This window comes from Stegostoma tigrinum, chromosome 10, assembly GCF_030684315.1.
Source record: "Stegostoma tigrinum isolate sSteTig4 chromosome 10, sSteTig4.hap1, whole genome shotgun sequence".
NCBI lineage: Eukaryota > Metazoa > Chordata > Chondrichthyes > Orectolobiformes > Stegostomatidae > Stegostoma > Stegostoma tigrinum.
In genome coordinates this window covers 95,916,609-95,988,697 of record NC_081363.1, presented here as the reverse complement: position 1 = coordinate 95,988,697, position 72,089 = coordinate 95,916,609, and the positions used below count along the sequence as shown (strand labels likewise).

At 43.9% G+C, this 72,089-nt stretch overlaps 1 protein-coding gene across 1 annotated transcript; it reads left to right on the top strand.

The window, feature by feature from the left end:
* The first annotated feature begins 21,783 nt into the window (after positions 1-21,783).
* On the top strand, positions 21,784-51,807 carry LOC125450572 (uncharacterized). The gene is made up of 4 exons (XM_059649477.1): positions 21,784-21,912; positions 27,621-27,770; positions 44,819-44,961; positions 51,118-51,807. The coding sequence occupies exons 1-4, from the start codon at positions 21,784-21,786 to the stop codon at positions 51,452-51,454; spliced, it is 759 nt and encodes a 252-aa protein (XP_059505460.1). The 3' UTR covers positions 51,455-51,807.
* Positions 51,808-72,089: the final 20,282 nt, after the last annotated feature.

Here is a 72,089-nt window from a genome sequence, read left to right as displayed (position 1 = left end):
CTGTTTACACTGCTACGAATAATTCCCCCACTCCCCGTCTCTCAGTATAAAGTCTCCTTCAATGGAATTGGCAAAACTCCTTGCTAAGATATTGATCCCTTTCCAGTTTATGTTAGACCCATTCTTTTGGAACATGTCTTTTCTATTCCAAAAGGCATTCCAATTATCCAAAAAGCAGAATCCCTGAACAATACACCAGCTGTTCACCATTGATTTGTCTCCTTTAACTTTATTTCCCTACCTCGTTTGGCATTGGGAGTAAACAAGAAAGTACTAATTGTCAGGTTTGCTTTAAATATTTCACCTAACCTGTCAAATTCACTGCTTTAATCTTTTCCCTGAAAATGTCATTGCTATCAATGTGTACGATAATTTCTGGCCTCTCAATCTCACCTTTAACAAGAGACTTGAAACATTTAGAGACTTCCTTAATCCTAGCACCAGGCAAATAAACCATCCTAAATTTACGCTCACTGCCACAAAATCTCCTGTTCAAGCCTCTGACAGAACAGTCTCCTACAACAATAATTCTGTTAAATAGAACATAGAACATAGAACAGTACAGCACAGAACAGGCCCTTCAGCCCACGATGTTATGCTGACCAATGATCCTCATGTATGCACCTTCAAATTTCTGTGACCATATGTATGTCCAGCAGTCTCTTAAATGACCCCAATGGCCTTGCTTCCACAACTGCTGCTGGCAACGCATTCCATGCTCTCACAACTCTCTGTGTAAAGAACCCGCCTCTGACATCCCCTCTATACTTTCCTCCAACCAGCTTAAAACTATGACCCCTCGTGTTAGACATTTCTGCCCTGGGAAATAGTCTCTGGCTATCAACTCTATCTATGCCTCTCATTATCTTGTATACCTCAATTAGGTCCCCTCTCCTCCTCCTTTTCTCCAATGAAAAGAGTCTGAGCTCAGTCAACCTCTCTTCATAAGATGAGTCCTCCAGTCCAGGCAGCATCCTGGTAAACCTCCTCTGAACCCTCTCCAAAGCATCCACATCTTTCCTGTAATAGGGCGACCAGAACTAGACGCAGTATTCCAAGTGCGGTCTAACCAAAGTTTTATAGAGCTGCAACAAGATCTCACGACTCTTAAACTCAGTCCCCCTGTTAATGAAAGCCAAAACACCATATGCTTTCTTAACAACCCTGTCCACTTGGGTGGCCATTTTAAGGGATCTATGTATCTGCACACCAAGATCCCTCTGTTCCTCCCCACTGCCAAGAATCCTATCCTTAATCCTGTACTCAGCTTTCAAATTCGACCTTCCAAAATGCATCACCTCGCATTTATCCAGGTTGAACTCCATCTGCCACCTCTCAGCCCATCTCTGCATCCTGTCAATGTCCCGCTGCAGCCTACAACAGCCCTCTGTACTGTCAACGACACCTCCAACCTTTGTGTCATCTGCAAACTTGCTGACCCATCCTTCAATCCCCTCATCCAAGTCATTAATAAAAATTACAAACAGTAGAGGCCCAAGGACAGAGCCCTGTGGAACCCCACTCACCACTGACTTCCAGGCAGAATATTTTCCTTCTACTACCACTCGCTGCCTTCTGTTGGCCAGCCAATTCTGTATCCAGACAGCTAAGTTCCCCTGTATCCCATTCTTCCTGACCTTCTGAATGAGAAATCTTCTGAAATGCTGCGTAACATAAGAATCATTCCAAGTGTCCAAAAAGTGACTGACCCTTCCATTTTCTTCAGAGAGACTCTGTCCTTCAACAGTGCCAAAAGCTGAGTATCTGGCAGAGGGATAGCTGCTGGACACATTCGTAGCTATCCTAACAGTCACTCAGCTATCTGCCTGATCCTACTGGGTCACGGAGCCAAACACATGTCGGACTCTGATGAAACTGCTGGTTCCATTAATGAAGCCCAAGATCCCATACAGTTTCCTCAATGCATTTTTGTTATGTTCTCTCTCCGATAAAGATTTGTACATAATAAGACCCCGCTCCCTGCTCTTTCCATCTGTGCCATTCAAATATATATTCCCCTTCCATGTTGTTTCCCTCAAGATGCATAAAAACACTGTGTTCTAACGAAGATATGTTTTCTACTCAAAATATTAACTGCGGCTCCACTATTCCTGCCGTGTCGAAAATAGGACAGTACAGCACCAGAAGAAGCCCCATGGCCCACCACATCTATCCTAATATTGATGCCGCTCTGAAGTAGTACAATCTGCCTGTCCGTGATCTGTATCCCTTGCATCCCTGCCTGTTCATATGTCTGCTAAATGCCTCTTAAATGTTGTGATTGATCAGTTCTGCTTCTATCACCTCCCAAGAGAGTACATTGTGGCCACCTTTCACCTTCTGGATAAGAAATGTGCCTCACACACCTCTTTTAAACTTTCCAACTCTCACCTTAATCCTATTACCCCTAGAATTTGTCATTTCCAAGCTAGGAAAAGGCTCAGACTGTGCACTCTCTCCCTCTCAGGGCGCACCTCAGCCACAGACTCTGTGTTGTGATAACAATCCAAGATATATCAAGCCAGGAAAAGTCCTGGTACCCTTTCCTGCACCCTCTCCAAAGCCTCCAGGCCCTTCCTGTAATGTAGTGATTGAAACTGCACACATCACTCCAAAGGTGGCCAAATTACGACTTTATATTCAGCCCCCTGACAGAAGAAAGCAAACATGCCATCGTCCTCCTTTACCACTTTATGTATGTTGCGTTGCCACTATCAGAGCTAGAGGCTTGGACCTGAAGATCTGTGTGTATATCAGTGCTACTCAGGGTCCTTCCATTTATTGTTTTTCCCCCTTGCAGTTGGCCTCCCAGAATGCATGACCTCATAGGTAGGTGTGTGTGTATGTTTTGTGTATATAATAGAGGTCTCAGCTCTGATCCTCGTGGGACAGCACGAGCCCCGACCTCCAGTCAGAAAAAATGCACTCCACGGCTGTTGACAGGTGTAATATCAAACAGGAGCCTTGCGTTCTGTTCAGCAGCATGAGCAACCTTTCTGTGGAGCTCCTTAGCAATGCACTGTGGGAGAGTTTCTGGTTCTTTCTCACTCCCACCAACCAAGTGCAGTATTTTTATGCATTTCACATTACAGTAATGACATGCAATGTTATAATGTAGTTGTTAGCCACATTTGCCTAATCGATACAACCAGTCCAGTAAACACATGGTTAATGGCTCTACAGAACTTGGTGCTCCCACAATCTATTGATGTTTACCTGATTCCTTTATTATTTGCCTTTCGAATGCCTGTTGTTAGATCACGTTTCAATCCTGACAGTTTTATATTCCTTCCCAAATATTTACCAGCTACACCATATTAATTACCAATAACCTCAATACTCCCTTATCACTGAGGGCTTCTCCAAATTTTGTGTTGTGCTTTATTTTCGCTGTTAATCCAAATTCATAAGATTAGAAATTATATTAATTTCTACTACTTATTGTAAGTTCTTTAAAATAAACTCGAAGTTTACTACAGTTCTCTGACAGCTTACAGATTGGGAACGGCCGCTCTCTCGCTTGGCCTGAGAAATCAAACAAACAGCCTCTCTGACTTGCAGTTCCAATTACACGCCCCAGCACTCAGATGTGGCCAGTGAGTTTTGAATCAGTATTTAACTCATGGATAAATCTTTACTGCCTCTTCTCTAAACACTTAGCATCACGAATTTTCTTTGCTTAGTTAGACAACATCACTTCGAATTCCACAGATGAGAGTGAAATTCAATCTCTTCACAAATTTACCAAGTCAATAAAAGAAACTTGTTTATGTTCTTCAAATTTCTAGGGGACATAACCGCATCTTCACACTATTTTGAAATCGGTTTCTGCCACTTTTCCATTGATCACTGGATGGTTATCCCTCTGCAGTCCTAATTACGGCGTTTTTACAGCCACCTTTTGTCCCCACTCCTGGCTATGTAATGAGAATGTTAAATTGTGAATTGTGTGCAGGGAATGACCCTAGGAGCGATAGTGATAGAAATGGGTTTCATGGCAGTATGGAAAGTGAAGGGGTGAAGCTGGCTGTGGCAGGCGTGCAGCAAACTGAAATAAGAATGAAAGTGACTTGATTAATATGGACCCCAATAAGTATTACATATAATCAAGCCTGAGTTATGGGATGAGGACAAAGACCAGTGAGGTTTGAATAGGAATAATTCCCAAAGGGGGTGATGGCAGTGGCCACCGCCTGTGAAGAACAGGAACCCAGCACAACTTGCCATCAGGGTGAATGATCGTGTTTCGACTTCGTATAACTTCAATTGGGACCACTGCTTCCAATTTGGCCCCCACTTTTTAATATCTACAAGAGTGCATATCTCATCTCTAATAATCACCAAGTAGGGTCTGACCCATCGTGGTCGCAGTGCCACACGATTGGATAATACTTTCACCAGGACCTGATCTCCTGGATTAGGAATGCCAGCTCGGATGTTTCTATGCTCCCTTTCCCAGTCTGATTCTCTGTCTGTCTACAACTTTCCCTCTCAGCTCATGCAGCAGCTTTGCCAGTTCTCTCTCAAATTGTTTTGCCCTATTATTTCCATCAGACATTTCTGGTCGTTCTCCTACCACATCCTCCCGCAGCTGCATAGCCTGCCTAGTAACAAATTCAAAAGGGGTCAGCCTTACTCGCTCTGCTGGGATTAACCTCAGTTTAATTGGAATGGTGGGGTGTACTCTAAACCATCCTTGCCTTGTCTCTGTCAGGGTCTTAGACCAGTTTTCAGTATTCAGGTAATTTGTTCGACATGAATCTTGGGGTAGGTTTGGGAGATGCAATCTCTGTTCGGCACCTAACAGCACACATATTGTTTAATTATTTTTCCTGTAAAATGTGTCCCTTTTTCAGAATTTGCAGGGGAATGCTTCAACCCACCCAGTAAATCTCAGGTGAAGGGGCCATGCTAAATTCCTGCTAGTGTGCAGGGATGTGCAGTCTCGATTGGTTAACCATGGTAATTGTGGGGTTACAGGGATAGAGTGGACCGGGTCCCTCTGCAAAGGGTCAGTGTGGACTTGTAGGGCTGAATGACCCATCCCAAATATAGGGATTCTACAATCTATGATCTAAAGAAAAACTGGATCAGCTGGGTTAGAGACCGGATCGACTGGGCATGTACTCATTGGAATTTAGTAGAATGAGGGGTATGGCATAGAAACATAAAATTCTAATTAGCCTGGATGGGCTAGATGCAGGAAAAATGTTCTGGATGCTGAGCAAATCTAGAACTAGGGGCCAGGGTCTAAGAATAAAGCCTTCGGGACTGAGATGGGGAACAATTACTTCACCCAGAGTGTCAACCAGTGGAATTCTCTCCCACAGAAAGCTATTGGGGTCATTTAATTAGATATATTCGAGAGGAAGCTGGCCGTTTCCTTGTGACGAAATGGAGGAAGGAGAATGGAGAGAGGGTAGGAATGTGATGCTGAGATTACACAATCAGTCCTGATCTTATTGAATGGTAATGCAGGTGCAAAGGGCCAAATAGCCAACTCCTGCATCCACTTTTCTGTTCCTATCTGTTTGGACATTCAGCATTTATTTTTTTCTGGGGGAGGGGCCCGTTGAATCCATCTGCAATTGTTCCCATGAGCCCCCTGGGTTATGGCTGCTGTCTGCATTTAATCTTGATTGCTTTCCCTGACACTGTGTGTGCAGAGTCTTTGATAAATTTTTATTATATCGTTCCCTACTCCAGGTCACCACCAACAACGAGTAATCTGATATTGAATTTTATACGATCCAACACGGACCAGCCGATAATATGTGGTGGCGCTATCTGATCCCACATCTTCCTGACTCCCTCTTGCCCTTTCATTGCCCACCCTTTTCCCATTCACGTTTCTTGTGTTGTGGGGCTGTTTCTTGAAATGTTTTCAAACTTGCTTCTCTTCTTCCAGTAACTGCTGCTACAGCCACTTCCTCAAATATCTGTACTGTTTCAGTAAGTATTTTAGCTGCCTGACCCGCGTACTCATTGCCCTGTGGTTGTGGGGTTTCTACTTTCCTGTGAGCTCTAATCTTCCTTACTGCTGCTTCAGTCACAAAATTAGTTGCTTCCATCCACTGTTTAATCTGTTCTTCGTGCTGCATGTGGCCCCCAGACTAGTTGACGTATCCTCGCTGAGCCCAGGCCAGTGTGTGGTCATGAACTGTACCAAAGACATCAGGACTGTCTGTGTATATGTTGACTCTCTGGCTCCTGGCTGACCTCAGAGCTTTTAGTAGTTGTGAAAGTTTTTTACATAATTCCTACAATAATTAAACAATTTTCAAGTTTGTCTTACTCCTTTCATGGTGTGTGACTGTTGTTGAAAATTACATTATTTCATTCCTCTGGGACTATCCTATGTCCCTACCCGACTGATATCCCAGATACCTCCCTCCCTGTCGCGCCAACTGCTCTTTCTGTGGGTAATTTTAAGCCCTGCCCTGCTAATGTGACTCAATACTTTTTTGAAGATCCGGACATGTTCTTTCTGACTGACTGAGGTGGTGAGGTTTTTGGTAAGATCAGTTTGGCAAATTCCATGAGCCATACGTCGGTGGAATATGGCTGGACTATATTGCTGAAACAACTGGGCCCATTTAAACTGTTTTCCTCAGAGAGGAAACAACAGCTTACTGTGGGATTCCAGGTCCACAGGTACGGACCTGGACTGAGACAGTATCCTGTTGCGATTTCAATCGATTGAGTATTGTGTGGATTTTGCTCCTGTAGGATACCCTTCAGTGACAGATTTGTTTAGGGAGATTAAAATCAATCGGGAGACAATTTGAGTCTTCAGGTTTCAGTCAATTGCTTTGGGATGTTGTCAGTCTGACTGTTACCTGCTTCAGCCAGTTGTTCATGATCACAAATCCTGCCTCCTCAGCCCCAGCTTTGATGGGGTTACTGTTTGTGCGGTGGACTGAGAGGGCCCTTGATCTTTTACAGGGTCTACAGATAATAACCCATATTCTTGTTTGAGAGTGTGTCCCAGATGTAACTCCTCAAATTGCCTGACTGCCCCAGTCTCCCTACAGTATAGCTACTCTGGAGATGCAGTCTGTCTCTTACCTCCTGCCCCTGTCCTGGCCGGAGAGACCCCATCATTGTTCGGGTTTCTACAGCTTTAATGCTCCTCATTTTTTTTCAAAGATCAACCTGCAGAATTGTCCTCATCTCACTTTCACATATGTCACATTCCCAATCTACATCCGAAATGGTTCACTTCATCTAGCTTCCTCGGTTCCTCCTCCAACTACTTTAATTTCAGCCTTTGCATGGTGAGGGTCGAGTCTGCACGGGTATGTTGGATTAGTTTCTGTCAGTGGTCACAGAGTCATAGAGATGTGCAGCATGGAAGTAGACCCTTCGGTCCAAGTCGTCCATTGCAAGCAGCCATCCTACATTCATCCAGCCCCATGTGCCAGCATTTGGCCCCTATCGCCTTAAACCCTTCCTATTCATATACTTATCCAGACGACTTTTAAATGTTGTTTGTACTGGCATATACCACTTCCTCTGGCAGCCCATTACATACGTGCACCACCCTCTTGTGTGAAAACGTTGCCCCTGAGTTCCCTTTTAAATCTTTCCCTCTCACCTTAAGCTTAATCCATCCAGTTTTAGACTCCTAACCCTGGGAATAAGATCTTGACTGTTCACCCATTCCATGCTTTTCATGACTGTATAAACCTCCGTAAGCACACTTGCATGATTAGGCTCCACACAACTGATCACTGGTTTAATATTCTGCTCACGGAGCAGATTGTTGGAGGAGAAATATAAAAGAGGGTCGAGAGACAATGAGTCGATATTCATGGTGCCTATTAAAATGTACAGTGAAATTTATTTACTTTGATTCCTGAATTCAATAATAATAAAACATAATCTGTGATTATTAGAATACAGAAGAACAAAGTGTGACTTTTCAAACTTCACTTAATAATAACTTGACATTCATTTTATGTATCCACAGAGCTGAACGTAGACTGATTATTGAAGTGATATTCATGTGATCACAGCAAAAAAAAACAATGCGCTAGCAACAATTTGAGATAAGCAATATGATTTGCACTAACTCTTGTATTGAAAATTCAATCTTGTTTAATGCTCATAAGATACTGTACTATTGGTTTGTAATTCAATAATACAGTAACAAAATGATGTCCATTTTTTAGTGACTTTAATTTTAGTTTTATTGTATTGGACCATTATCACAGTAATTGGATGACTGCACTGTAACCTGGAAGAGAGATAATATCGGCGCTGGTGTTTAAAAATAATTTGGTTTATAAGGTGTTTTGTACTTTGGAATAATTAGAAATTAATTGTGATTATGAATCGGCCATTTAAAAGGTAATTACCATCATTGGCTAAAAATATTTATATTTTGCGAGGATAATTGGACCAAGGAGCATACAGGTTGAAAATGTGTTTCTTCAACAGCATACACAAGAGATATTTTTCCCCAGGAACTAATTATAAATACACAGTTCAAAGTAGCTTAAAAATGCAGAGAAGCCGAATGATCAATGAATCGAAAAGAATTCCATCGTTATATCTGACAGTTTAAATGTCTAACTGTATTGGCTACATGTTCATGTTGTTCAAACAGGCAACTTGTGGATCAAAGTTAAACCTTGGACCGACAGTCGGGGACGAAAGGACGCTGCTTTTTGTCATTTACATAAATGATTTGGATGTGAATATCGGAGGTAGGTTTGCAGATGACATCAGAATAAGTGGTAGATTTTCATGTTGGGCTTCTTGTCTGTTTAACTATAACCTGTTCTGTTCTCGGTGTGAGAGGCTTCTCTTGTGTGTGTGATGGACTATCACTAACAGTGTAATTTCCCTGAGAGTCCAGGGATCAGGTTTCCTTTGTCTGCAAAACAAGTGGCCAGTCAACCATACACCAGCTTTTCTTTAGTGAAGCAGTGATTCATTTCTCAGTCAATATGTTAGTTATTTCACTCAGAATGGTTTCTAACACACACTATCCACCAGTGTATCTGGTAAGATTTTTTTTGTGAACAATTCCAATCTCTAACTGTCGATCCGATGGTACGCCTTGCTTGTCAGTTTTATGAGAATTCAACCCTTTTTTGCCGAGCTATTTTTGTCAATGATTTGGTAAACGTATTATTTCACTGTGTGGAGTCTGAAGTTGTTATGAGCCAGTTTCACCAGTTAGCCGCACTAACTTACCACATCTCTCTATTAGACATTTTTTAGCCCTATCTTATCAGCAAATTCTTCCCTTAAAGGGACAAGGAGTGATTTTTTTTTTACATGACCTTTTGTCTGCTTAACATTTTGATATAATTCATAAGACGATGGTTTGTATTTGTGAGAGGGTCATGTTGCTGTGTGCAACAGCCTGCCATTAATGGGACTATGTTCCCTGGAAGACAGATTTCTTTTGTCTGCAAATTATGCATGATGTTACTTGATCACCTGGAAAAAGGATGTGTTCATTGCAGTGTGATTTCCGTCGATGCACTTTGTGGAAACTTCTGAAGCCTGAGATATGCAAATGTGTGAAGATTTGTTTTCCTGACTTAAGGAAGCACACATTAGCATTCAAGTGATTTTTAACATAGCAGCACCAGACTTATTGAGGGGACTGGTGGTTATAATGAGGTGCGACTGATTTAGATGTCCTATATTACATGTGAATAAAGAGGTGTTCTCTTTGAACTGTATGTTATTACCAAAGACATTGACAGGATAAATGTTGGTGGCTATCTTTGCTGATAGGAATGTAGCATAATGGATCAGTCTGAGTGGTAGAACAGCCCGAGTGACTGAGATAAGCAGAAATGTCTTCACTCAAATACCTGTGAATCTGTGATCATTTCCACCTGAAGAACTGAATCGTGAATGTATTCCAGAAAATGGTTTGCAATGCAAAAACTGTTGCAAAAACTGGATGAGTGCTGAAAAGTCAACAATGATGTTACTAAAATGAACTGTGGGGGCTGGAAAATTGAAACAAAACAGAAAATGCTGCAGTAACCTAGCCAATCTGGCGTTACATGTGGAGAGAGAGAAACAGCTCAAGTTTCAGTTTTGATGTGACTCCCCTTCAGAACAAACAATTTTGTTAAACTGCAAGTCAGGCTCCAGGTGCTAAATGATGTAAATCTGATCCAGTCTCTGAAGAAGGTTCTCGGCCCAAAACGTCAGCTTTCCTGCTCCTCTGATGCTGCTTGGCGTGCTGTGTCCATCCAGCTCTACAACTTGTTGTCTCTGTTTCTCTAAAAACAAAGAACTTCAGAGATAATCTCCCCACTTGTTTGATAGTGGCACTGAGATTGCACTATTGGAACAGAAAGGACTCTTTGTGTCTCCTTGATGTCTGGGTAAATTAGTGTCTGTTGTTCATCGCTGAGACTGGAGGGTAGTTCTGATAGACTGGAAAATTCAAATTAAAATGTTTTTTGAAGATAGGAAAACTTTCTCCTACAAATGGAATCAGATGGTGATCACTGATCCTCACTGACCATGACAGGACTCAAACCTGGAGGTTAATTTTTGTCACTAACACAGTCAGATATTCTGAACTGTACTCAAACAGTCCTGTCTTTCACCACACCCCAGCTTTATGATTCGGAGTCAGAGGGTCTCGATGTAGAAACATTTCCTGTATATGGGACAATCCAGCACAGACCCACTATTCACACTTTCCCTCAGAACACATTCCGGACACAATATTTAATTATAGTGAAGTCTAGACTGCTAGAAGTGTCGTTACTGTTCTCACATAAGTAATTGAACTGTGTTGTTTGGATTGTTCATTTTAATCATTCACGGATGTCCCTGTAGTTTCCATTTCAAGTGGGAGCTGGAATGTGTTAGCCCTTAGAGGCGTTTCTGAGGAAAAATGCCAATGTTTACAAGGGTCTCGCAGGAAAGTTGCCTAGTGTTTTCAGGGTGCTCCTTGGGAAATGTATCAGTGTTTACTGGGCGCTCTGGGGGGAAATGTCAGCGTTTACAGGGAGTGTTGGACTGTGCCTGGGAGAAGTGTCAGTGTTTACAGCCGTGGTGGCGGGGGGGGGGGGGGTGCCGGGGGGGGGGGGGGGGGGGGTGCCTGGGGGAAGGTGTCAGTTTTTATGGGAGATGCGGGGTAGGGGCGGCTGAGGGATGGTGTCAGTGTTTGTTGAAAATCCCCAATGAGTGTATGAGTATTTACAATGTCTGTGGGGAATGAATATCAGATTCTGGTTTGCAGTTAGTTTCTTGATGTTTAAGTGGCTCCCAGGCTCGTGATTGTGTACACTGGATTTATTTATGGGGATGTGAATGAGGAGCTTTAGAGGCGTATTTATGGGCAAAGGAATCTCTCTTTATTTAGGTGCATAACGGTATCTATAATTTAAGAAATGGGTACCTCAGTAAATTTTATGAAGTTAATACAATACACTAATGAAAGAGATTACCACTAATAGACAGTGTTTACTGACACACAGAAAACAAAGTGTTTACATTTACACTCTCAGCCAGAATTCCTCCCAATAGGGTCCCAATGCATTGCTACCAATGTCAGAATTAGGATCTCAGGGTTTATGCTCCCATCCCAGGATGTGGTTTTGAAGCCCCAGTGGTCATTCTGGATCACCATACCTGGAGCCAGAATGAAGACTTTGGACTGTGTGGGTTTTTAAGTTTGGTTTGAGTCAGCTGATGCGCTAAGGCATGTTTTGGTGAGTAGCTGTTTCTCTTCAACTTTGGGTTTTGTGAGCGGGTTTTCACCTCAGGTTGTGACTGAGGACTCGTGGCTTCGCTGAAGTCAGTGATTGATCGTGTTGTTGGTGTCTGGTTTGGATGGTCTGGATCAGGTTCTTGCTGTCAGTGTTTTTGGTTCAGAAAGACCCATGTTCGGAAGCTCTTTGTTCGGATTCCGCCTCCCGTGAGATCAGGGCTGGCAGTTACACTGACTGAGTCCCATTCTCTTCACACCAGATCTGTAGTTTTCATTCTGCTCTTGATGTTCTCTTCTGAAGTTAATTCGCTTTCCGATAGATAGAGCGTGTGTGAATGGATTTGAATGTCAAGTATCTCTGGCTCCATACTGTCTGTGCTGCTTAGCCCGAGGTGTAAAAGCTGTCTTGGATCAGTTCCTACTATCTCGTGGATCAGGGTCTGTTGGTTTTGGTCAATCCTCCTTTCGGAGAGGAGGTGCAAAATGGGATTCCAGGCTGAGCAATACTTTTCTGAAGAAGGGTCTTGGCCCGAAAACATCAGCTTTCCTGCACCTCTGATGCTGCTTGGCCTGCTGTGTTCATCCAGCTCTACACCTTGTTATCTCAATAATCCCACACTCAATCTCCATTCCCAGGCATGATGATTGTGTTGTGAATTTCTCACAGACTCAGCCCAACTGTCTCTTTGAAAAGCTTGCAAGTCCAGGATTCTGCCCAAAAACGCAGAGTTTGTTAAAATGTTTTGCTATTGGCGATTGTTTCTGGGTCCTGCATGCATCAGTAGTTGTGCAGGTTTCCCAGTGAGTGTGTCAGTATTCACAGTGAGCCTGTGGTTAATGAGCCAGTATCTTTCGAATTTTTCCAGTGATTGTGTGGAGTGCTATTTACAGAATGATCACTCAGAACTATCTCAATACCCCAGGGATTTGTTGGGAGTTTGTCCTCACTGCAGTGAGTGAGTGGTATTTAAGGTGTCCTTGGGGAGTGTGACAGTATTGGCAGTGTGTCTGGGATATTATTTCAATATTTACAGTGGGTCCATGGGGACTTTGCCATTATTTACTTGGGGGTCCCTGGTAGTGTATCATTATTTACAGGCGGTGTTCAGGGAGAATGCCAGTATTAATAAAGTATCCCTGGGAGTGCGTCAGTATATAGAGGGAATTGTTAGAGCATTTTGTGGATCCCATGCAGAGGAGATTGCGAGGTAACCTGATAGAGGTTTAATAATCATGAGTGGCTTCGATAAGGTGAATGGCAGATTTCAGTTCAAGAGGATGGGGATTTCAAGGCTGGGGTCATACTGACCAGGTGAGAGAAAGATTTCAATAAAAAATGCATGGAATTTTATTTTTGTTTACACAGGGTTCATGTACCAGATGGACATCCAGAGGAAGTACTGGGTGCGGGTCCAGTTACAGCATTTAAAAAGCAGTTGGGTAAGTACATGAAAAAGAAATATTCGGAGGGACATGTCCCACCTTCCTGTGCTAGGCCCCAGTTCAGTTTGGGTTTATGGTTGGCACGGACTGGTTGGATGGAAGGATCTGATTCAGAGCTATGTGGCTCTGTATCTCTGAAAGCAGTATCCACAGGGAATCCAAGATGAGTGTGTTAAAATTTACAGGGGTTCCAGAGGGGATGCATCAGTATGTACAGCATGTCCTGGGAAGGATTTTCAGCATTTACTGGGTGTTTCTAGGGAGGGCATCAATATTTAAAGCGCAATCCTGAGAAGTGTGACCGACTTTTACAGGAAATCGCACGGCAGTGCATCAATATTTACAACAAATCATTTGGTAGTGCGTTAACAATTCCTGGGAACCTGACTGGGAATGTTTCAGTATTTACGGGAGGGTCTGGGGAGTGAGTCATGTTAACATGCACGAGGTGTTTGAATTTTCATGGGCCTGTGGGCTGTATATCAGTATCTGCAGAGAATCCAATGGAATGTGTCAATAATTACTGGGTGTTCCAGAAGGAATACAACGGTATCTACAGTGGGTTTCTGGGGAAATCTGTCAGCATTTACAGCCGGTCCAGGGTGACTCTGATGTTTACTGGTGTTCAGTGGGACTGTCAGTATTTACAGGGAATCTTTGTGCACATGTCAGCATGTTCTTAAAAAAAAGTGTTCCAATGTAATGTGGTTGAGTTTACAAGGAATCACCAATAAGTGTCTGTTTTGTTTTTTTTTTGAGGCTTCTCCCAAGGAAATTGTTAGTATTTGCCAGGTCTCTCACAGGATGTATTTAATAGAATGCTACTGACAGTGTGTCATCATTTATGTAAGATGGTGTCCATATTTACACGGGTCTCGGGGTAGTGTGTCCGTGTAACAGTCTTCCACAGTGAGATCACAGTGAGTCTCCAGTGACTGACTGGAATTCTCAGGTGTGCCCAAGGACCGTGTCAGGGTTTTGAGCCTTTGGGGGTGCTTTCATCATTGAGGAATTTGTGGGGTAATGAGTCAGTATTTATAGAGATTCCCCAGTGAGTGTGTTCGTATTTACACAGTGGGTGCGGGTGCATCAGGGGTTGAAGAAGGCAAATGGTATGTTGGCCTTCACAGGGAGAGGATTCAGGGAGATCTTGCTGCATTTGTACAGGGCCATTGTGAGACTGTATCTGGAGTATTATGTGCAGTTTTGGTCTCCTTTATCTGAAGAACGATGTTCTGTTCATCGAGGCAATGCTTACCAGACTGATGCCAGGTTGCACTGACATATGAAAAGATGTTGGATTGATTAGGAGAGTATCCAGTGTAGTTTTGGGAAATGAGGGTGGATCTCGTGGAAATGTGCAAAATTCTAACAGGTCTCGTCATAGTAACAGTAACAACAATATTCCCGATGACTGAAGAATCTGGAAGCAGGGCTGACAGCCTCAGGATACAGGATCGGCCATTTAGGACTGAGATGAAGAAAAATGCCTTTACCAGAGATTATTTTTTCATTCATTCATGGGAAGAGGGCGTTGCTGGCTTGGCAGCATTTATTGCTCATCCCTAATTGCCCAAAGGGCAGTTAAGCGCCTACCACCTTGTTGTGGCATTGGAATCACATGTAGGCCAGAACAAATAAGAATAGCAGTTGCTTTCCCTAAAGGACATTAGTGAACCTGATGGGTTTTTTCAACAATCAAAACTGGATTCATGGTCATCATTAAACCCCAAATTCCAGGTATTTATTGAATTCAAATTCTGCCATGTGCTCTGGTGGGATTTGATCCCAGGTCCCCAGAATATTATTAGGGTCTGTGGATTAATAGTCCTGTGACAATGCCACTGGGCCTTCACCTCTGAGTCTGTGGAATTCACTGCCATTGAACGTTACCAAGAAGAAGTTTAATCAAGTTATTTGGATTAAAGAGGGCACATGACATAGGGAGTCAGCGAGATCAGAGGACTGAGTTCGATAACCAGCCATTGTCATAGTTATTGGCAGCACAAGCTTGAGTGGGCAGATATGTTTTACTTTTGCTCCTCATTCATATTCCTGTTCTTATGTATGTTTAGGGGCCCCAGGTCAGTATGTAAAAGGGACCATGGGGAATGTGCTAGTATTTACAGTGGGCCCCGTGGTATCCTGGGGATTACATCAGTCTTTACGGTGGGTCTCGGAGTGTGTCGGTCTTTAACGAGTATGTACAGAGTGTAGCACCAGAGTAGGTGAACTGAAGCTGGTTCTGCTTTTAGAAGGGTCTCAGCTCGTGGTAGGTGGGTGTAGTGTGTGATGAAGCAGTCACTTTAAAAAGGTTTTTCTTTAGTTTTTATTTTGAAGATCGCTTGTCAAGGCAGAGGTGGTGAAGTGTCCAGGGGTTTTAGGAGGCCTTTGGGTTTTTTTGTTTAAAACCAACTTAACAATGGAAGAGAAGTGTCCAGTTCAGGATTTCTAGTTATATTTCAGCTGTGACAGTCACAAGATTTGTGCTTCAAGAGGATTTGCAAGCGTCAATAAATAATTCCTAACTGGCTTTCTCTGAAATCTCTCTCTCTCTCTGGATGTTATTCCCTCGTGCCTTTAAGAGTCTGTGTTTGAAATTGTTTTTTTAACAAGGGATGTGTTTATGGGATCTGACTATTTTGGAACAGTTAATTGGTAATAGTCATCGTATTGGTGGGTTAGATTTTCCAATATTTGTTATTCAAAATTCCACTTCCTTCTGTTCATGTTTTAACTGTCGTATTTAAATAAATAGTGTTTTGCTTCAAACCAAGTTCTTCAGACCTGGAACACCCAGTTGACATCTGCGTGTAAAATAATAAAGTTAGGGTCTAAAGATAAGTGTGGAGCTGGAAGAACACAGCAGGCCAGGCAACATTAGAGGGGCAGTAAAGTTGACATTTCGAGTCGGGACCCTTCTGACTATCTCAAAGTGAGCGCCTCGGCTACTTTCTTAAAATCTTGAGGAAATTCTGGCCTGGCCCATAACAGATTGGGGGCTTTTGTTGCAATAATTGTACAATTCCACTTTGAGTCAATTAAGCCTAATCACAAATGTGGTGAGGGGTTGTCGTTAGGTCTTTTGTTTCGGGTGTTGCACTCCCTTGGTTTAAACAGGGATTGCCTTGTGCAGGAATGGCTCTTTTGAGTCATTGCTCAGTTTTCTGGGCATGGAAGCAGTGACTTTGGGGTCTTTGCAAAAGGTGGTTAAGGCAAAGCTGTTGGAATTGGCAGACAAGCTGGATTTGGGGTTTCCCTTGTCTGTGAGGAAAGGAGCGGGACTGACAACAATCTTTGGTAATGGCTAGGATTCAGTTGCAGATGAAGCAGCCTGGAAAAGGAGAGGAAAGAAAAATAATCGCCCTCGCAGATAATATGGACAGTCAGAATCTCTTTCTCCAGTGTGAAAATGTCAAATACTTGGGTGCCCAGGATGGAGGAAATTTTAAATGTAATGTGTGAGGCACATGAGTGAAGTTTTTGTGTGGGCTTGAGACAAATGCAATAAACAGGCAGAGGATGGAGGGCTATGGACTGTGTGCAGGCGGATGGTATTAGTTTAGAATAACATTGTGGTAGGCGCAGCCATGGTAGTCCGAAGGGCCTGGTGCTGAGCTGTGCCATTTTATTTTATAACCCTGTTGAAAAAAGCACTAAGAATCTTAGCTATTTCATTATTTCTCCCTCATTCTTCTAAACGACAATGAGACAAGCTCAGACTACTTGACCGCTCCTCATTAGAAAATCCTTCTATTCCCAAGATCAGCCCAGTGAACCTTCTGTGGCCCGTCGCTAATTCAGGGATATCTTTCCAAAGGGCTGTCATACTGTTCAGAATATGCTTGGCGTAGTCTGACTCAACTTATTGATTTCAGCAAGGACTCCCTATTTTTAAACTTCATTCCCTTTTTAATAATTGTCAGAATTTGATTTGCCTTCTCTATTACCTCTGAACCTGTAAGCTCCCTTTTTCAGATTGATACTCAAGGATTCCCGAAGCCCTTTGTACAGTCAGTCTGAAACCGAACAGTATTAACCTGACAGTAAGTTAGAAATGTGCTGGACTGTATTATGAAGGACATGACAAGAAATAATAATTGCACCCTTCGAAACAACGGAAGATGCATGAGTTTATGAAGGGGAACTTTTTTCTCACGATCCTGTTCGATTTCATTTTTTTGGTACAGGTATAAATTGCAGAATAAATAAGGTGAGGGAGGGGATTGGCATTAGGGGGATATGGTTAATTTGAATTTTCAAAATCATTTTGAAGAGTTTGAGCAGGGGCTGGAGAGTACCTAGGGAGTGAATAGGGCCTCTTAAAGATCAACAAAGCCATTATACATGGGACAACTAGAAATGGATGCAATCCTAAACAAGTATTTCACTTCAGTATTTATTGTGGAGAAAAACATAGCACCTCAGGAACTTTGAAATTAATAGTGATGACTAGAAAAGAGTCCGCAATTGAGAGCTTGAGGTGCCGGGAGTCTTAAAATGCACAAAGGCAGATAAATCCTTAGGCCTTGATCAGGTTTATCCTGGGACATTGTGGAAGGCTAGGTAAGAAATTGTGAGGTGCTGTAGCAGAGATATTTTATCATCAACAGCCACGGTGAGATGTTAGAAGACTGGAGAGTGGCTAATGTTGTTACATCACTTCAGGGCTACAAGGCAAAGCCTGGAAACTACAACCCAGTGACACTGACATCAGTGGTGGGTACGTTGTTGGATGAGATCCTGAGAGACTGGATCTTCATGCATTTGGAAAGGCAAGGATTGATTATGGCTAGTCAGCACGGTTTTGTGTGTGGAAAGTCGTGGTTCAGAAAGTTGATTGATTTTGTTTTCAGGAGGTAACCAGGAGATAGATGAAGGCAGAGTGGTACATGGTTCTCAGCAAGGTTAGATCACATGGGGTCCTGTGAAAGCTTGCCAGTTGCGTACAAGATTGGCTTGACAGTGGGTGTTGGCAGAGGTTTGTTGCTCTTACTGGAGGCCTGTACGTGTGCTGCCAGTTTCGGTTATGTTGTGTGTCATTTATATTGATGGTTTGAATGAGAGTATAGGAGTCATGGTTAGTAAGTTTGTGGGTGACAGTAACATTGGGTATCGTGGACAGTGAAGAAGGTTATCGTAGAATTCAACGAGATCTTGATCTATCAGGTTGATAGGATGAGGATTAGCAGATGGAGGTTAAGGTGGATAGATGTGAATTATTGAATCTTGGAACGACAAACCAGGCTGAACACAAACAGCCAATGTTCAGGCCCTGGATGGTGTTGTCAAACGGAGAGACTTAGGGGTGCAGATACATAGTTCCCTGAAAGTGGCATCACAGATAGACGGGGTGATGAAGGTGACATCTGGCATGCTTGCTTTCATTGGTGAGAGCATTGGGAATGAGATGGGGATCTCATGCTGTGGCTGTACTGGGCATTGAGGCTACCATAAAAGCATTCTTAATTATCAGGAAAAGCTTAACTGGTTTACTTGTGCACTTTAGGGGAAGACATCTGACATTCTTAGCTGCTCTCGCCGACATGTGATTTCAGACCCATAGCAATACGGCTGACTCTGAGCTGCGCTCTGGCAATTAGTAATGGGCACCGATTGCTCGACCAGCTGGTGACATCCTCATGAATGAATAAATAAAAGTACATTTTTCCCTCCATACCTCTACAGACACCTCCAGCTCAGCAATTCCTCCAGGATTTGTAACATCATTCAGGCCCTTGCCACTTTCCGTAACACACTCATCACCTCCAGCACCTTCAACTTTCCCTGCTCCTATCATCTCAATAAATCTCAACAATGTTTCCTCTTCCTACTGCATTCCTTTGCTCGGAAATCCCTTGCAGTCCCTTTAATACCTGCGTCCATACTGTGGTAACCCTCTTTTGCTAAACAGTCTCTTTCTTCTGATTTGCTCGATTTTTATTGTGTGGTCTTCTAAGGCTCTTTCAATTGAATATATTTCTTTACACCCTGAGTGAGACACAGGAAGCAATTTCTTGCTGAGCTTTTGTCAATGGAATACCCTTTTTGTTGGATATTTTACACTGTTCCTTTAAATGTTTTCCACTGTTGATTTACAGCCATACATTTCAGTCAGTTTAACTTGTTTGTACTGGTCAGTTCTCCTCTCCATGTCATACCGTTGGCTTTGTTTCTGTTTCTAATTGTTGCTTTTTTTTTGTATGGTCACATTAGAACTTCATAATTCCTTTGAATTCCACTTTTTCAGAATTTCCCTTTGGATCTCTCTGTGACACGACTCATTCACTCAGCTTCATCGATCTGGGATAGCTACATCCCAAGCCACTTGCACAACATGTTATTCAAAGAAATACTGACAAAAATATTCTCCGAGCTTCTCTTCGAATGCCACTATTTTATTGCACTTACTTTGTTCATTCCAAAAACTAACACTATCATGCACTTTATACCACAATTTCCTGTCACAAACTGACGTATAGTTTTCGTGACATTCTGTGCTTCCTGTCCCTTTCCGCTTGTCTTCAGCCACATCATCATGCTGTTCCGATCACATTTTCTGTTTGGATTTGGAAATCTCCTTTCTCCTGAACCCTGTCCCAGCATCCTCTCTGTCAGTTTAAATCCCTGTCCACAAACATTATGACATGATTGGCCTGGACACTGGTCCCAGCATGGTTCCAGTTATTATTTATTCACTCATGAGATGTGGGTGTCTCTAGCTGGCCAGCATTTATTACCCACCCTGAGCTACTCTTGGACCGAATGTCTTGCTGTGTCATTTCGGTGGGTAATTATGAGTCAACGACGTTCCTGTGGGTCTGAAGTCACATGTAGGTCAGACCAAGTGAAGATGGGAAGAGTTTCTCCCCTAATTACTGAGTCAGACTCAATCACTCGTTGTGATGGGAGGCCCACTTTTTAAGCTTTGTGATACTATACCTTCCAAAGATAGCAGAGGAAGTTCACAGTTATCAAACCAGGCCTGTACTATCTTTGAGGATCAGCACAACAGAAGTGAAAGCAAATCTCCCACGACAGGGCGGTAATGCTGTCTCTGATCTTTCTGTTCTGTGTTTCCCCTCCGTGACTGTATCTATATCATGTCTCGTGGACCAGTGTCTTCAATCGTTCTAACTCCCGTTTCTGTCACCACCTCTCCTCTCTATAATCCCTCCATAAATTTGAAACATACTCCAATCCTGACCACCATCCCTATCTCTGTAACTTGCTTCAGTCTCTGCAACGTGCCTTGTCTCGGTAGTCTCTTCCTCCACTAACTGGAGTCTGAGAATTGTGAAGCACGGAAAGAGACCCTTTGGCCCAACTCGCTCATGCTGACCGGGTTTCCTGAACTGAACAAGTCACATTTGCCTGCGTTTGGCCTGTATCCTTTGGAACCTTTCCTGTCTATGTACCTGACCCAATGTCTTTTCACTGTTGTAATTGTACTTATCTCCACCACTTCCTCTGGCACCTCGTTCCATATTTGCACCATTCTCTGTGTGGAAAAACGTTACCCCTCAGGTCTGTTTTAAAACTTTCCCCTCTCACCTCAAGCCTATGCTCTGTACTTTAGGACTCGCCTCCCCTGGGAGCAAAGGTCTTGTCTATTCACCTTTTTATATGCTGCTCAAGCATTCTTAAACCTCTAAAAAGTCACTCCACAGTCTGTTTTGCTTGAGGGAAATATCTCTGCTCAGAGTCCATACAAATTCAGCCATGGTTTCCCAAATGTCCTACATCAAACTTTTCTTGACCTCCAACAGCACTCTTCTGTAGTGTGGACTCTTTTCAAGACACCATTCTTTGTTTCTCAGAATCTACTAGTCCTTCTCCACAGTAAGTACTGATGAGAAATACTGGTTAGGATCTCAAACACCTTGCTTCTCCATATCTGTCTGAGACCTGAGTTCTTTGTGATCTTTATGAATGACTTGAATGAGGAAGTGGAAGGTTGGGTTAGTAAGTTTGCTGATGACACGAAGGTTGGTGGATTTATGGACAACCTGGAGGGGCTGTTGTAGGTTGCAACGAGACATTGACAGGATGCAGAGCAGGACAAAGAACTAGCAGATGGAATTCAACCCAGAAAAGTACAAAGTGATTCATTTTATAAGATCAAATTTAAATGCAGAATGCAGGCCTAATGGCAGGATTCTCAGCAGCGTGGAGAAACGGAGGGATCTTGGGGTCCACGTCCATGGATCGGTCAATGTGGCTACCGAAGTTGGTAAGGTTGTAGAGGTGGTATATGGTGTGCCAGCTTTCATTGGCAGGGGAATTGAGTTTAAGAACCGTGACGTTCTGCTGCAAGCCTATAAAACTCTGGTGAGACCACACTTGGAATATGGTGTTCAGTTCTGGTCACCTCATCAGAGGAAAGGTGTTGAAGCTTTAGAGAGGGCGCAGAGGAGATGTACCAGGATTTTGCCAGGACTGGATGGCAGGTCTATGAGGAAAGGGTCATGCAGCTTGGGCTTTTTTCATTAGAGCGAAGAAGGATGAGAGGTGACCGATCGAGATGTGCAAGGTGATGAGAGTCAAGAGATAGACTAGATACTTTCTCCCAAGGCAGAAATGACTATCAGACTATGAGCGGGCATAATTTTAAGGTGATGGGGGAAGGTACAAGGGAGATGTCAAGTATATTCATCAGAGTGTTGAGTGCATACAAAGTGCTGCCAGCAATGGCCGTGGAGTCAGATTCTTTCGAGACTTTGAACCAACTCTTGGACAGGCACATGGTGGATTGTAAAATGTGTAGGGTATGCAGGGTAGATTGATCTTAGTAGGATAACAGGTCGGCACAACATTGTTAACGTATGTCCCATTTTTGCCCTTCGGATTTCCTTCATAAAGTGTATTCCTACACTCCCATACTCCTCAAGAGATGCATTGATCCAGCTGCGTCCCCTCCTTGACCAGAGTGCCTCTATCACCAGTCATCTAGTATTTCCTATTTCTGTCAGCATTGTCTGTCACACTAACCAGAACATGCTGGCTCTGACCTCTCTCTTTATCTCGCTTTCAAAAGCTTCCAACTTGTCAGATGCCCCTTAACCTGCAAATAGCCTCCCAAATCATCTTTTGAAAATTCCTGTCAAATACCACCAAAATTGGTCTAACCCCTGTTTATAACTTTAGCTTGTGGACCAGACCAAACATTTTCCGTAGCTATTTTCAAACTGATAAAATTGTGGTCACTTGTCAAATTGTTGTCCTGATAACACCTCGGTCCCTTGCCCGACCTTGTTTCACGTGTGGAGGTCAGGTTTTGTCCCTTCTCTACTCAGGCCATCTATGTATTGTTTGAGAGACTTTTCTTGAACGTACTTAACAAATTCCTCCCATCAAAGCGCTTCACACTACGACAGTGCCAGTCCAGGTTTGGAAAAAATGATAATCCCCTACCATTACTCCCTTATTTTTCTCACAGTTATCTAAGATCTCTCAAACTATTTGCTCCTCAATTTCTCACCAAGTGCTGGGGGCCCGTAGGACAATTGCATCAAAGCGATCGCCCGTTCTAATTTTTCCGTTCCGCTAATATAGCTTCACTGGGAAAACCCCAAGAATATTCTCTGTAAACACTGTTGTCATGTTTTCCCGATTCAAAAATACCTCTCCCCTCCTATCTTGCTGCCTCTTCTATCCTCCCTGTAGCGTCTGTCCCCTGCAGCATTGAGCTTCAAGTTCTTTCTTTCCCAGAATTGTGTTTCTGTAATACCTTTGATATCCCAGTCCCATGTCCCCATCCATGCCCTGAGTTTATCTGCCTTACCTGTTCGGTCCATTGCATTGATATAAATGCAGTTAAATTCATCAATTTCCCCTCATACCCTGCCCTGCTTTTGCCTACCTTGTCGGTTTTAAATTGCTGTCTTGAACTTCTGTGCCAGCATCTCTTTTGCTCACTGCTGTTTAGGGTCCCACAGCCCTGTTAGACTGGTTTAAATCCTTTCAGTGTCTCAAACAATTCGCCTTGCCAGGGCATGTGCATCCTCACCCCCACTTCAGGTGCTTTCACATTTCCCCCCCCGTCAATCTGTGCCAACACCTTCAGGGTTCTCTGGACTTTTGTACCGAAGTCCTTTTGTTATTCAGTATTCTGCGTGTACCTACTGCCCGTTGTGTATGTCCTTCACTTACCATACCTCCCACAGTGTATTACCTCACACTTCTTAGAAATAAAGTCCACCTGCCATTATTGTGCTCAGTTTATCAGCAGATCAATATCACCCTGTAGTCAGAGACCATTCACCTCACTATGGGCAACACCCCCAACTTTTGTCTGAACATGTTCTAGATCCACAGTGTCCTAACTGAAATCCACAGCTGCAGTATGTTTCTCCTTTGTGAGCACAGATGAGAAGTGTTCATTTAAGACCTCACCTACTTCCTGTGGCTCTGTCACAATTTGCCCTTTTGGTTTCTCACAGACTCCACTCTCCTTGGTAATTCTCTTACTCGAACTATACGTATAAAATACCTTGTGGCTTTTTCCTTAACAAAACCTGCCAAAGATATTTCGTGGCCATTGAAGAGCAAACAATTTTAAGGACCTCGTTTTGCAAACTCTATATAATTTTGAAGGGCTTCATCCTTTTTCATTGTGCTATATTTTCTTTATCAAACTTATGATATCGCTGTCTTTATCATTCACGCTCCATGGAACACAGTGGCCCTGGATTCTCATTGTATCGCTTTATAATAGTCTCACTTTCCAAAATAGAATCAACTACAAGCAGTTCCTCCCCCAATCTGGATGTGCCAGCTCCTGCCTCATGAGAGTGACAATGCCGAGTGATAGAAGTGATGTAATGATAGGTGGCTTTCCTCAAATTTAGATACTTACCTTGCACACAATCCTTGTTGCTATCCATCATGACATTCAAACTCCAATTTTTTTGATAATAAATCTGAGGTCGGAGGAAACTTTTTTTTTTCACTTTTCAGATGCATTTTAACAGGTTCCCATTGAACAAGCTAATAAACAAATTTGGACCACATGGGCTTGGAGGTGATGTGCTGGCACGGGTTGAGAATTGTTCAATGGATGGAAAAGGACATGCTAATAAATTGTTGATTTGTGAGTTTGCAGGCTGTACCTTGTGAATGTGAGGAAAGATTCATGTTTGGGATCCAGATATTCACAATCTCTCTCTATGAATGAGGTGTACAGATAGAAACTAATGTTTCTCTGTTTGTTGATGGCATAACCATGGATGGGATTGTGAGCTGCACAGAGAATGCAAAGAGGATGAAGGGGGACATGAATGGTCTCTGAGTTTCTAATTGCCTGGAGAAGGTGGTGGTGGTTCTGAGCAATGTTAACTTTGCTTTCTCTGCATACATGTTGAGCTTTTCCAGCAACTTCTGTTCTTATTTGTGGGCTGCCTTGCTTGACCCACTGCAATCCTTTGGGCGCTGTGACAGCCATAGGGCTGTTACGAAGGAGCGTGTCTTGGATGGGACCTTGGTAATGCTGCTGGTGTCATGAATCTGCTGTTGTTTTCCTTCCAGGTTGTTTGTGGTCTTGTGAAATGCTGCTGATGATGATCCTTGTAGATTATTGTCCCTGCTGCCGTGGTGTGTTCAGAGTGAAGTGAGTAAATATCATTCCAAACAGGAGGCTGCTTTGTGCTGGATGGTGTCAAGCTTACTGAGTATTGTTGGAGCTGCATTCATCCAGGCAGCGGGAGAATATTCCTTGACATTGCTGACCTGTGCACTGTCGATGGGCCGCGTGTATTCTGTGGGATGTCGTTGTTAAAATTCCTTTTAATTGCAATATATCAGTTCTCTGTTTGGTAAGATTTATTTTATCCTGTGAATGATGAATGGCCCGTTCTGTATACGGAACTGTGCTTAATTTTCTTGTGGATTGTGAGTGCCCGCGTTTCTGCATGTTTAGTTGTGATAGTTTTCATTCTGTGGACTGCCAGCAGTTGTTGTTGTGTTGAGTGATTTTTTTTTCAAAGTATTTGGAGAGCAAACAGGCATTTTCCTGAGTGGAAGAAGTGTGTTTTTTTTTTCAAGTCCTGTAGACTGTGATTGTTCGCTCTTGTGTGTGTGCAGACTGCATAGGGTCACTCCTGTGTGGGGAGTTGTTTCCAACCTGTGGGTTGCTGTTGGTCAGTCCTTGTTGTAAACTAATTTTGTGTGTATCCATGTGAAATAACTGCAGCGAGGCCGGTATGCCATCACCATGCCACCCTCTATTTACTCCTGCTCAGGACATTGCCTATGGCCAGCCAGCTCTGTCATTCCCCAGAACTCAGGAGATTATAAAAGCACTGCTATCTTTGGTTTTTTTTCTTTTTTGTCTTCTTTTTTCTTTTTTTTCCTCTTCTTCTTTGTTTTCCCCAACACTGCAGCCGTATCTGATATCTGCAAATTGTGTTTGGCAAATTGTGGCTCGGGTTTGGATTTAAGGCCTAGATTTTGAATGGTTACGTGGATCAATTAAGCTGGTTCTCAACTGGTGGCCTGAGAATGGTCAATATTGTCTGGGAAGCTTTTATTTATCTTACAGACTGTGAGAAGGTAGTTTTGTGTATGGCGTTGCTTAATATAACGTATTGTAAAAGGTCAGTTCTGTGTGGAGAGCTTGTTTTTATTCTGTGGACTCTGGTCATTTCTGTCTGAAAGCTGCAATTGACCTTGTGGACTGTAGTCAGTTGTGTCTGCTGAGCTGTTTTTTAATTTCTCTGTGGGGAACTGAGTTTATTCTTTGGGTTTTTTTAATGGTTAAACATGTCTGCACATGTGTACATCTGTGTGTCTCTTTCATTTCTGAAGAACGCAATTCTCTACAGAGACACTGCCAACCTACGTACTTTGTGCACCAATTTCTGTTCTGTTTCTGATCTTGAGATTTTGCAGTTCGTTCTTTAATTTTAGAGCTTTAATTTTGCCTGTTAGGGCATAGGGCATAAAACAGTACTGAACCAGACCAGGTCCTTCAGCCCACCATGTCTGCGATGACTATGATGCTATTCTAAACAAATGCAATCTGACTGCACATGATCCATATTCCTCTCTTCCCTGCCCATTGATGTATCTGTCCAAATTCCTCTTAAACATTGCTCTCATCTCTGCTTTGACAAATACCCTGGCAGTACGTTCCAGACATTTACTAACCTCTGTGTAAAATCTGTCATGTCTGCTTTAAGCTTTGCCCTCTTGGCCTACACTTATGACCGTTGCATTTGACATTCTCACCTGAGGGAAGAGACTCCGATTATTCAGTCTATCCGTGCTTCTCAGTTTTATGCACTTCAACAAATTGCCCGCTCAGCCACTAACGCTTGAGCAGAAATAATCTAAGTCTGTCCATCCTGTCCTTATAGCTAATACACTGTCACCCATGCAAAATCTCATTAACCTCTTCTTCTCTCCTCTTCTGAAAGCCTCCCCATCCTTCCACTACAGCATATAAGTAATTCTGTGTGGGCTGCTGGTGCAAATGTTGTGAATTACAAATTGTCAGTGATCTGTGGGGTGCTTTTATGTATCTTGTGGACTTCAAACGGTCAGTTATTTATGGTTTAATTTTCGTCAAATGAGTTGTAAATAGTCAATCTTGTGTGGAGAGCAGGTTTTTTTCTCCTGTGGAGATTTGAGGAGTAAGATCACACACAACTGACATCAATGCGGAGATGATCTTTATTGTGATCATTCATGTGTGTGTGGCCTTGGTGTGCTCTGTGGTTCTTCAGCTCTGCGTGTGTGTTGGCACCTCTTCCTTAAACAACAAAACTCTCCTTTATTACAATGGCTTCATCCAATCCCTACAGCATTCCTTCTGTCTGTAAATGACAGAAACCCAAACATCTTCCTGTTCTGACATCTCCTCACAATATCAAACCTGTTTAATCACCTCGTGCCCTGTTGGTCTCTGTTACACCTCATACCCCTTTGACATTTTGCATTTTTGAAACCTGTTTTGGATTAAACAACATGCTCTGTAGTTCTAATGGTCTCCATGTTCTGTCACACTCCATATCTCTTCATCCAACTCCATTACGGGATCGGCCGCAGTCTCATGATAATATCACTGGGCTGTTAATCCAGAGACATAGGTAAAGTTATGGAGACCTGGGTTCGAATCCCACCGTGGCATATTGTGGAATTAGAATTCAATATAAATAAACAGGAATGGGAGATCCATTGTTGATCATCTGGTTTTTAAAAGAAGTAAAACAAAAATAAGTTCTACTCAATCAAGAATGCCCATTAGGGAATGGCATCTGAGCAGGCCTGGCCGACATTTGACTCCAGACCCAGAACAAAATGGCCGACAATTACCTGCCATTTAGCAATTGCCCAATGCAATCAGTAATTGGCACTGAATACTGGCCAATCCAGTGATAGTGAAGTCCCACAAATGAAGAAATTAAAAGGGTACTTTCCCCTCCACACCCTCTCCAAACAGTGCAGCAATTCGTACTGACTTTGTGATGTCATTCAGGCCCTTGCCATCTCTGCAACGCTCCCACTACCTTCAACGCTCCTTGTTCCTGTCATCTCATTGAACCCCAACAATGATTTCCCCTTCCTACCACATTTCCCCTGCGAGGAGACCCCTTGCAATCTGTTTATCACCGACTTCGATACTTTGGTAGTCCGCTGTCATTTTTTTTGAAACTCGTTCTTTCTCTTCAGAATTTTTGCTTTTTTTGTTATCTTCTAAGCCTTTATTAATTGTATCTGATCATTTACTCCCTGAATGACACGCACATAGGAATTTCTTGCTGACGTTTTGTCTGTTTCAATGGAATAATCCTTTTTTTATTATTTTGCACTGTTCCTTCAAATGTTTTTCACTGTTCATTTGCGGCCATACATTTCAGTGTCTTTACACTTTTAACTTCGCCAGTTCCCCCCTCACACTCATGTAATTGGCCTTGTTTCTGTTTATGATTGTTTGTAATTTGTGTGATCACTTCAAAACTTCATAATTCCTTTGAATTCCACTTTTTCATAATTTCCCTGAGGATCTCTGTGTGACATTACTCATTCACTCAGCTTCATTACACAACTGTCAGTCGAGAGTAGTTATGTCCCTAGCCTATTGCACAACATGTTATTCAAAGAAATACTGACACAAATAATCTCCAAGCTCCTCTTCAAATGATACACTTTTTCTTATTGCATATACTTTGTCCATGCCAAAAAGGGACATTATAAGGTACGTTTTACCAAAGTTCCCCAACACATACTGGCTCATAAAAGTACAGTTTTAGTGATACTGTGTTGCTTGTCTTCACCAACATCACTGTGTTGCTCTAATGCTTCGCTTTTGCTTTGGTCTGGACATCTCCTTTCACCTGAAGCCAGTCCCAGCATTCTCTGTCAGGTTTATGGACAGGCCTGTAAACTATCAACTTGATCGACCAGGACAATGGTTCCAGTCATTATTTATTCACTCATGAGATGTGTGTGTCTCTGCCTGGCCAGCATTTATTACCCAGCCTTAACTGCTTTGAACTGAATGAAATGGCACAGCAAGCCAGAAGGTAGTTGAGAGTCCACCACATTCTTGTGGGCCTGATGTCACATGTGGACCTGACCAAGTGAGAATGGCAAACTTCTTTCCCTAATTACTGAGCCAAACTCCTTCACTACTGTCGTGGGAGGCCTACTTTAAGCATCTTTGCACTATGCCTTCCAAAGACAGCAGAGAAAGTTCACACTTAACATTGCAGGCCTGTGCTGCCTTTTTGGGGATCAACAAAACAGAAGTGAAAGCAAATCTCCCACAAGAGGGCGGTAATGCTGCCTTTGATCTTTCTGCTCTGTGTTCCCCCTCCATGACTGTGTCTCTGTGGACAAATATGGATTCTTGTGGACCAGAATCTTCAACCGTTCCAACTCCTCTAACTGCTCCTATTTCTGTAACCACTTGCCCTTTCTACAATCCCTCCATATATTTGAAACATACTCCAATCCTGACTACCATCCCTATCTCTGCACGTTGCTTCAATCTCTGCAACATGTCTCGACTTAGTGGTCTCTTTCTCCAGTAATTGAAGTCATAGAGTTGTGCAGCGCAGAAGGAGACTGTGGCCCAACTCATCCATAAGGCCCACGTCCCTGAACTGAACAAGTCCCATTTGCGTGACTTTGTCCCAACTTCTTTCAAAACTTTCCTGTCTGTGTACCTGCCCCATTATCCTTTCAATGTTGTTGCTTTCTCTGGAAGATTGTTTGATATATGCACCATTCTCTGTGTGGCAAATGTTACCTCTCATGTCTCCTTTAAACCTTTCCCCTCCCACCTCAAACCTATACCCTCTAGTTTAGGACTCCCCTCCACTGGGGGAGATGTTGGCTATTGAACTTGTTGATACTCCTCAGGCATTAATTAACTTGTAACAGGCCGCCACCCCCCCCCCCCCCCCCCCCCCCCCCCCCCACTCCAAGCCTCATGTGCTTGAGTGAAATATCTCCGCTCGGGGTCCAACAAATTCATCCCTGGTTCCTCCAAAGTCACCAGATACACTTGATCAAGCTTTTTAAAACATCCAACATCACTGTTCTGTCATGTAAACTCTTTTCAAGATATTGCTGTTTATTTCTCTGAATTTACTGGCCTTTTCCCACAGTGAGTACTGCTATGAAATTTTGTTCAGTATCTCACCCATCTCCTGTGGATACCCATATCGTTGGCCTCTTTGATCTGTATGAATCCCTATTTTCTTCCCTTTTGCTCTTTTGCCACTAATATCCTTGTTGAATCTCTTTGGATTCTCCTTAACCTTATTGGCCAAAGTTATCTCATGCCCCATTTTTTGCTCTCCTGATTTCCTTCATAAAGTTTATTCCTACACTCCCATCCTCTTCAAGGAATTCATTTGATCCAGCAGTGTCCCATTTTTTTTTTCTTGACCAGAGCCTCTATCACCAGTCATCCACAGTTTGCTACTTCTGTCAGCACCGTCCATCACACTAACAAGAACATGCCAGCTCTGACCTCTCGCTTTTAAAAGTTTCCAACTTGCCACATGCCCCTTTACCTGCACATAGCTTCCCCAGTCAACTTTTGAAATTTCCCGTGAAATACCATCAAAATATTTCTGCCTAAGTTTATAACTTTATTTTGTGGACTAGGCCAGTCTTTTTCCATGGCCGTTTTCAAACGAATGAAATTGTGGTCACGTTGCTGAAGTGCTGCCCCAATGACACCTCAGTCCCTTGCCCGACCTTGTTTCCTATGTGGAGGTCAGGTTTTGCCCCTTCTTCAGTCAGGCTGTCTACGAATTGTTTGAGAGTTCTTTTTTTAAACACTTAAGCGCTTTGATGGGACCAATTTGTTAACACTATGACAGAACAGGTCTAAGTTTGGAAAATTATAATCCCCTACAATTGCACTCCTATTATTCATACAGATAACGAAGATCTCACAACATATTTGCTCTGCTAAGTTTGGTTAGCACTGTAGCCTCACGGCGCCAGGGATCAGTTTTCATACCGTGCTCAGGCGACTGTCTGTGTGGAGTTTGCATTTTCTCCCTGTGTCTGCGTGGGTTTCCTCCGGGTGCTCCGATTTCCTCCCACAGTCCAAAGATGTGTAGGCTCAGTTGCTTGCCCATGCTATGCTTCCTGGAGTAGTCAGGCGTGTTTGGGTTATAGGGCGATGGGTTTGGGTGGGAAGCTGCAAGCGTCGGTGTGGACTTGTTGGACCAAAGGGTGTTTCCACAGTGTAGTGACCCCAGGACCTCCCAACATATTTGCTCCTAAATTTCTCACTGACTGTTGAGGGCCAGTCGTACCATTGTATCAAAGCCATCACCCGTTCTGGTTTCTCAGTTCCGCTATCATCATTTCACTGGGTGAACCCCAGGAATATTCACCATAAACACTGCCATCATGTTTTACCAAGTCAAAAATACTTCTCCCCTCCTATCCTTCCTCCCCATCTATCCTTCCTGGAGCATTGAGCTGCTCATCCTTTCTTTCCCTCAGCTTCTGTAATACCTTTGATATCCCAGGCCCATGTCCCCATCCGTGCACTGAGTTTATCTGCCTTACTTATCAGGCCCATTGTATTGAAATAAGTACGGTTTAATTAATCAGTTGTACTTCATTTCTTGTCTGCCTTGCCTATTTACATTGCTGTCTTGAACTTCCGTGTCAGCATCTTTCCTGACTCACTACTGTTTGGGGCCCCACACCCCTGCTAGGCTGGATAAATCTTTTTGGGTAACTTTCTCAATTCACCTTGCCCTTCCCCCAGTTCGGGTATGTTCACCACCCTGTCTGTCTGTGCTGACACCATCAGTGATCTATGGTCTTGTGTACCAAGGCCCCTTTGTTTTGCACTATTCCGTCTGTACCTGCTGTTCATTATGTATGTCCATACCTCCCACAGTGTATTACTTCACACTTTCTGGAAATAAATTCCATCTGGCATTACTCAGCTCAGTTTATCAGCTGATCAATATCAGACACTAGTCTGATCCCATCCACCTCTCTATGGACAGCAACCCCCACCAACGATCATGTCATCTGCACACCTACTGATGATACCTCCTGCTTTCACAACCAAGTCATTAATGTACAGAATAAACAACAACGGACCCTGCACAGATCCCTGTGGTTGGCTGAGGGTCAAAAGCTTCCAATCACAAAATTACTTTCCGCCAATTTTGGGTCTGGTTTGCCAACTTGCCTCGAAATCCCATGGGTTCTTATCTTTTGGACCAACCTCCCGTGTGGGACATTGTCGAAGGCCTCGCTGAGGGTCATTGTAAACCATATCATCTGCATTGCTGTCGTCAATATTTTTAGATACAATTTCAAAAAACTCGACTGAATGCATCAGACAGGAGCTCTCTTTACTACATCCATGCTGACTACCCCAATCAATTTATTACTTTGCAAGTGTTGATTTGTCCTTTCCCTCAGAATTTTTTCCAATAATTTTGCTCCTATTGATGTCAGGCTATCTCTTCTGCCATTACCTGGCCAATCTTTGCTCCCCATCTTGAACAAAGGAACCACATTAGCTATCCTCCAGACATTCAGCACTACACCTGTGGCCACCAAACTGTTAAATATATCTGCCAGGCCTTCACAATCTCCTTCCTTGCCTCTTGGAGCAGCTTGGGATATATTTTATCGGGTACTGGTAATTTATCCTCCAGTGTGCCTGCAAAAGCATTTAATTCCTGATCCTTATTGATCTTAACATGTTGGAGACCCTCACCATTCTGTGACACAATGATGCCACCCTAAGGCCGCAGGAAAAGTACCTTGTACTTCACTTGGGGACCCTACAGTACAATGGTCTCAGTAAGGACTTTGTAAGCTTCAAAATCTCCCCACCCCGATCTCATCCCAAAACCAGCCAAGCTCGACCAAGTCTCTTTTACATGTTCATATTTTCTCCCACCTATCTGCTCCTTTATCCAACTTCTATTGTCGCCTCCCGCCCCCCCCCCCCCCCCCCCCCAACCTTTCTATTTGAGTCTCCCTTAGGTCCCCCATTTCTGAAGAAAGTTCCAGACCCAAAACATCAGCTTTCCTGCTCGTCTGCTGCCTGGCCTGCTGAATTCATCCATCTCTACACCTTGTTATCTGAGTTCTGGATTCTGATTGTATCACTTTACAATAGCCCCACTTCCTGAATATAGACTGCACAGCAAGTAGTTCATCCCTTAGTCTTTCTGAGCCACTTCCTGTCTGGATATGGTGATAATGCCTACTGGTAGAGGATATCTAATGATAAGTGGCATTCCTCAAATTTTGACACTTAGCTTCCTTACTAAATTATTGCTTTCCACAATGACATTGAAAGGTGGAGTTATTAGATCTATCCCCAAAATAAAAATGATGGCAGGAGGAAAGTTGATTTGACTTTTCAGCTGCATTTTAACAGGTTCCCACTGAAGCAGCAAATAAGCAAATTTGGATCACATGGACTTGGAGGTGATGTGCTGGAATGTGTTGAGAATTGTTTCACAGACAGAAAAGTGCATGCTTATGAATTGTTGATTTGTGAGTTTGCAGGCTGCACCTTGTGAGTTCGGGGAAGGATTCATGCTTGGGCTCCAGTTATTCTTAATTTCTGTCCATGAATGAGATTTACAGGCCACACTTCATGTTTCCGTGTTTGTTGATGGCATAACCATGGATGGGATTGTGAGCTGCACAGAGAATGCAAAGAGGATGAAGGGGGACGTGAATGGTCTCTGAGTTTCTAATTGCCTGGAGAAGGTGGTGGTGGTTCTGAGCAATGTTAACTTTGCTTTCTCTGCATAAATGTTGAGCTTTTCCAGCAACTTCTGTTCTTATTTGTGGGCTGCCTTGCTTGACCCACTGCAATCCTTTGGGTGCAGTGACAGCCATAGGGCTGTTTGGAAGGAGTGTCTTGGATTGGACCTTGGTAATGCTACAGGTGTCATGATTCTGCTGCTGTTTTCCATCCAGGTTGTTTGTGGTCTTGTGAAATACTGCTGCTTATAATCCTTGTCGATTGTAGACACTGCTGTCATGGTGTGTTTTGAGTGAAGTGAGTAAATATCATTCCAAACATGAGGCTCCTTTGTGCTCAATAGTGTCAAGCTTATTGAATATTGTTGGAGCTGCATTCATCCAGGCAAGTGGAGAGTATTTCTTGACATTGCTGGCATGTGTACTGTCGATGGGCAGCATGCATTCTGTGGGATGCTGTTTTTAAAACTCACTTTCATTTCAAAATGCCGCTTGTGTGTTTGGGAAGATTTCTTTTATCCATTGAATGATGAATGGCCAGTGGGGTATTTGTAACTGTCCTTTATTTTCTTGTGGATTGCAAGTGGCCAGGTCTCAGCATGTTCAGTCGTGATTGTTTTCATTCTGTGAACTGTCAACAGTTGTTCATTTGTCGAATGATTTTTCAACAAAAGAATGTTGAGAGAGCAAACAGTCAGTTCCTTGAGTGGAACAAGTTTTTTTTTATGTTCTGCGGACTGTGATTGCCCACTATTGTGTGCAGACTACATATGGGCATTCCTGTGTGGGGAGTTGTTTCCAACCTGTGAGCTGCTGCTTGTCAGTCCTGTGTCGCAAACTGCTTTTTTTGTATATACATTGTAAAATAACTGCACCAAGGCCGCTGTCCCGTCACTAGCTCACCCTTTATTTACTCCTGCAAAGTACACTGCCTATGGCCAGCCAGCTCTGAGTCATTTCCCTGAACTGAGGAGATGGAAAATCCACTATCATCTTTCTCCTTTCTTCTTTACTTAGCTTCTTTTCTTTTTTCTACTTATTTGTCTGTTTTCACCTAACCTTGCACTGCTGGGGAGTGGGCTTACTCCAACAATTTGTATTTGGTAAATTGTGTCTCTGGTTTGAATTTCACTCCTGGATTTTTAATGGTGAAGTGGATCACTTGAGCTGGTTCTCAACCTGTGATCTGCGCATGGCTAATACTGTGTGGGAAGCTTCTATTTGTCTTGTGATCTGTGAGCAGGTAGTTTTGTGTGTGGAGATGATTAATGCTACAGATTGTGAATGGTCATTTCTGTTTGGAGAGGTTGTTTTTATTCTTGTGGACTGTGGTCATTTCTGTCTGAAGGCTGCACTTGACCTTGTGGACTCTGGTCAGTTGTGTGTGCAGAGCTGGTTCTATTTTCTCTGTGGGGAACTGAGTTTATTCTTTGGTTTTTAAATGGTTCAGCATGTCTGCGTGCGTGTGTGCAACTGTGCGTCTCTTTAGTTTCTGAAGGACTCAGTTCTCTGTGCCGATGCTGCCAGACCTATTTAGTTTCTCCTCCAAGTTCTGTTTGTTTCAGATCTTCAGATTTTGCATCCTTTGTTTAATTTTAGAGCTTTCATTTCATTTGTTGGGGCATAAGACATAGAACAGTACAGTACAGGAACAGGCCCTTCGTCCCACCATGTCAGCGATGACCATGGTGCTATTCTGAACTAATGCCACCTGGCTGCTCATGATCCATATCCCTCTGTACCCTGCCTGTTCATGTCTCAGTCTAAATGCCTCTTGAACATTGCTATCATCTCTGTTTCGACCACCTCACCTAGTAGTATGTGCCAGGCACTCACATAGAACATAGAACAGTACAGCACAGAACAGGCCCTTCAGCCCACAATGTTGTGCCGACCATTGATCCTCATGTATGCACCCTCAAATTTCTGTGACCATATACATGTCCAGCAGTCTCTTAAATGACCCCAATGACCTTGCTTCCACAACTGCTGCTGGCAACGCATTCCATGCTCTCACAACTCTCTGCGTAAAGAACCTGCCTCTGACATCCCCTCGATACTTTCCACCAACCAGCTTAAAACTATGACCCCTCGTGCTAGCCATTTCTGCCCTGGGAAATAGTCTCTGGCTATCAACTCTATCTATGCCTCTCATTATCTTGTATACCTCAATTAGGTCCCCTCTCCTCCTCCTTTTCTCCAATGAAAAGAGACCGAGCTCAGTCAACCTCTCTTCATAAGATAAGCCCTCCAGTCCAGGCAGCATCCTGGTAAATCTCCTCTGAACCCTCTCCAAAGCATCCACATCTTTCCTATAATAGGGCGCCCAGAACTGGACGCAGTATTCCAAGTGCGGTCTAACCAAAGTTTTATAGAGCTGCAACAAGATCTCACGACTCTTAAACTCAATCCCCCTGTTAATGAAAGCCAAAACACCATATGCTTTCTTAACAACCCTGTCCACTTGGGTGGCCATTTTAAGGGATCTATGTATCTGCACACCAAGATCCCTCTGTTCCTCCACGCTGCCAAGAATCCTATCCTTAATCCTGTACTCAGCTTTCAAATTCGACCTTCCAAAATGCATCACCTCGCATTTGTCCAGGTTGAACTCCATCTGCCACCTCTCAGTCCATCTCTGCATCCTGTCAATGTCCCGCTGCAGCCTACAACAGCCCTCTACACTGTCAGCGACACCTCCGACCTTTGTCGTCTGCAAACTTGCTGACCCATCCTTCAATTCCCTCGTCCAAGTCATTAATAAAAATTACAAACAGTAGAGGCCCAAGGACAGCCCTGTGGAACTCCACTCACCACTGACTTCCAGGCAGAATATTTTCCTTCTACTACCACTCGCTGTCTTCTGTTGGCCTGCCAATTCTGTATCCAAGCAGCTAAGTTCCCCTGTATCCCATTCCTCCTGACCTTCTGAATGAGCCTACCATGGGGGACCTTATCAAATGCCTTACTGAAGTCCATATACACCACATCCACAGCTCGACCCTCATCAACCTTTCTAGTCACATCCTCAAAAAACTCGATAAGGTTTGTAAGGCATGACCTACCCCTCACAAAGCCGTGTTGACTGTATTTGATCAAGCCATGCTCTTCCAGATGGTCATAAATCTTATCCCTCAGAATCCTTTCTAACACCTTGCAGATGACAGACGTGAGACTTACCGGTCTATAATTGCCGGGGATTTCCCTATTTCCTTTCTTGAAGAGAGGAATTACATTTGCCTCTCTCCAGTCCTCAGGTACGACTCCAGTGGAGAGCGAGGATGCAAAGATCTTCGCAAGTGGCGAAGCAATTGCATTTCTCGCTTCCCAAAGCAGCCGAGGACAAATCTGATCCGGGCCTGGCGACTTGTCAATCTTAATGTTTGACAAAATTTTCAGCACATCAGCTTCGTCTATCTCTATCCATTCCAGCATGCACACCTGCTCTTCAAAGGTTTCATTCACTACAAAGTTGGTTTCTTTTGTAAAGACAGAAGCAAAAAACTCATTTAGGGCTTCCCCTACCTCCTCAGGATCCACACACAAGTTCCCTATGCTATCCCTGATCGGCCCTACTCTTTGACCATTCTCTTATTCCTCACGTAAGTGTAAAATGCCTTTGTGTTTTCCCGGATTCCTTCTGCCAAGCCTTTCTCGTGCCCCCTCCTGGCTCTCCTCAGGCCATTTTTGAGCTCCTTTCTTGCCTGCATGTAATCCTCTCTAGCTGAACTTGACCCGAGCTTCCTCCACCTTATGTAGGCTACCTTCTTCCTTTTCACTAGAAGCTCCACCGCTCTCGTCATCCAAGGTTCCTTAATCTTACCCCTTCTTGCCTGTCTCAGAGGGACATATTTACTCATCACTCCCAACAACTGTTCCTTAAACCGTCTCCACATGTCTATAGTTCCCTTATCATGGAACAACTGCTCCCAGTCCATGCTTCATAACTCATGTCTAATCGCATCATAGTTTCCTCTTCCCCAATTAAATATCCGACCATTCTGCCTAATCCTCTCCTTCTCCATAGCTATGTAGAATGTGAGGCAGTTATGGTCACTATCACCAAAATGCTCTCCCACCACAAGATCTGATACCTGCCCCGGCTCGTTTCCGAGCACCAAGTCTAGAATGGCCTCTCCCCTCGTCGGCCTGTCAACGTACTGCGTTAGGAAACCCTCCTGAACACACCTTACAAAAACAGCTCCATTCAAATCTTCTGCTCGAAGGAGGTTCCAAGCAATATTCGGAAAGTTAAAGTCACCCATTACAACAACCCTACTGCGTGCACACTTTTCCAAAATCTGTCGACCTATGCTTTCTTCAATCTCCCTGCTGCTATTGGGGGGCCTGTAGTAAACCCCTAACGAGGTGACTACTCCCTTGCTGTTCCTAATTTCCACCCATACTGACTCAGTAGGCAGATCTTCCTCGACAATGGAAGCTTCTGTAGCTGTGATACCCTCTCTGATGAGTAGTGCTACACCCCCTCCTCTTTTTCCCCCCTCCCTATTCTTTTTAAATGTTCTAAACCCTGGAACATCCAGCAACCATTCCTGCCCATGAGAGACCCATGTCTCTGTTATGGCCACAACATCATAGCACCAGGTACTGATCCATGCTCTAAGTTCATCACTTTTATTCCTGATACTCCTTGCATTAAAGCAAACACACTTTAACCGATCCCTTGGTTCCTTCCCAGGAAAATCCTTCCCACTAGCTGGTCTACCTCTTGCTACTGCCTCACCTGCATCAACGCTCACCTCTGGTATACAGCTCAGGTTTCCACCCCCCTGCCATACTAGTTTAAACCCTCTCGAACTACTCGAGCAAACCTTCCACCCAGGACATTGGTCCCCTTCCAGTTCAGATGCAACCCGTCCTTCTTGTACAGGTCCCACCTTCCCCAGAAGGCATCCCAATTATCAACATATCTGAAGCCCTCCCTCCTACACCAGCTGCGTAGCCACGTGTTCAGCTGCGCCCGCTCCCTGTTCCTCACCTCGCTATCTCGTGGCACCGGTAGTAAACCAGAGAACACTACTCTGTTCGTCCTGCTCTGCAGCTTCCATCCTAACTCCCTGAAATCACTTTTTATATCCTCAAACCTATTTCTGGTTATATCATTTGTGCCAATATGTAACACGATTTCTGGCTGTTCGCCCTCCCCTTTTAGAACTTTATACACCCGATCGGAGACGTCCCGGACCCTGGCACCAGGGAGGCAACATACCTTCCGGGAATCCCGATCCTGCCCACAAAATCTCCTGTCGATTCCCCTAACTATCGAATCCCCTACCACGAGTACTTTTCTATTCTGCCCCCTTCCCTTCTTTGCCACAGTGTCAGGCTCAGTGCCAGAGAACTGACTACTATGGCTTTCCTCTGGTAGGTCATCCCCCCCAGCAGTATCCAAAACGGTATACTTATTGCTGAGGGGAATGCCCACAGGGGATCTCTGCACTGTCTGTCTGTCCCCTTTCCTCCCCCTAACTGTAACCCATCTATCCTCGTCCTGAGCCTTAGGAGTGACCAACTCCCGATAACTCCTCTCAATTACCCCCTCTGCCTCCCGAATGATCCGTAGTTCATCCAGCTCCAGCTCCATTTTCCTAACACGGTTTTCAAGGAGCTGTAGCTGGGTGCACTTCCCGCAGATGTAGCCAGCGGAGACGTGTGCCACATCTCCCAACTGCCACATTCTGCAGGAGGAGCAAGCAACTGCCCTAGCATCCATACCCCACTTATCTGAACACCCACTCAATACTAAAGCAGAAAGCTTACTTCAAGTAATAATAACAAATTAATAACAAACTTATGTTCAATAGAGAAAGTTTAGAATGAACCTTACCTTATTAACTAGGTGAGAGGAGGAGGGCGGGTGGGAGACACTACAGTTGTAGAGTCTCGGGTTTAGCCGCCTTGCTGATATATATGGTCACTGCTTTCCTTCCCGGCTGCCCCTCTGGTCCTCGTCACTTCCTCTGGTGCTCCCGCTCCTTCTCTGAAAGAGGAAAAAACACCGCTGCCCGCTATCGGTAAGTAATTTTAAAAATAAACTGCTTTACCTTAGCTGCAGTCTTCCGGGTCCGTCTTGCCTCCGCTGCTGCTCGCACTCAAAATGAGTTTAAATGTGCTTTAAATTTTCCCCTCTCAATTTAAATTGAATGACGCTTGCATTTGACATTTCCACCTGAGGGATGAGACTCCGATTATTCACTCTATCCGTGCCTCTCCGTTTTGTATACTTCAACGGGTTCCCGCACACCACAACAGCCACTAATGCACGAGCAGAAACCGTCCAAGTCTCTCCACCTGTTCTTACAGCTAACATACTGTCACCCATGTAACGTCCCGGTTAAGCTGTTTTCCCCTCCTCCTTTCAAGCCTTCCCAGCCTTCCCATTCTTCCTCGACTGCATATTGGTAATTCTGTGTGGGCTGCTGGTTCATATGTTGTGAATTATAAATTGTCGATGATCTGTGGGGAGCTTTTATTTACCCTGTGGACTTCAAATGATCAGTTATTTATGCTCTAATTTTAATCACGTGAATTGTAAATATTCAATCATGTGTGGAGAGCAGATTTTTTCTCCTGTGGAGTTTTGAGTCATAATATCACACACAACTGACATGAATGTGTAGATGATCTTTATTGTGATCATTCATGTGTGTGTGGCCTTTGTGAGCTCTGTGAATGTTCAGTTCTGCGTTTGTGTTGGCACCTCTTCCTCAAACAACGAAACCCTCCCTTATTTCTGTGTCTCCGTCCAGTCCCGACAGCATTATTCTTGTCTGTAACTGCCCAGAAGCCCTAACATGCTCCTGTTCTGACATCTCCTCACAATATCAAACCTGTTTAATCACCCCGTGCCCTGTTGGTCTCTGGTTTACCTCATACCCCTTTCTCACTTTCAGTCTCTCAAGCCTGTTTTGGATCACACAACATGCTCTGTAGTTGTAATGGTCACCATGCTCGATAACACTCCGTATCTCTTCAACCACTCCATTATGGGGCTGGCCACAGTCTCATGATATTAACAATGGGCTGATAATTCTTAGACACATAATGTCCTCGGGACCTAGGTTCGAATCCCACCGTGGCAGATCGTGGAGTTCGAATTCAATAAAACAATCAGTAATGTTTTTTTGTTTTTTTTAAAAAAAAAAGCCTCCCCTCATTCATGAATGCCCTTGGCGTAGTGCCATCTGAACAGGCCTAGCCGATTTTATGTCTCCAGACCCACAACAAAATAACTGTCCCTTAACAATTGCCCAATGCAATCAGCAATTGGCACTGAATGCTTGACCATCCAGTGATGCCCAAGTCCCACGAATGAAGAAATTAAAAGGGTATTTTCCCTCCACACCCTCCTGCAAACAGTGCAGCAATTCGTACTGGGTTTGTGACATCATTCAGGTTCTTGCCACTCTCTGCAACACTCTCACCACCTTCAACAGTCCCTGTTCCTGTCATCTCATGGAACCACAACAATGATACGTCTTCCTAGCACATTCCTCCAGCGAGGAGACCCCTTGCAATCTGTTTAACACCTACTACTATACTTTGGTAGTCCGCTGTCATTTTCTGAAGCACATTCTTTCTATCTCTTCAGAATTGTTAGGTATTGTTTTGGTTGCCTTCTAAGCCTTTCTTCATTGAATATTATGCTTTATGCCCTGAGTGAAATACGCAAAGAAATTTTTTGCTGAGAGTGTGCCTGTTTCACTGGAATATCCTTTAATTGAATATTTTACACTGTTTTTTCTAGCGTTTTTCACTGTTCATTTACAGCCATACATTTCAGTCTCTTTACCCTGTTTAACCTGGTCAGCTCCCATCTCAAACTGCTGTATTCGGCCTCATTTCTATTTCTGATTGTTGTTTGTACTTTGTGTGAACACTTCAAAACTTTATAATCCCTTTTGAATTCCACTTTTGTCATAATTTCCCTCAGGATCTCTGGTTGTTACGTTACTCATTCACTCAGCTTCATTACACAATGGTCGATCTGGGATAGTTACGCCATTAGCCTGTTGCACAACGTGTTATCCAAAGGAACACTGACAAAAACAATCTCCGAGCTCCTCTTCGAATGACATTATTTAATTGAATATACTTTGTCAAGTACAAAAAGGAACACCATAATGTAATACTTTGACCAAACCTTCCTGTCACAAACTTGTTCACTCATGTACAGTTTTCGCGAAACTGTTGCTTCCTGTCCCTTTCTGCTTGTCTTCAGCCACAGCACAGTGCTGTTCTAATGCTTCACCTTTTGTGTTTGGGTTTAGAAATATCCTTTCACCTGAATGCTGTCCAGGCATCTTCTCTCTCAGTTTACAGCCCTGTTTGTAAACCTACTGCCGTGATTGGTCAGGACACTAGTCCAAGCACAGTTCCAGTTATTATTTATTCACTCATGAGATGTTGGTGTCTCTGGCATTTATTGCCCAACCCTGGCTGCCCGAGAACTGAACGGCTTGCAATTTCATTTCAGAGGATAATTGTGAGTCAACCAAGTTCCTGCGCGTCTGAAGTCATGTATAGGCCTGACCAGATAATGATGGCATGTTTTCTTAACAGACTTAACAAATTCTTCCCATTAAAGTGGTTAACACTATGGCAGTACCATCCTACGGTTGGAAAATTAGAATCCTTGACGATTAGATCCCTATTATTCTTACAGATATCTAAGATCTCCCAACATATATGCTCCCCAATCAATCACCGACTTTGGGGGGCCTGTAGTACAATTATACTCAGTCTTATTTCTCAGTTCGACTAACATTGCTTCACTGGGCGAATCCCAGGAATATTGTCTATGAACACTGCTGTCACGTTTTCCCCATTCTCTAAAATACCTCTCCCCTCCTATCTTGCATCCAGCTACTATCCTTCCTGTAGTGTCTGTACCCTAGAACATTGATCTGCTCATCTTTCTCTCCCTCGGCTGCGTTTCTGTAATACCTTTGATATCCCAGGCCCATGTCCCCGCCCGTGCCCTGAATTTATCTGCTTTAACTGTCTAGCCCATTGCATTGAAATAAATGCAGTTTAATTCATCAGTTTTGCCTGTGCTACAATTTACTTTTTACCAGGATTTCCTGTCACACATCTTTTCACACGTGAGCAGCTTTAGTGAAATTCTTTCCCTTCCTGATCCTTTGTACTTGTCTTCAGCCACATCACCATGCTGTCCCAAAGCTTTGCCTTTTCCGTTTCAATTTGGAAATCTCCTTTCACCTGTACCCTGTCTTGCATCCTCTCTTTCAATTTCAAGACTTGTCCATAAATCTCCTGATACGATTGGCAAGGACACAGGTCCCAGCATGGTTCACGTTATTATTTATTCACTCGTGGGACGTGTCTGTGGCTGGCCAGCGTTAATTGCCTACCCAAGCTGCCTTTGAACCGAGGGCCTTGCTGGGGAAGATGAAAAAATTGATCAGGTCTTAGGAAATAAAGAGGGCAGGTGACTGAGGCATCAGTAGAAGAACATTTTGGGGCCAGTGACTATAATTCTATTAGATATAAAATAATGATGGACAAAGATAGACTGGATCTAATAGTTAAAGTTCTGAATTGGAGGAAGACTAATTTTGGCAGTCTCAGGCAAGAACTTCCAAAAATTGATGGGGGTGTCGTGGTAGTGGGAGCAGGTGGGGGTACAGATATTCCAAGGTAAAGGGATGCATGGAAATTGTGAAGCATTTAAAAATGAGAGCTCGGACACAGTATGTTCCTGTTAGTGTGAAGGACGAGGCTGGTTGATACAGGAAATGCTGGATGACTATAGAAATTCGGCTTCTGATCAAGAAGTAGAAAGCATATGTGAGGTATAGACAGCATAAGAGTGATTTTCTAGAAGAGTGTAAATGCAGCAGGAGTGCACTTAAGACGGAATACAGGAGGGCAAACAGGGGACATGATTTACATTTGTCAAATAGGGTTGTGGAGAATCCAAAGAGTTTCCACAAATATGTTAAGGGGAAAAGGGAAGAGTAACTGGGTAGAGAATAGGGCCCCATAAAGATAAGCAATGCCATGTATGTGTGGAACTGCAGGAGGTAGGGGAGATGTTAAACGAGTATTTCAGATCAGTGTTTACTGGGGAGAAGGATATGGAAGATAGAGAACACATGGAAATAAAATAAAATCTTGTATAATGGCACTGTTACAGAGGAGGAAGTGCTGCATATCTCCAAATGTATAAAGTTGGGAAAATCCCCAAGACCTATCGAGAGTACTCTAGAATTCTGTGGGAAGCTAAGGAATTGGCTGCTTTGCCCCTTGCTGAGATACATGTATCATTGACAGGCACAGGAAAGGTGTTGGACGACTGAAGGTTGGCAAACTGGTTCCGCTTTTTGAGAAACGTGGTAAGGAAAAGGGGGACTCTCAAACAGTGGACCTGACATCAGTGGTGGGGAAGTTGTTGGAGGGGATTCTCAGGGACAGGATTTACATGTATTTAGCAAGGCAACGGATTGGGGATAGTCAACATGACCTTATGCATGGGAAATCGTTGAGTTTTTTTAAAGAAGTCACAAAGAGCACTGATGAGGGCAGAATGGTGGGCATGATCAATATGGACTTCAGTAAGACATTTGACAAGGCTCCTCGTGGTAGACTGGTTAGCGAGGTGAGATCACACAGAATAAAGGGAGAACTAGCTATGTGGATACAGAGTTGGCTCAAAGGTAGAAGACGGAGGATGGAGTTGAGATGTTATTGGGCTAACATCCCACTGATTTCTATATTTTTATAAATTCATGTCCTTTATCTGCCTACACGCAGGCATGCAGAGACTGCCTTAAGCTTCCTGCCTGAATAGAATTCGAGTTAAACTGTGCAAATTTTTATCTTCCCGCACGGGGTTAAGTGAGGAGCATTTGTAAAGGTGAGGGTTCTGAAGTATGAAACTTCTGCCTCTGACAAAGGGGCCAGGACGCTGATTTGTGTTCAAGCCAGACACTTCAGCGGCTTGAAAATATATTCTGCGACTTCGGCAACTTGAAATTGCCTCCTGTCATTAACAGTCACTTTGCGAACGATCGATACTATATCCTGCTCTCTTTATGTTTTCGATGTAGTAATTGTTTTGTATCACGTCATTGTAACATGTAAAATTGCTTCATGCATTATGTACTTGGCAAAGTATAAAAAGCAGGACTGTCCGCTGCTCGGGGAGAATGGCTTACGAGAGTCTGCACTCTGTGCTGGGTTAAGTACAGTGATTCTCCACAGCTTGTACTTGCTTTGTAATAAAAGATTAATGTTTTTTCTAAACAGGTCAGTTCTCGTCCTTAAATCAAGTCCGTGAGGGTCTCCGAAAACGAACGTAACATTTGGTGCTGCGAGCAGGATTCCAACATGCCCAGCAGCCTGACATGGAGGGCTGAATAAGTGATCATTCGAATGTCGGTGGAGTGAGACGGATGGGCCCGCAAGGTACGATTCACCTTGGTCTCTCTCACTAACCTGCCACCCGAGCGACCCCTCATCCCTGTGTGGCATTGTACTAACGGAATCCCGAGACGACTCGTGGCTGTGAACACTGCTAAATCCCAATGCCCGGAGGTTCGAGTGCCCCGGTTAGTAAAGAAATCTGGGAGGTTAGAGTCCCTAGATCAGGTAAATGGGAAAATAAAATTCAGGAGGTTAGAGTCCCCCGGTGGCTGGGGCAAGAGTCCCTAGGTCGGGGAAAAGGGAGGGGATTAGTATAAGATTGGGAAGGTATAATAAGTGTTCAGACAGAGGTATAGAATAGTTAGTGTCTGTCTGTCTCAACCACCATGCCTTAGACCAGTTGTTAAGAGGGGAAATCCCCCATGCGAAGGTCACGACCTTGAAATGGGTGTCGAGACTAAGGACACTGTTGCAGTATATAGAAACAAGTAAAAAGTGAAAGCACTGGATAAATGGCGTGTAGGAACCCCTTTACATCTGTTATGCCAGGATGACCCCAAAAATGAAGTACTATACAGGCATCTGTTGGCATGCTTAAACAAAAAAAATCGGAAATGAGGATTGGGCGTTGGGGGGATCGTGGGATATAGATCTATGTACTAAAGCAGAAGAGGCACTATGAACACGTCATGCGGGAAGTAAATGGCAAGGGTTAATGTCTTTCTGGAGAAAGAGCTGAGGAGCTGACTGAAAAATCAAAACGGCCAGTTGGGTGGATAATGCACGTCGGAGAGGGATCAGTGCCTGTGATAATGAGGGGAAACCAAAAACTTGGGAGGCTTTAAAACTGCAGTATGAGGAACATGAGATGAATGAAAGATAAAGACGAGACAAAACAGGGACGAGCGACAGGCCGCATTGACAGAAAACAAAAAAAATCGGTGGTACCTCCTGACATATCCGGCGTGCCGATGTTGCTCCAATTTAGTGATACAGATGAACAAGACGAGGAGGACTGAGGAAGGCACCCCTCTTCCCCATCGGAACCAATACCCCTTCCGTAACCCTACCCATCCTTGGCCAACCTCCATCTGCAGGCACCCCAACACTGTTATCAGCCCCAGCAATCGCCCGTGGCCCTATCACCGCCACCACATGCTGACCAAACTAAACCTCCTATAGAATCTCCAGGCCCTTCGGTAGTCAGCCCACGTGAATCCCCTGACAAACCCGCGGCTTGTACAGGCCCTTACTCCTGTCGTACGAGGTCTAAAACTAAACAGACAAACAGGAGACAGAACACAGAACAGACTGTTAGTGAAGAAAAGGAGGGACGGCAGAATTCTTTTAAAAGCCCACAAGACAAGCCCAGAAACACAAGTCCCGTGCGCATTTCATTCAAACCTCTAGCACCTGTTTAGTGTTCCCTCGCGATTCTGTAAGGAGCAAAGAGTATGATAGTCCTGATTCACAGACAAAGGATAATGAATTTGAGGACAGAGTTTGGGACACACGCTCGGATAACCATCCCCGAAAGAAGAAACCCTGTAAGAAAAATCGCCAATTTTGTAATCGCCTGTCCCTCACCCGAACCCAACACAAGGGGGTCAAAATGCAAAGCAAGTCTATGCCCCTTGGAAGCCACAAAAAATGTGTTTAATTATGTCAAGGGCCCCAGATCGAAAGGCTAACCCAAAAGATTTTATAGATTACATCCTGGGGACTATTCAAATGTACGAAATCACTCCCCAAGCTCTCTTTAGCCTGTGCTGCATCTATGCTGCGCTCTCCAGCCCTCGGTGTCAGTCCCAGGAACGTGACCTCCCTCAACCATCTCTGTGCCTTCTTACGGTTTACCTTCAAGCCGCTCTTGCACGGGAGTCATAACAACTCACTAAGTAGGGGGCCATGTTCACAGACAATAGTGAGGAACAAGAGGATGTCGTCCATGTACTATACAAGCCTGAAATCTTCTAAACAGTCTGCCATACACTGGTGGAAAATGCTGGGGCTGTTATGGAAACCCTGTGGCCGACAACTCCCCGTGTACTGTTGTCCTGCAAAACTAAATGGAAATTTGTACTGGTCTTCCTTCCGAAACGGGTCAAAGCCATTCGAGATATCCAGCACGGTGAAATTCCCACCCTCCCTCTTTAAGGCAGGAGAGCGTCTTTTTCCAGCAATGGCATGCGCCACTGTTTTGAAATTCACATCCACTTATCCAAGTAATTGATACCTCTTGAAACTGTCTGCTGCAGTTTCTCCCACAGCTGTGGCTCCGCTGGGAAGTATGGGCCCTGGGGCCACCCATCCAATCCCCCAGTTTACAGTAGGCCCTTCAAACGTGAACTATAACGACCGGTTGCCTACTACTCCACTCGCCTGGACACTGTAGCCCAGGGATTATCCTTGTTCCCACATTCCCCCTGCAATTTATTCCTTATCTCGTCCTGCTCCACTATTAACCCAGCCACATTTTTGAGCGAACCCCAGACGGGTTCTTAGAACTCCCTGCGAAGGAACCAATTTCTAACCTGCCCCCGCCCGGACCTTACTGATGCCCCAATCCCTTCTCCGGGCCTTACCCTGTTTGTTGATGGCAATTCCTCCATTGCCCCCTTGGGTACCCCATGTCTGGATACGCGATTGTCGATGCTGCCTCCACATTAAAATCGGCTGCATTTGAGGCCCCGGTATCTGCTCAGAAGGCAGAATGTTTTGTCCTTACCCGTGCGTGCATTCTATCTGCAGGGAAGTCAGCAACTGTTCATAACGATTCTTGGTTTGCCTCTGGAGTCTCCCACGACTTTGGCCAATTGTGGTCTCAGCATGGATTTCTAATATCCTCAGGTACACCCATCCAGAATTCCCTATTTGTTAAAAGCCTTCTCCAGGGAATGTTACTCCCTAAACAATTGGCTGTTATCAAATGCGCTGCCCATGTCTCCGATGTTGCCATAGTTACTCAGCAAAGTTTGAACTGATCTGGCTGCTAAACAGGCTCCTGCAGAGCAAACTTTTATTGTGCCCTCGACACACAGGCAGGTGGTAAATCGCATGCCTTCAGACAAGACGGGCATGCCAGATATAGTCACAGTTCAACACTTACAGCATAATGCCCCTGCTTCTGAAAACGATATTTGGAAGGCACATGGATGTTCCCATTCTGCATCCTCAGGCCTTTGGGTTACTCTGATCGGCCAAATGTGTGTATACATGATGCTTTGTTACCTATGCTTGTTGACTGTCTGCATTCTGACACCCACCATGGCAAGGAGGGAATGAGTGGTATTATGCTCTGAACCTGGTGGCACACCAGACTGGCTGAGGCAGCCCAGTCTCGTATAGCATCATGTCTCACATGCCAGCAAAACAATGTGGGTCATGGGGTGAGATGCTCACCAGGAAAAACATCCTTACCAGGTGGACAGTTTGAATGCATTCAGCTAGATTTTATAAAATTACCACACGTAAACTGTTATAAATATTGTCTTGTCATTGTAGCTGAATTTAGTAGGTGGATAGACGCTTTTCCAAAGACAAACAGCAAAGCCTCAACAATAGTTAAAACTATTATTGACTGAAATAATTAGTTCGGACAACGAACTCACTTTGTAGGAAAGATTAATCAGGAACTGTGTGTTCTGTTACGCATCCAAAAGCAATTCCATTTTGCCTACCACACCCGGGCGGCTGGGATAGTGGAAAGAGCTAACGGAACACTTAAACCTAAATTAACCAAGTTGACATTAGAAACCAGCCTTAATTGGCTAAAGCTTTTGCCACCAGCCTTGTATCACATGCGATTAACACCCCACTCTACTACTAGGCTCCCGGCAGCAAAAATAATCTATGGCCGACCCAGCAGAACACCCTGGGATGCCAATACCAGCCCACCCACCCAAATTTACCTAAATGTGATGGGAGAAGAAATGCCAAGATATTTCTGGCAACTAACATCATTTCTAAAGATTCTCCGTTCACAGTTGAGGTGCCCCTTTGGACCACCTCCGCAGGTACCAGATCAAGACGTTAAGGACCAGAGTCGCTCTTCGTGGCCACAGATCGGAAATTTTGTACTTGTCCGGGACTGTGGTTGCCCCAAGCTTGGACCAAGGTGGAAAGGACCGTTTCAAGTGCTTCTTCAAACTCTGACAGCCCTAAAAGCTAAAGGGCAGAATCACTGCATCCAATAAAATGACTACAAACTATGGGTTCCACCCAGCTTGCAATTAACCGTTGGACTGAGTATTATTCTGACTGTCCTGCTGGCCATGCGCAATGTTTTATAGAACACACATACAGCTGCATGGGAATCGGACAGTGTGTTACCCACTAGCACGGTCTGTAGAAGCTTTATTTGTGGCAGCACCAGGCTGGAACCCTACTCGGCCATATGGAGTATAGTATTCCAGGAAACCTTGCTGAGGGGAGAGGGGATCTTGCACGAGTGGTGTGCAGGGTAGGTGTGTGGAATTGGTAGCTAATGGCCCCTTGGATTGGAAAGGCACTACACCTAGGCATGGGAAGGAAGGGGCTAACTGTTCAAATCCCATCAGCTATCCATTTTGCTTTTTTGGAACTGGGACGTGTGTGCATTCTGTAGTCACTAATCACCCCATAATGTTTCCTGGCCCCATTGGTGCGTAAAAGGAACTTGCACAACTCAGGGACGACTTTTGAACTGCCCCTGTTTAGAATCTAAGTCAATAACTGTGACCCCGGGCACACAGTGGATTTGTGGGAATCCTAATGGCACCCATATAGAAACGGGCAGCGGGATGTTTCCGTTTGAATCCACAGATTTCCATTCATATAAGGATCAGTCCTACTGGAATAGCTATCAAGGAATATGTGAATCTGTTAACTGCTACCAGGCGAGGAAGGGATTTGTTTGCCTTCTTAATGAGTCCTTTACAACTGCCACTCCAATTTTGCCGGTGCTGTTTGTGTTGGGACCTATTGGCCTCTCACGGCCCCTTGTGGCCCCTTGTCCCCAACAAGCACAAACTCAACGGCGAATTTCCACACACTTCCTGAGTTGGGAGTTTTGTGTTGCATGGCAGGACCCAAGTGCCTTGGGCTTTTCCTTGGGATATGGCTCCCCAGGAGTGGTGGCTGCAAAAAAAAATCGAAACTACCTTATGTGGACTCATCTCCCCTGGGAAACAGCAAAATAATGGCATTGGAGGCAGTCAACCAAGAATTAGCCAAACTTCGGCTGTCTGCTCAGAAAACCCGGTATGCAGTGGAGTATCAACTGGCTCAGCAAGGAGGAGTATGTGTGATTATGGAGGACAAGTGCATTACCCATGTTACCAACGAATCCTATAATATTACCCAGGCTATTCAAGTCATACAGGGGCAGATGGAACTGTACAGAGAGGGGCCCTGTACAGAGAGGGGCCCTATCCAGAGCAGGCCTGGTTAGCTTGGATTATGGGTGATTCTTGGGGCTCATACCTGCTACATGGGTTCGTTATTCTAATAGTTAACATAGCTGTTTGCTGTATATTGATGGTATGCCTGAACTCTTGCTGCAGGCTTGTGATTGCCAGACCAGCAGGTCCCTTCTCAGCCCCGATATAGGTTGTCATGAAATGATAAAAGGAGGGAATGAGATGTTATTGGGATAACATCCCATTGATTTCTATGTTCTCTGTAAATTTAATGTTCTTTGTCTGCTCAGACAGAGGTCTGCAGACACTGCCTTAAAACTTCCTGCCTGAATAGAATTAGGTCTAAAACTTTGTAAATCTTTCTCTTCCAACACATGGGTAGAAAAACACTGCCTTAAGCTTCCTGCCTGAATAGAATTTGGTCTAACCTTTCAGTCTTTATCTTCCCGCACAGGGCTATGTAGAAACTGTCTCAAATAAGATTAGGTGGGCAGCGTTTGTAAAGCTGTGAGACTTCTGAAATCCTGTAAAGAATGTAACTTTTGCTTCTGCTACAGGGACCAGGGCACTGACTTTTGTTCAAGTCAGACACTTCGGTGTCTTCAAATTACATTCTGTCACTTTGGCAACTTGAAATCGCCCCCTGCCGTTAGCAGCCACATCTCAAATGATAAATACTGCATCTTGCTGTCTTTATGTATTCGATGTATTCATTGATTGTGTATCATGTCATTGTCCAATGTAGTGATTGGTTCATGTAACATGCCATTGTGAGATGTAAAATTGCTTTATGTATTATGCACTCGATAAGGTATAAAAAGCGGGGACTGTCCGCTACTTGGGGGGGAATTGCTTACAAGAGTCTGCACTCTGTGCTGGGTTGAGTACAAGGATCTTGTCCTTGCTTTGGAATAAAGGATTTCTGCTTTTTTTTCTGCACAGGTCAGTGTCTTGTCATCGCATCAAGTCCGTGAGGGCCTCCGAAAATGAACCTAACACCCTCGTATCACAAAAAGGATCAAACCAAGGCTCGCTCACTCAACAGCGGGACGCGGTAACATCCGCCATGTTTGTAGGAGGTAACGCGCAGCAGGGTGCATGTGCGGTCACCCTGTGCCAGGGGAGAGAATGTTGTGAATGTTTCTCCTGGACTGACAGGGATGGAGTATACAAGCTCCTTGAACCGCGAGTGAGTAGGGAACCATTTACACACAGCAAACTCCAAATCAAAAATATATTTGCTTCATCTGAAGTTTTGTTCCAGACTGACTTTTTGTAATTTTTTTAACAGCATGTTAGAAGAGGATTTGCAGATCAGAAACGCAAATTAAATGATACACCAAGATCTAAGTGATACACTTTATTCTTTATTCATTCAGTACTGGGTATTGTTGGCCTCTCAATGTAAATGTTGAGTAAGATAAATGTAACATAAAATTCCTTCATTACATCTCCCAATAATTATTGCCCAATATCTTAAATCTGTGTGTCTCGTAGTTTTACTATCAGTAAGAGGAACAGCTGCTGTATATCTGCTTTATTCAAACCGATCATAAACCTGACCACTTTAACAAATCTCATCTCAACCTCCTTTGCTCTGTGCAGAAATAAACTTTGGTTTCACCAACCTGACCTTAGACTAATATTCCTCAGTTCTTGAGCCATTCTGATTTATCACCTTTCAAATTTCTCCTAAGGCCCTCACATCCTGCTTGGAGATCACCTGTTTGTGCAGACCCAAATGCTCTGTGTTCAAGTGGGTGATGTTATCATACACAGGCTATTACTCAGCAACATCACTCTGAATCCTGGGTGTTGCCTGAACTGTGAGTTTGCTCTGATCCCGGTGCTACTTATATCTTTTGAGCTGCAGATTCTGGCAATTGACTTTAAAATTCTGTTTTTTTTTTTCTGAAATCCTCCCGCATTCTTCTAAACGCCAGTGAATTTCATCCTATGTTCTATTCGGTCCTCATATGTCAGTCCTGCCACCCCTGGAATCAGTCTGGTAAACCCTAATTGGAGTGCCTCCATATCCAGAAAAGCCTTAGTCAAATGTGTGCGGTTTTGCCACACACAATGTTCAAGGTGTGGTCTCAAAACGACCTTGTATAATTTCAGCAAGACATCCCTGTTCCTGTTCTCATTTTGTCTCGTTATGAAGGCCAACCTACCATTTTTGGTCTTCATTTCCTGCCTCTACCTGCATTCTTGCTTTCAGTGACTTGTGTACAAGGACAAACAGGTCTCATTTCTCGTTTCTCATTTCCCTTTTGTAAATTCATGCTGTCCGATTCTGTCCAAACAGTCACTGTTTTCCAGTGTTAGGCTAACCGGTTAATAAGTTCATGCTTTTTTTCCTCTACCTCCTTTTTTAATAGAGTGAAGTTACATTAGCTCCCTTCAAGTCATGGGAACTATTCCAGAGTCTACAGCATTATGAAACATAACCATTAATTTCCTCAAATTAGATTCAAGATCCTCGTTTCAAAATGTATCCATTATCTCTCCGGTCACTTTAAGTAATCTGGGCTGCAGAATATCAGGTGCTGGGATTTGTTGACTTTTAATCCAATCAATTTTCCCAGCATCATTTCCCTATTAATACTGATTTCCTTTACTTGCTGTCATTTTCCCAATCTTTTTGGATTTTTTATCGCATTACTTGTGATGACAGAACCAAATATGTAGTTAATTGGTCTTTCCATTTCTTTATTCCATGTTATAACTTCCCCTGTTCCTGATTGTAAGGGACTTGTTTTCATTTCTGTTTCTCTTTATATCCCTTTAGGAGCTTTTCCAATTAGTTTGTGTTTCCTGCAAGCTTACACTTTGATTTTATTTTAATTTTTCCCTTCTTAAACAATCCTTTAACCGTCTTTTGCTGAAATCTGAATTGCATCCACTCTTTACGTCAGCTGCTCTTTAACGCCAATTTGTACGTTTCTTCCTGAGATCCAGTACTATCTCTAACATCCATTATTAGCCATGGCAGTGTCACCTTTCCCATTTTATTTTGTGCAATGACCAACAGTTGCAGCTCCCCCAAGTGCTCTTTCGATGTTTGTTATCCCCTTTAAGTTTATGTTAACCAAGTCGTCTTAGCCCGCGTGCACTTCACACCATTGTAATTTCCTGTATTAAAGTTTTGGCCCCTAGTCTCAGAATCAACATGATCACTCTCCATTTTAATGAGAGAGAGAGAGAGAGAGAGAGAGAGAACTCATGGTGCTTTAACCTCGGGTCACTACGCATCAGGCAATGGGCAGGGTTAACATGGTGGGACCCTCATGGTCACTTTAGCTGGTAAAGAAATTGATCATGTGCTGCTGGCATCACACCATATCACAAATCAGCCATCCTCCCAAATAAGCTAACCCACCCCTGCCCAATGCACAATGCACCATTAGGGATGGTCTGTCCTCCCTTTGGGTACTCAATATATAGATGTAAAAAACCATCAGGAATTTCTCATATATGGCCTTGTTGCTGATTTGATTTGCTCAATTTGTGTGCAGATTGAAGTCATCCATAATAATCCTCAGAACACAAGGTAGGGAAGCAGAGTTAGGCTATTCGGCCCAGAAGACTGTTCAACCATTTGATCGTGACTGATATGTTCCTCAACCCCTTTCACCTACCTTCTGTAACCATTGATCCCATTGCCAATCAAGAACCAAACTACCTGTGTCATAAATACATTCAAAGACTTGGCCTCCACAGTCCTCTATGGCAACGGGATGCACAAAATTATCGCCCTCTGTCTGAAGAAATGCCTCCTTGTCTCTGTTCCAAAGGGCCATCCCTTCACTTTGAGGCGGTGGCCTCAGGTCCTAGCCTTTCCTATCCGTTGAAACATCTTCTCCATGTCCATCTATCCAGGTCTCTCATTATTCTGTCAGCTTCAATCGCAGCCATAGAGTCTGACAACTTGGAAGCAGACCACTCGATCAACCAGTCCATTCTGACCATGTTCTGAATGTAAATGAGTCCCAGCTGCCTTCACCTGGCCCATGTCTTTCCAAACATTTTTTATTTATGTACTTATCAAAATCGCTTTTAAACGTTGTAACTGTGCTTGTATCCATTACTTGTATTGGAGGTTCATTTCACATACAAATCATGCTGTGTAAAAAGGCAGCCTTTTTTTTTGGAAAGTGGCTCCTCTCGTCTTAAAAATATGCTCCTTTCTCTTGTAATCTCCCACACTGAGGAAACAACAACTGCTATTCACGTTACATATACTCCTCAAGGACAGGACTTAAACAATTAATGGTAGGGCCCTGAGTTGTGTTGAAGCCAGAGACCTTTGTGCCCAAGATGTTGCCATAAGTGGCCACATGTAAATGGCTCATTGTACTCATGTGAGTGCATGTGACTTCATAATTTCTGGATGTGAGTTTGCTTGCTGAGCTGGAAGGTTCGTTTTCAGACGTTTCGTCACCATACTAGGTCACATCATCAGTGAGCCTCCGACGAAGTGCTGGTGTTATGTCCCGCTTTCTATTTATCTGGTTCGGTTTCCTTGGGTTGGTGATGGCATTTCCTGTTCTTTTTCTCAGGGAATGGTAGATTGATTTGGAGCCAGTGTGTTTGTTGAAGGAGTTGGAAAGCCGTGCTTCTAGGAATTCTCATGCGTGTCTCTGTTTGGCTTGTCCTAGGATGGATGTGTTGTCCCAATCAAAGTGATGTCCTTCCGTATCTGTATGTAAGGATACGAGTGATAGTGGGTCATGTCGTTTTGTGGCTAGTTGATGTTCATGTATCCTGGTGGCTAGCTTTCTGCCAGTTTGTCCAACGTAGTGTTTGTCACAGTTCTTGCAAGGTATTCGTTTTATTTGTTGTCTGTATAGGGTCTTTTAAGTTCATTAGCTGCTGTTTTAGTGTGTTGCTGGGTTTGCGGGCTACCCTGATGCCAAGAGGTCCGAGCAGTCTGGCAGTCATTTCGGAAATGTCTTTGATGTAGGGGAGAGTGGTTATGGTTTCTGAGCCCGTTTTGTCTGTTTGTTTGGGTTTGTTGCTGAGGAATCGGCAGACTGTGTTCATAGGGTACCCATTCTTTTTGAATACGCTGTATAGGTGATTTTCCTCTGCTCTGCGTAGTTCCTCTGTGCTGCAGTGTGTAGTGGTTCGTTGGAATAATGTTCTAATGCAGTCTCGAATGTGGGTGTTGGGATGGTTGCTCCTGTAGTTCAGTATTTGGTCCGTATGTGTTGTTTTTTTTGTACACGCTGGTTTGAAGTTCCCCATTGGCTGTTCACTCTACTGTGACATCTAGGAATGGCAGTTTGTTGTTGTTTTCCTCATCTTTTGTGAATGTTATGCCAGGAAGGGTATTATTGATGGTCTTGAATGTTTCCTCTAATTTGTTTTGTTTAGTGATGACAAAGGTGTCATCCACGTAGCGGACCCAAAGTTTGGGTTGGATGATTGGCAGAGCTGTTTGTTCGAGTCTCTGCATTACTGCCTCTGCTAAGAACCCTGATATCGGAGATCCCATGGGTGTACCGTTGGTTTGTCTGTAGGTTTTGTTATTGAAAGTGAAGTGGGGGGTGAGGCATAGGTCCACTAGCTTGCTGATGTTGTCCTTGCTGATGAGGTTGGTGGTGTCTGCTGTATGTGTCTTCGGATCTTCTAATAGTGTAGTCAGTGTTTCTTTGGCCAGGTTGATGTTGATGGATGTGAACAGGGCTGTTACGTCAAAGGAGACCATTATTCCATCCTCTTCTATCTTGGTGTCTTTGGTGTTCAGGAATTCTTGGGTGGAGCGAATGGAGTGGCGGGAGTCTTCTACTAGGTGTTTTAGTCTTTGCTGTAGTTCCTTGGCTAATCTGTAGGTTGGTGTTCCAGGTAGCGACACTATGGGTCTGAGGGGGGGTTCCTGGTTTGTGAATTTTTGGTAGCCTGTAGAAGCGTGGTGTGTTGGATCCATCTGGTTTCATTTTTTGGAAGTCTCTCTTGTTTAATTCTCCATATTTTTGAAGTTTTTTGAGTAAGTCTGTGATTCGGTTCTCTAGTTTTGGGGTCGGGTCTATCGCCACCTGTTGGTAGGTGTCAGTATCTGCAAGCAGTGCGTTCGCTTTCTCAATGTGGTCCGTTCGGTTTAAGATGACTGTCAAGCGTCCTTTGTCTGCAGGTAGGATAACGATGTTTTTATCTTTTTTGTGTGTGTTTGTCTAGTTCTCGAAGCATTCTGCAGCCGTTTGGCTCCAAATCAATGTGTTAACCCAAGGAAACCTAACCAGATAAATAGGAAGCGGTACATAACACCAGCGCTTTGTCGGAGGCTCACTGATGATGTTACCTAGAATGGTGATGAAACGTCTGAAAACGAACCTTCCAGCTCAGCGAGCAAACTCACATCCAGAACCTCAACCTGAGCTACAAATCTTCTCAAAACTCATGATTTCTGAATTCCCTACAATCCTTTACAATCTCCTTGTTTTACCTGGATGGTATGTTTGGACCCTTGGATATTTTGTTGGGAGGAGGTAAATGGGCAGTTGTTGCACCTTCGCCGGTTACAGGGCAAGGTGCTGTAGGGCTGTGGAGAGGTGTTGGGAGCGAAGGAATTGTGGAACAGTGTGCCCCAGAGTGAATGGTCCCTGCGGAAGGCGGACAAGGGAGGGAAGGGGTATATGTGTCTGGTGGTGGAATCTTGCTGGAGATGGAGGAAATAGCGTCTGATGATCTTCTAGATCTGAATGCTGATCAGATGGTAGGTAAGGATAAGGGGAATACTATCAAGGTTCTGGGAGGGAAGAGAAGGGGTAAGGTTGGAAGTGCAGGAGATAGGTCGGACCTGGTTGTGGGTCCCATTGACAATGGAGTTGTGGAATCCTTGATTGAGGAAGAAGGTCATATTTATGGTCACTGCCTTCACCTCTAATCCAAACGCCCTCGTTGTACATCATTAAATCCAGAACTGTCTGTTCCTTTCTGAATGCAACCATTATTTGCTCCAGGACAATCTCATTGAAATTCCATAAATTCCATTTCTTGAAATCAGCTGCCAAGCTGTTTTTCCTCGTCTCTTTGCATATTGAAGTCCCTCATGATAATTGCAATAGTAACTTTTTTCTTCTGAGTTATTTTCTTCTACGCATCCTGATGACTGTTAGGAGGCTTCTACACAAGTTCCGTCAGTATTTCATCCTTTCCATCTGCCTATCTTTCAAAGATACTTATTAGATATTTAGCTCCCAGCCCTGATCTCCTGACAACCACATGTGTGTTTGTCTGGTATCTCCAATCTGCCCACTTAACTAATGCGTGTCATTGCCGGACTAATCCTTGGGTGTATTTTCATTTTCTGGATACTCACTAATGCCTTTTACCTCATCCTAAAATGTTGTGTTCAAGTCTCAGTAAACTGTTCTCGTTCAGTTTGAACTCGTCCCAATTCAGCCCTTGAACGTTTTGTGCAATTTCTCTGCCCCCAAAGGTCTTTACCTGTTTAAAGCCACAAAGGAAAAGTTGCAAACAAAATTGAAGAACTGCAGATGCTGGAATTCTGAAACAAAAAAATACAGAAAAAGATGGTGACACTCAGCTGGTCTAGCATTATCTGTGGCGCCATCTGAGAACAGTCAATGTTTCTACCTGACTTTTGTAACACAAAGCTCCATTTTGTTTCTCAATTCCGCTGCCCCTCAAACCAAATCCAACCTACCTCCCTCTGAACTGACTACACTCCATGCACTCAGATCCAACCCTGGCTTTGTCTTTGAGCCTACTGATAAGGGAGGTGCTGTTATAGTCTGGTGTAGTGAATTCTACCATGCAGAGGCTGAGCGCCAACTCTCAGATGCCTCGTCCTACCTTCCTCTGGGCCATGAAACACCATGCCACATCACATCATTGTATCCACTACGGTTACTGATCTCATTTCATCCGTTGATCTCCCCCACCCCCAACCCCGCCTCCCCCACCAACCCACTCTGCTTCTAAGCTAATTGTCTCCCCCAACCCCGCACGGATCGATTCTACCTTCTCCCAAAAATCACAAACAGACTACCCAGGCAGACCCAATGTTACAACCTGCTCATGCCCTGCAGAACTCATCTCTTCCTACCTCGACTCAGCCTTCTCTCCCTACATATATCCATGATTCATCTGATAAATTGTGCCGTTTTCAAAACTTCCAGTTTATGGGCTCCATTCACCTCCTCTTTACTATGGATGTGCAATCCGTTTACACATACATTACCCGCCAGCAGGGTTTTAGGGCTCTATGCTTCTTCCTGAAGCAAAGACCTGAGTCAACCCCACCTACCACCACCCTCCTCTGGTTGGCCAAGCTTGTCCTCACCCTCAACAACTTCTCTTTGAACTCCTCTCATTTTCTTCAGGTCAGAGGGGTTACCATGTGTACCCGCATTGGCCCAAGCTATGACTGTCTCTTCCCGGGGTACGTGGAACATTCCTTGTTCCAGTCCTATTCCACCCCCACCCACAATTCTTTCTCTGATACATTGATGGTATCATCGGTGCTGCTTCGCTCTTCCATCTGGAATTGGAAAACATGGAAAAATTGATGAATTTCCCCTTCAATTTCCACCCTGCCCTCACTTTCACTTGGTCTATCTCTGACTCCTTCCTTCCCTTCCTCAACATTTCTGTTTCCATTTCTGGGGATAGACTGGCCACTAATATCTATTACAAACCCACTGACTACCACAGCTACCCGGACTATACGTCCTCATGTCCCACCTCCTGTAAAGACTCTATCCCGTTTTCTCAGTTCCTCCATCTCCTTCACATATGTTTAGATGAAACCAACATCAACAAGGTTGCCTCCAACATTTCCACATTTTTCGCAACTGAGGATTCCCCAGCAACATTATCAACAGGGCCCTCAACTAGGTCCACCCCATCTCCTGCACTTCCGCCCACAACCTTTCTCTTACCTACAGCATAAGTGACACAGTTCCTTGTTCTTACCTACTGTCCCACCAGCATCCACATCCAGAAGATTATCAAGTGCCACTTCTGCCACCACCAACAAGATGCTACCACCAGGTGGTATATTCCACTCCCTCCCTTGTCTGACTTCTGCAAGGACTGTTCCCTCTGGGACTTCCTGGTCCACACTTCTTTCACCCCATCAACACCCACAGCCTAACGGCACCTTCCCGTGCAATCAGTAAAGGTCTAACTCCTGCCCATTTACCTCCTATCTTCCCAGTATCCAAGGTCCGAAATATACCTTCCAATGAAGCAACATTTCATCTGCATTTCCCAGAATCTCGTCCACTGCATTCTCTGCTCACAATGTGGTCTCCTCTCCACTGGGGAAATGGAGCGCAGACTGGGTGACTGCTTCACAGATCATCTACGATCTGCTCGCAAAAGAAACTCTGAAGTAGTTGTTGCCTCTCACTTTAACACACCACCCTGTTCCCTGGCCAACATGTCTGTCTCTGGCTTGCTGCAGTCTTCTAGTGAAGTTGCACACAAGCTGGAGGAAAATCACCTCATTTTACACTTGGGGACCCTGCAGGCCTCCAGGCTCATAATGGAGTTCAAATATTTTAGGGCCTGAACTCTCCTGTGTCCCAGCCCCCCAACCACACACACCCCAGGCCTTGTACCACATAGCTTGTCATTGCACTCTGCCTGTTATTGGCCACTAATAGTCCCCAATAACAACTAATCGCACTCCCAGCCTAATCATGATCAAAGCTTTGTCTGTTCAACTTTTTTTTTCTCTCTCTTTAGGCTCTATCCTATTGTTTATTCCCTACTCCATTCCCCTCCCCTTTCTTCTGCATATAAACTTACATTTTCCCAGCCACCATCAGTTCTGAGGAAGGGTGACCAGACCAGAAATGTTAACTGCTTTCTCCATCGCAGATGCTGCCCGACCCTCTGAGCTTCTCCAGCAACTTTGTTTTTGTAATACCTCTACTAGATTGAATGACCTAGTACAGAGAGAAGACTCACTCTCTCGTTCTGACTCATGGACACTGTAGCTCTTTCAGCATGTTTCTCCAATTTTTTAAACAAGCTCTGCAGAATGGACTGATCTGGACCCAACATATTTTTCCACAATCCATCCCTGCCACTTGATCAGACTCTCTCACAACAGTGCCTGCTTCAATTTTACTGTTTTACTATTTCCCAGACAATTGCCCTTTTTCTACCTTGCACTTCTCTTCAGATTTCTGGGAGCATTTTTTTCTCATTTTTTCTTATTTGCTTCTTTCCTCGCTTATTTTGTGCGTGATAACACAAAGAAACACACACCTTCTCTTTACTTATTTGAATCGTGATTGTGCCAGGACTCTCAACCCTCCCTTTTTCTCCTAATTTGCAGGCAGGGCCTCACAACCCCCTGTTCCTTATTTCAGTTTCTGACATTATTTCACACATTCTTGCGCTGTCCTTCACATTCTCATATTACTTCAGATGTTCTTGTGTTATGTTGCATTCTCACATGAGGCCAGACGTACTCGTGCCGTGATCCCCTTCCACTATTTTGTGTGTTCTCGCAAAATAGCAGAAGGGCATTCTGGCTTACAGAAGAAACCCACCAATTGCCAAACTAGTTATAAAGGGTGGTAATTAAAGATTCTCACCCAGATCATGGCCCAATGTAACACTGTTCACAGCGGCAATCTGTAGGAGCATTTTCTAGAACGGGGTCAAAACTCAGAAGGAGGCAAGATTCAAAAAGTGAAAGATGTTTATTCAAGCAGAGACTGGTCGACAGAGGGAGAGAGCCAAAGGATCTTCGTGGAAACTGGCTTTGGAGGATGGATCAATGACACACCCTCTGCTCTTACAAAGAAATACAGATTTTTTTTACATATCTTATGTTACAGTAATCAAGTGCAACATATTCACTGACCTCCCCACTCAATCTAAACACACCAATCCTGTGGGACAGCTGGTGGACACTTCTGCAGACAGCCCCAGGTTCCATGATTTTATGCTGTTTGCAAGACATTGTCATCTCTCAGCATCATAATCTTTCTGTGCATCCCATTCATTTGCATTCAAACAGTTTAATGATTATACTCCTTTGGGTCTTTCTCAGACTTGTTTATCGATCAGGTCAATTTGAAATCTATTATCTGTTGTATGTTGGTACAGTCTTTCATCACATTCAGTTACTCCTTTTATTTTCCCATTCTCCCAATTTCATAATATAAAAAAGAAAAATTTCAGTTAGTTTAACGAATTGCTGTTAGGTTAACTTCTGTTATAAAGGTAATTAAAAGTGTAATGTTGTACCATTACTTCTACAGTCAGCATTTCATAATTTATGGATTGTGAGGGCATAAGAGAAGGCATTTCCTCAGGCTAGTTAACCTTCACATCTGAACTTAAATGTTCTTAAGGAATGTATTATATTCTGATTGTGTCTTGAAACCAACTTATATAATTAGAGCAGTTTTAGATCAAAGCTATTTAATATTGCTGGTAGCTTCAAAGAGGCGACTATTTATTAGGAAATAACCTTAGCTGCTTAAGGACCTAATCTAGCATATGATGTTATTCATTTACTGTGGCAACCATTCTTTCATTAATAAAGCTGGAATTGGTCATTTACCTGTACTGAGGCATCCCTTTATCAGAACTGTCTGGGATGGGAACAGACAGTGCCCGTTTATTTCCTTCTAGCAGTTCTGTTCAAGGATACAATTATACTTCACTGTGTGAGCAGGCTGACTAATTTTTGCTTAGCTTCTGTCTGCCATCTTGTAAGCAGGCATGGGCAGCTTGGGGTGGTCCAGTAGAAATCATGGAGAGGGAAGAGGGGAACGGGGAGAAGGGTAGACAGAGAGAGCCAGGAACAGATGAGGAGAGAAGGACAGAGAGGGACAGGGAGGCAGGCAGGGAGGGAGAGAGAGGAGGGAGGCAGAAAGAGCGAGACAGATGGGGGACAGATAGAAAGAGAAGGACAGAGAGAATGAGAGACAGAGAGAGACATAGAGAGAGGAAGGGTGAAGGATATATTGGAGACAGGGACAGACAGAGTGGATGGCACAGAGAGGAATGGCGGGAGAGTGCTAAGAGACAGAGTAGGAAATCAAGAGAGGGATCAATAGTGAGTGGGGAACAGAGAGCGAAAGTGAGAGTGTTACGGATGGGTGAGGTGTGTGTGTGTGAGAGAGAGGGACGGCAGAGGAAGAGAGAAGGGTGTGACAGAGGGAGAATATGAGTGAGGGGATCAGAGGGAGAGAGATACAGAGAGAGACGGGCAGAGGAGTGGGAAAGGGATGGGGCAGTGGGAGAAAAAGGGGTGTAGAGATGAGGAGAGAAAGAGAGATGTGACAGGAGTTAGAGAGGGGAGAGGGCACAGAAAGAGAGGGATAGATGGGGTGAAACTTGTCGACAGGACTGGGGTCGGGGGGGGGGGGGCGTCGTGGTGATGGTGGTGGGTGAGAAAGAGGACCTGAGGAAAAGAAAGAGATGGGAATGGTGGTGGAGTGAGACGGTGTAGAGGGGGAGAGAGGGAGCAGAGACAGGGAGGGGAACAGAGAGAGTTCATGGGAGATGGAGAGAGAGGCAGAGATACAGAGAGAGGGACAGGTAGAGAATGGGACAGAGAGAGAGAGAGAGAGGAATACAGAGAGAGGGGGCAGGCAGAGGAAAAAGAAATGAGCACAGCAAGAGAGATAGAACATAAATATACAAAAATACAGAATAGGAACGAACCCTTCAATCCAAGATGTTGCGCCAAGCACAACATCAAATTAAACTAATCCCTCATGCCTGCCCCTGGAACATTTCCCTCTATTTCTTACACAAACGTGTGTGTATGTAAAATTCTCTTAAACACCCTTATCTCATCTGCCTCTACGACCACACCTGCCAGCACATTCCACACTCCTACCACACTGAGTAAAAAAACATGCCCCTCACAGTTCCTTTGAACATGCCTCCCCCTCCCATCAACCTTTAAAACACATCTCATGGTTTTAGTTATTTAAACTCCTAGAAATATCAACCGTACCTATAAATCTCATAATCTTACAGACCTCTATCAAGTTTCCCCTCAGTTCGACTGCTTCAGAGGAAACTACCCAAGTTTATCTAGAAGAGAAAGAGAAAATTGCTGGAAAAGCTCAGCATACCTGGCAGGATTGGTGAGGAGAAAACAGAGTTAATGTCTCCGATCCCGTGACTCTTCCTCAGAACTGATGGTAGCCAGGAAACTGTGTCTTTCTAGCCTCTCCTTCGAGGCCATACCCTCTAATCCAAGCAGCATCCTGGTAAACCTGCAAAGGCACAACAGCATCTCTTCTTCCTGAGGAAGCTGAGGAAATGGATTAGGAGATTCAGTGCATCTGCACCCTAGAAAGCATTCTATCCAAGTGCAGCATCTAGCCTGGTCAGGACCGTAAGAAACTACTGAAGGTTGTGTGCACAGGTCAGACCATCACAGAAGCCAACCTTCCATTCATTAACGTCATGACGCATCTCGTTGCCGGGGAAAATCTGCCAGCATAATCGAAGACCCACGCCACCTGCTAAGGCTCTCAAAACACCCTCTTCCATCAGGCAGAATTTGCAAAGTTTGAACACACACAGTGGCTCCTAATTTGACAGAAACATTGAAATGTGCCACAGTAAACCCCTGCGGGATAAGGTTGCACAAAGCAGCACTACTGTCAGTCTGCTAGCTCAGCAACATGGTGCTTCATTGCTGCAACATTGCACTGAAATCAGAAAATCTTGGATGGACTGATGAATGAGTGAATTTGATTGATTGATGAATTTGGGTGAAGGGATATTTCAGCACATTCTTCAGTTCCTGCTTGAACTTAGTCTGGGCCATCGCATAAATCGCGGTGTTTGTGCAGCAACTGAGGAGCTGCAGCATGAAGCCCAATTCCTGCACAAAGCTATCTAGATACACAGAGTTATATCCAAAGTACCACATCCGGTTCCACACAGAATACACCATTAACATTGACCATAACAGGATGAAATTGGCCGAGACCAGAAACAGTAAAATGATGGACTTTTTTCGATTTTGCATTTCTGTGTCACACTGACCGTCCCCATTGGTGTGAGCCCGGAGTCTCCTGCGGGCTCTGCTGGTCACTAAAATGTGTCTGATGGTGAAAACATTGAGCAGAAGAATCAGGAGAAATGGGAGAGTCGGGGTCAGAATGTGATGGAGGAACTCGATTGTGACCCAGACACCAGAGGTATAAACGTAACCTCTTACATGACAAAACCAGGGGGCATTCACCAGCCGATACCATGCTGTGAGCATAAAATACCAGAAAATGTTCTTTAAACAGTTCAGCACAGTCACTGATCCCAGAACCACAGCCGCCGTTTTCTCACTGCAATATTTACTTTTCAGCTTCTGGCAACAAATGGCCACAAATCGATCCAAGGTGAAAGTGACGGTGAACCAGACAGAACAGTCAGTGGCTGCATAAAGCAGGGCGGCGTGGATATTACACACGCGGATGGACTTCAGGAAATAAAACTGTTCCGGATAAACAATGGGAATGTGTCTCAATATCAGATCAAGGATAATGAGCAGTAGATCCGCCACTGCCATCGCCCCCAGGTAACGTCTGACACATGGAGACAATCCACAATCTTTATAATGCAGGACGTAGATTGTCACTACGTTAACTGTGGGGAAAGAAAACAGATAAATTATACATCAGCCTGGAGGCAATGTTACCAGTTTAGCTGAGGATCCAGTGCGATTTTCAAATGTGTCGCTGTATTCAGAGATTTATTAAAGAAATTCGGGCTGAAATAGCAAATGGTGTGTTCTGAATTATTTACAAAAATGTGGCATAAAGCACAAAAAAAACCTCCCTCTTCAAACACATTGGCACTCATCCATAAAAACGAATGGTTTCTCGAGCGTTCCTACACAATTGATCGCTCAATAGCAGGCAGAGGTCACTTCTTTGTAGTTTGAAATATAGAGGATGAAAACACTGCTGTCCCGAAGGAAAATTGAAGAAAAAATGAGGTTGGAAATTTCTGTCTTTTGGTCTAAACAGTGGTCGACCCTCAGTAATGAAGAAATGCCACTCAGGGAAAACTTATTCACCTCTTTAACTAACTGTGGGCAGTTGGGGGGGCGGGGGACTTCGAAACAACGTTTCCTTCCTCTCCCTGGAATGGGATCTCTTCCTTGAGGAATTTATCTTTTGTTCAATTAACTGACGTCTGGGCGTTCACAGGTAATGTCAGTCACAGAATGTTTTGGGGAATGTCAGTTTTAGAATTTTCCAGCGAATGGCGGTGAAAGATTAGCCTGGGGAATGCCAGTAATATAATGTTCCAGAGGCTGATAGTTATAAAATGTTCTGCAGAAGGTCGGTTATAGAATGTTCTAGAGAATGTTGCTTTTAAAATGTTCCCGAAAATGCCACGTACAAAATGAGATGGAGTCATAAAGATCCATATCACAATGGGCCTTCAGTCCACCTTATCTCATGAAATCTACTCAGCCTCACAGTGATAATCTTTCATCAAACTCAACTCAACTCTCTCTCTTGCCTTTGTAATAACTCCATATGGATATAGAATCTTCTGAAGAGAGTCAGTTATGGAATGTTTCAGAAAATGTCACTTGTAGAATTTTCAGAATGATGTTGTTTATTGAACTTTCCAGATAACTTTTTGGGCAAATTGCAGTTTCAGAATAATGCCAGTCGCCTGGTATGTAAAACATAAGGGGAATAAGCAGAGCTGTCTTTTTTTTTCTCCATCCCGAGTCCATCCAGCCCTTTAAACCTGCTCCATCATTTAATAAGTTCGGGACTGATCTGATGGTGATCTGAGATCCATGTCACAGATACTTTCAATTAATCAATCCTTTGTCTCGTTATATAATTAGAGATCCTGCATAGGGAATATTAGGAATTAGGAACAAAATTAAAGAGCAAGAACTCAACTGTTATAATCACCAGGTAATCACCCGAGCCACGTGTAAATTGGTATAGAAAAGAAAAGACAACTTAGGAAGTAAGTTTGTCATGAAAGGAGGGTTGCAGGAAGGCGGAGTTCCATTTTCTATGGCACTGGTATTGGTTTTGGGACAGGAAGGAACTGAACCTTTGATATGGACTGCACCTGAACTGTTCAGCAACTAGGATCTGAGTTGAAAGGTGAAATACTGTGGTCACAATGACTGGAAATTAGTAGAAGTGGAGAGAAGTAGATGGAGAGGTCATGAACATTTCCAGAACAATGGGATTTACCAAGGGCATGAGATAGCTTTGGAACCAGGATTAATAAGAATTCAAGGAGATTCTACAAATTCATTAACAACAAATCAGTAACAATGGAGAGAACAGGGCCCATTAAAGATCAACAAGGCAGTCTATCTATGGAACCAGATGAAAAGGGTAAGATCCGAAGTGAGTGTTTTGCATCAGATATTGTATGGAGTAAGATATGTAAGCTTGGAATCTTGGAGCAATACATTATGATTCTTGAAGAGTGCCCATACTATAGCGGAGGAGGTACTCGGCATCTTGAAATGCAGAAAGATGGATAAATTCCTGGGAAATGCGCAGCTGTATCCCAGAACATTGTGGGAAGCTGGGCCCCTTGCTGAGATATTTGTATCAATTATAACCATGGGTTAAGTGTTGGAAGACAGGAGGTTGGTGATGTGGTGCCATTATTTAGGAAAAGTGGTAAGAATAAACCAGGGAATTATGCATTAGTGAACCCTACATCAGTGGTGGCTAAATTGTTGGAGAGGCCTCCGAGGAACAGGACATACATATGAGGAAAGGCAAGGACTGATTGAAGATATTCAACACGACTTGTGTGTTGGAAATCATGTCTCACTAACTTGATTGGTTATTTTGTAGAAGTGACAAAAATATTGATGATGGCAGAGCAGGCGAAATTGTCTATATGAACTTCTGCAAGGCATTCAGCAACGTTCCATGTGGTTGACCAGTTTGCAAGGTTAAATCGCATGGAATCCAGGGACAACCAGCCACTTGGATATAAAATTGGCTTGAAGGTGGGAGGCAGAGCATAATGGTAAGTGTTGGCTTTTTTTTGTCTGATTGGAGCCCTATGACCAATTGGGTGTGCAAAGGATCAGTACTGTGTCCACTAGTTTTTATCATTTATATCAACGAGTTAGATATGAATATCGGAGGAAAAGTTAGTAAGTTCACAGATAACACCAAAATTATTGGGTTGTCTACAGTGAAGAATATTATCTCAGAGAACAATGGGGCCTTGATTAAATGGGCTGTTAAGTGGTAGGTAGAGTTTATTTAAAAAAAATAAAATACTGCCAAATCAGGGCAGTATTTATAGACTTATTGGTAGGGACCTTCAAGGAAACAATGGGATCTCTACAGTGTGGAAAAAGGCTATTCTGCCCATTGAGTCCACACCAATACTCCAAAGGACATCCCGCCAGGATCACCTGCACCATATCACTGTCAACCTGCATTTTTACTGGGTAATCCAGTAATGCACATCACTGGACACGATGAGCAATTTAACACGGCCAATCCGCCCTAATCTGCACATTTTTGGACGTGGGAGTAGACAAGAGAACCTTCAGAAGAGCCATGCACGCACAAGAAAAGTGTGCAAACTCCACACAGACATTCATTTGAGGGTGGAACTAAACCTGGAGCACCAGTTCTTTGAAGTAGCAGGGCTAACTATTGAAACATCATGCCACCCTGCGGTAAAGGTTCACAATTCCCTGAAGCTGAAGTCACAGGGAGACAGCTCAGTGAAGAAGGCATTGAGCACACTTACCTGTTTTGGTTAGTGCATTGAAGAGAGACGTTTGGATGTCATGGGACTGTACAGAACATCAGTTAGTCCACTTTTGAAATACTGCATTTAATTCTGATCCCCTTTCCATAGAAACAAAGTTAAACTTGCAAGTATGGAGACATGATTTATAGGGTGTTGCTGGTGTTAGAGAATTTGTGCGAGAGGGAGAGCTTGAATTGGATGGGGCCATTATGCCCAGAGCTTTGGAGGAAAAAACATAACTCTATAGAAGTAATAACATAATGAGAGCCTTGGATATGACAAATAATCAAGGTCTTTTCTGACGGTAGGAGAAACCAAAACTAGAGTGCACACGTTTAAGGTGAGGGGTAAAGATTTAAAATGGTCTGAAGGTGCAACCTTCTCAGGCAGAGGCGGGTGCATGTACCGAATGAGTTGCTAAATGAAGTGGTGGAGGCTGCTGTCTGGATATGTACATGAATAGGAAGAGATTAGGGGAATTTAGGCGAAATGCTGGAAAAGAGGATGATGTTAATTAGGACAGCTGGTCGGCATGAACAGGTTGGCAGGAAGGGGCTGCATTCGTGCTGCACAGCTGTCTGACTCTATATGAGAAGGTGAACATTCAGCCTCTCTCAGTTCTGACGAAGGGTCACTGGGCCCGAAACATTAAGTCTGATTTTTGATCACAAATGCTGCCAGACCTGAAGTGCTTTTCCAGCAGCTTCAGTTTTTGTTCCTGATTTATAGCATCCATAGCTTTTCAGTTATTATTGCACCTCTCTAGCCTGTTACACGGTATAGGAGGTGGCCGTTCAGCCTCTCAAGCCTCTTAAACTGAAACAGGAGGAGGATATTTGATCTCTCAAGTCTGCCACAGGGGACCGTTCAGGTTTTGAGCCTGTTACAATGGAGCAGAAGCAGGCTATTTGGGCCCTGGACTCTGTTTCAGTGGAAAAGGAGATGGCCAAGCAACCTTTGGAGCTGGTTACAGAGGTTGAAGGGAGTGAGCTATAGGGAGAGGCTGAAGAATACATGGCCTGGAGCATCGGAGGCTGCAGAATGAGCTTAAAACTTTATACAGTTAATGAGCAGCATGGATAGGGTGAATAGCCAAAGAATTTTCCTAGGGGTAGGGGAGTCCAAATCTAGATGATACAGATTTAAGAGTTTTAAAAATACCAAAGGGGCAATTTTTCTTTTCACGCAGAGGAACACGTGTACAGATTGAGCTTCAGAGGAAGTGGTGGAGGATTGTTCAGTTATAAGGTTTAAAAAACATCTGGAAGTGTACATGAACAGGAAGGGTTTATAAGGATACAGGCCAATTGTTGGCAAATGGGACTAGATCCATTTGGGATACCATGTCGGCCTGGACAAATGTGACAGAAGGGCCAGTTACCACACTGTACACCTCTATGACTCTACTATGGGAAGGTGCCAAACAGCTTCTCAAATCTGTCATACAACAGCACAACATGTTAGCTCACTTGCTCAATTACCGAGAGAGAGAGAGAGAAAAAAATCAGAAATACATCATTCAGATTGTGAGGATGCTTTTCAGGAACAGAAGAAAGACATTCAGCCAATAGAAGCTGTCAGGAATGTAAATGGACCATTCACTCCTTCAATTCCAACCCATGGGAAAAGCAGAAGGCCACACAGCTATTCGAACCTGTTATTCAGGAGCAGGAGGAAGACGTCTGTTTTCACAATGAAACCCAAAAGACTTGCAGATGCTGTGAATCAGGAACAAAAACAGAAGCTGATGAAAAAGTTCAGAATAGTTCTGAGGAAGGGTCACCAGACCTGAAACGTTAACACTGATTTTCTCTTCACAGATGCTGTTAGACTTGCTGATGTTTTCACAAAGCTGGCACACAGGCACAGAACAAAACCATTCAACTGCTCGAGACGAACACACAGGAACATAAGGAGGTTACTAAATCCATGGGATTTTGTTACCCAGGAACAGGAGGAGGCAACTCACTCCCCATCACTATGGTACAGTGGCAGACATGGTGATTTGGCTTGTTACAAGGAAAAATATCTGAATACTTTGCAGGAATGGGCCATTCAATCCTCCTCCACCATTCAATAAGATCATGGCTGATCGAATTGTGATTCCTCACCCATATCCCCTCTGCAGGCTATGCTCTGTTTTCTGGCCATGCAACAGACGCAGGCAATGTAACTACAGTCACCACGACTCATCTAGCATGGGTCACCAAAGCATCTGGTCTTCCTGAATGCCCACAGAAGCTTAAAACACAACCTCCAGGAAAGTATCCCCAGCATTTTCATGAATTTCCCAAAAAGAATTAAGTGAAACACCAGTCAACTCCAAGTTCGAAGCCTGGTCTGAATCAATAACAGTCGGGGGATTCCTGAACACATGATCAACAGAGAGAGACTAACACAGATGTTCAGAGGACAGACACAGAACTAGTTACAAAGGTATATTCCATAGCTGTTGAATATCCCCTGCCCAACATGGAGCCGCGCGTAGGACACTGGGAATTGATAGAAAGGACGAGCTGTCCTTTTTTAAACAAAATGTTTGTGAGTTTCTTAATGATGACATGAATGCTCCAGAGTGAACAACACAACAGGTCAGCGAAGCTATGAGACATCAATTCAAGGTAAACTGGACAATTACTTCATGGGCAACAAGGTGCAGAAGTAAGCGGGTAGAGGGCGGAATGGGACTCGCCTGAGGAGTCAGGCTTTGGAGGGTGCAATCATAAGAATGAGAGCATTAAATAAATGTGCAACCAGATCAGCTAAAATTGTTAGATTTATCACATTCTCAATCCCGTTCACGGAACCGGCCCAGACACCATAAACCTAGATAAGGTATCTGTTCAGCATCGAGCACTGTGCAAAGCATGATAGTGCACCGCTCGATCCAAGCTGGCAATCTATCCAGCGTGGAACACTGTTTACACCAAACCAATGCATTGGCCTATTAACCCAGACTAGACATCTGTCCACCACCAGGAGCTTCAAAGACCACAGCTGCACACTGTTCTGTAAGCCCAGAGAATGTACATGTGCATCATGGGGAGCTGAGCAGACCACGGCAGTGCATTGATTTATAAATTTAAATTATGTATCTGTCTCCTTGTCGAGATGTGCAAACCACCCCAGTGCATTGCTCAGTAACACTGCCTTAGATCGCTGCTCAGCTTGTGGAACCCTGCAGCCCATGCTGAAAGTGACAGGGTGTGAGGGTCCCATCTATTTACAGCTCCATATCCCCACTGTGCCATGACTAAAGGTGCCGTGGGTGTGAAAATCACTGCCCGAGAGAGATGGTGGGGAATCAGTTCAAACACCAAGAAAAGCAAGGGGTTCAGAAAGTAGGCAGAGAAAGGGAAACTGACAGATAATGTCATGGAAGGATGCGTTCATGGGTTGGTTTCTGAATGCTGAAATGAAAATATTTCGATAACATCTTGCAACATGGGTCAATTTTTCCCGCAATGAAAGATGAATGGAATTAAGGTGTGAGTTCAGTTGTTGGAGACTGTTGGATGACCATTTATTGTGTAGCTTTGTAACTCGGAGTTGCAACAGCACAGCCTTCGACTCATTAGGCTCAATTTCGCATTTATTTGTCTCAGTGTCATTTTCTTTGAGTTCAACAGAGGAAACGTCTGCATGACGCCTAATTTTATGTTACTATCTCATTAGTTCCGACTGCACCCCATCGAGTCTCTCTCATTCAATGTTATCCCATCTCTCCTCTTCATCATGGCTAATGGAATGCACCATTGCCTGGATGCCCCTGGGTATTCTGTGATGCCTGGCACTGGTACCATCTTTAAAAGGCTAATGGGCACATGATGCGGCTTTCTTAGTTTGGACCTGCCATGCACTGTGTACAGCGAGCATGGCAGATCAGCGGCTATTGCGTCACAATTTGTTGACAGGGGCCTGGAGGTCCTAGTGAATGGGCTAGTACAGAGGAAAACTATTCTCTTTCCAGGGGAGGCTATAACACCGGGCACACTGAGCATGATCCGAGCTCACTGCACACTTCAGTCCAGTATCTGCGGAATGAAGAAATGCCCAGCAATACAGCGACAAGTGCCAAACATTTCCCTATTGTGCTCGGATAAGTCCCACGGTATTCTCTCTGCGCCATCAAACTCAATGTACTTCGTTCATAGCATTGGCCTTGGAACAAGATT

Excerpts from the sequence above, each read along its gene's own strand:
- LOC125450572 (XM_059649477.1), top strand. The coding sequence starts at position 21,784 with ATGTCAAGTATATTCATCAGAGTGTTGAGTGCATACAAAGTGCTGCCA. Across the intron at positions 21,913-27,620 it reads TGGATTGTAAAATGTGTAGG|GCCCTTGCCATCTCTGCAAC; the intron begins GTATGCAGGGTA and ends GATGTCATTCAG. Across the intron at positions 44,962-51,117 it reads CCGGAGGTTCGAGTGCCCCG|GTCAGTGTCTTGTCATCGCA; the intron begins GTTAGTAAAGAA and ends TTTTCTGCACAG.